Genomic DNA, 72,089 nt, shown 5'->3' on the forward strand with positions numbered 1-72,089 from the left:
ACTTTTAATTTAATTATTGATAACAAAAATGTCTATTTGGTTGCTTAGCTTAAAGTTTCTAACTTTTTGAATGTTTTTATTCAGACATTACCATGTAAGACTTAGATTCTTAATGACAAGAATTTAGTAGTTGGTTTTAGACTAAAAAAGCGTATCATAAACTATCGAAATTAAAAAAAAGGTTATCGAGTTTTATTTGTCTTAGTTTCCTTCTTAACTGAGGTAAGAGTTTAAACTAATCTGAATAGTTTGTGTCATTAAAAAAAAAAAATTATTTAGTACTCAATAAAATAACAACTCAGGTTTAAATTTCCAATTTATTTCTACAATTTTGAAATTTTCAAACAGTAAAATTGAAACGGCATGCTGCAATGCAGAATATTTAATTATTAATTGTATATTTCTATGATTTTATAGAAAGTTGAAAAAAAAAACTTGTTTAAAGTGCTTATTTATAAAAAAACCTTTATGTTTGCAAATAAGCTTCACTAAAAGGTAACTTTTATTTTAAGTTTAATATTAATTAAAAATAATTTTTTAATAAAAAACTTTGAAAAATTAAATATTTTAAGTAGTTCGTATAAAATTTGTAAACTTTTAAATATTTACAACCTAAAATAATTCAAACACTTGTATTGTAAAGGAACGAATAAGCTAGTACTAGAGCTGAGCAAAAAATTTTTATGTCAAAGTTCATAACTAAATAGCTGATAAACTTAATAATTTAGCTTTCAATATAGCTTTCAATGTTGTTTATACTAGTTATTGTTATATTAATTGCAATACTAACTTTAGAGTAACGCATTTTAGTAAAAAAAGTCTGTTTTGTACCATGTAATTACAGTTATTACAATCATGTGTTAATTATTAACATCTTTTTGAGTATAAAAACAAATAAATTTTATTTTATTTGTATTGTTTTGTATTTAGAAAAGTGCAGTAACAGTGTTAGGATTTAATTACTTTAACAACCTTTTTTTTTGAAAAGTTTGTACTGTTGCAACTTAAAAAAACTTAAAATACTTTTTATATTTTATGCGCACAAACTTTTTTTTTAAAGGTTGTCAAATCATTGTTGTATGTTTTTATACTAACAAAGGTTTTTTTTTATAGGTTTTTCAGGTTTTTAATACTTTTTTTTGTACTTTAAGATTTTTGACTTTTTTGAATATTGTTTAGCTACAATTCCAATGTTAAATACTATTTTAAAAAAAAATATTATTATGGTTATTAAAAATAATCTTTTGTAAAATTATTATAAATTATAACTTTTACTTGTTTTCAGCTTCTATATTTTATATATTATTTAGTTAGCAAGAATTAATAAAATGAAAAAAGATTTAATTTAGTTAGAAATGACTTGTAGATACTTAGATGAAGTAATTTAAATCTTCACGTGTTCTAAACTGATTTAAAAATATTAAATGAATTAACTTTAGTAGATTGTTTTTTCACTATTCATGTTCTTAATAATTAAAGTGTTCACAAAAGTGTTTACTAGGGTGCATCTGTTGCCCCGACATTGTAATTTGGTTCAGTCCATTTTTTTGTAGGTGGGTAATCACATAAATAGACAGCACAAAAAAATTATCCTTCTAGCTTTTACCACCGTCACGCTATTTAAATTTCTCTGAAAACAACCCCTATGTAGATTGTATGAGACCTTAAAATTTCGACCTTTAAAAGTTTGGCTGAATTTTTTTTTTATGTAGCAATCATCACAAAAACAAGTTCTACGCGTTTTCAGACCACTTGAAGAAAGTTTCGTTGAGGTACTTTTGGATTTTCTGTATTTTTTTTATAATTTTTCGTTATTTTTAAGATTTTTGAAGAAACCAACAAATTCCTCGAGGAAACTTTCTTCAAATTGTCTGAAAACGCGTAGAATGTGTTTTAGTGATGATTGCAAAGTGTAAAAAAAATTTCAGCCAATAACTCGAAGGTCAAAATTTTAAGGTCCTATACAATTTACATAGAAGTTGTTTTCAGAAAAATGCAAATAGCGTGACGTTGGTAAAAGCCAGGAAGCTATTTTTTTTGTGTTGTTTATTTATGTGATTTGCCACGCACAAAAAGTCAGATTAAGCTCTGCTGACAAATTTTTATTTTTGAGGGGCAACAGATGCACCCTACTGCTTACCTAAATATATTTCAAATTTAAAAAAAGGTATGTAATAAGACCATATTTGATTTATTCATTTGCACAATTGCTGTATATTTTGAATTTCTAGCAAGCGTACTATATTTTAATCTAAGATGAAAGTAATCTACTGTGGGTTTTCGAAATGCGGCACCACAAGCATGGCAGGAGCATTTCGCAAATTAGGTTTAAATTGCCACGACTTCCTTGAACACTTTTACGACAACGGAGAGGGTTGGCAGCAGGTGTGTGAAGGAACGTTCGAAGGCAACCTGACAGATCATTTTCGGAATATGATGTCAGGAGTGGACGCCCTGTCAGACATCCCTGCGTTCTTTTTCTGGGAAGAGCTGCTTGAAGCGTTCCCGGATGTTAAAGTATTTTTTTCTTTTTACCTAGAGTAATAAATTTTATCTTAAAATCATAAACATAATTTTTATTACTTTTTACCGACTTTCTTCTAAAGTATTTTAGCTAAAATTAAATGTTTACACAAAATACGTGTTTTAAAGTTGTTCATTTATTTATAAAGCTGAGATTTTTAAACTAGTTATTTCTAATTAGCTTGTATGACCATGCTTCCATACTTATCTCATTACCAAATGAACAATTAAACAAGGTAGTTAAAAACATTGTTAAAACTGTTACCATAAAGACAGTTTTAGGTAAATAAGTTTTGTTTAGTATGATTTCTTTTAGGTTAGCTGTACAAACTAAAAGGAAAAAAAACTTTTACATAACTACTACTACAGTCTTAAAACTTAGGTTAAACTAGGGGTATGTAACGTTTTTAGTTGGCGTGCGAGATGTGGAATAATTAAGTCCTTGAAAGTCTGGATCATTTTATTTTCATTAAACTCCCGAAGTTTCTCAATTACCCAATTCATTTCGACAAAATACTATTTCTATGTGACTACTTTATTTTCTATGTCTAGTTTAAGTTTCTAATATCCCCTAAATTTTACGTAAGAATTTTTTTTTTGCCTTTTTAATCAAACCCCAGAACATATAGTGAAAGTTTTGAAAATTTGGTTTAGTGGACCAGATTTACATGCTCCTGGGCCGGATTTCATTTTAAATTCGGTTAACTTTGGCGGGCCGTAGGTTGCCTACACTTGGTTAAACCATGAAATTTAAGCTAGTAAAAATGGGGACTGGTCAAAATTGCACGAAGACAAATTTGCACGAGGTAACAAAACTGCACGAAGACAATTTTGCACCAAATTTTGTACGAGTTACAGTTTTGCCAGAAGGTTAAAAAACAGAAAAAAAAAAAAAATAATAATAATAAAAAATAATAAAAAAAATATAAATAAAAATTTACTGACCGAGGGTAAGGGTTAAGGGTAACAGTGATAGTGAAAAAAATATATATGATACAAATAATTATTAAAAAAACAAGAAAAATGTATAAACAAAAATAAATTAAATAAACTAAAATAAGTTACCGACCGAGGTAAGGGATACGGGTAACAGTTTTAGTAAAAAAATTAGTTAAAAAAAAAAGAAATTAACGAGAAAATTAAAAAAAAAATTCAACCCGTGCAAAATTATCTGCTCGTGCAAAAGTGTCTTCGTGCAATTTTGTGCCCTCGTGCTATATTGTCCCGTCGTGCAATTTTGTAAGCTCGTGCAAGTTTGACAGCTGCCAAGTAAAAATAGATGACCTAACTGGATCTGACTAGTTTTAATAAATTTTGTTTCTAAACTATTTTACTTGTAGTATTTACAGCTTATTTACGGAGAACGCGAATCAGAAGACAGTTGGTGGAAAAGTTTTAAGCATCAGTTGACTCTCCAGGATAATTTTGCAGATAAATTACTGGGAAGACTCTCTTCAACCTCCAGGAAATTCGACAAGTATCTTAGATGCATATGTAACTAAAACTTTTAATTTATTTTTAGCAAGGATATTAAAGTTACCGTTTTTGTAAAAAAAATATTCACAGTAAGATAAGAAACATAAGCTAAAATAAGAGTACTACGAAATAGTAATGTTCTAATAAGGAACTTTTAACTTTACTAATATTACTATTATACTTCTAAAAAAATGCCAAAAAATTAATGTTTTTAAGAATAAAAAATGTATAAATAAAACATAATCAGTTTTGGTTAAAGCTAGAACTTTCTTTTTAAATTTCAGATGTATGAAAAATATATATATATTTAAAAAGCGTCCTAGAACTATTCAGAACTTAATAAAAAAATTACCATTTGACCAGGTCTTCCCGTGTTTGGGGACGAACTTCGAGATTACGTTTTGTTTCCTTTAAAATACAATGAACAGAGAATTCGCAAAGCTTACAGAATGCACAACAGCTACTTTAAAAACGTATGTTGGAACTTATTTTTATTAGATTTATAGTTGGGATTTTTCTTACAAAATACCGAGTGGATTCTGTTAGACTCTAAACTTTTTTACCATGTGTTGTATATTAAAACGCATGACTTTTTTAAGTATTATTTGCTGCAGTAGTACAACAACTATTTAAAACCGTTTTCAGTGGTAAAAGAGTCGATATAAAAGTAGTTATAAAACTGACACAAAACAGAACGCTCCGCAAGACAGAGTGCTTCATTGGAAATTTGAAGACGGTTGGAAACCGATTTGTGAATTCCTCAACCTACCAGTCCCCGACTCTCCTTTTCCGCACAGCAACAAAAACCCTGAAGCGTGGAGTGACATGGACACATCGCACCCCGTGTTCAAAAAAATCGAGGGTGAAATTACAAACAGCCTTTTGTTTTTGGCATTTTCGTTTTTGTCCGTATGCTGCGCCATTGTTTATAAGTTTTATTTCTCCTAAAACTTCGTAAGTATTGTCAATTAGAATTAAAATTTATTTTTTGTATATACAAGCGTTTAATAGTTATGTTAAATTTTTTAGTTGATAAGAAACTTATAAGGTATAAACAAAAAAAAGTTTATAAATTTCAATCTCCTAGCCATTAATTATTCTTTTAGCTGTTTTTTCAAAATTTTATTGGCATAAAGTGTTTTATAAGTTTTTATACGATTGAAAAGTAATTTTGTTACTTACGATTGTTTGTGATTATTTCAATGTTTATTTGTCGTTTTAAAATATTTATAGTACTCATGATGTTTACAACATTAAATGCAGCTAGTTTCGGGGTTTTTCTATCTCGATATTTAAAAGCAGTTTTTTGACTATTAGTTTTTTAAATTTATTGTTTAATGTTTAACTCTTCCTTTTTTTATTTATCTAATTGTTAGTTTACGCTTAAAATATCTACAAAACTAATTTTAAAAGTTGGTTTATCTATTATTCAATAAACCACAAGTTTAGATACAAAGTAGCAGTATTCTTTTATCTTAACAAATGGTTTAATTATTACTAAAAAGGAAATTGTTTTCGTAAAAATTAACTTTTTGTAAAATTTTTTTGGTCCACTCCTTCTTAAGTTTGACTTTTAAGCATTTTTACTTCCTAATCTTTCAGATTATCTTTTAAGAAGCAAACTCTAAACGTAACACATAAGGCTTATAAAAACTCGCTATTATGACGTAGTATTACTGACTGAATATGAGAACTTGAAGCACTTATTAAACAAAAGAACAGACCACTGTGTTGCTGTATGTTTTGTTTGACAGCACTATGTGTAGTTAAGGTGAAAAGTTAAGTTTATATCAGCTGTGCACTTTTAAACTTAACATGTATAGCTTTTACACTAACAGTATGTTTTTTCAAATCTCTTCAGGAAAAAAGATTTAAGTTTGTTTTGCTAAATGTTAAGAACTTTTTGGTTGTAGACGTGACTGCTACTTAAAAGTGTAAGGTTGTAGAAAGTTTATCAGCTTACATTTTTTAAAGTAAAATACAATCTTTAACTTTTTTTAAAATACAATAAATACAAAAAGCTTGTCGAAATAAAGATAAACTGAGTCGAAAATTTTATTATATCTTATTATAGTGTTTTTGATGCATATAGAGTTTCTGTATTTAAGAACATTTTCATGCATTCATTAGCAGAAAGTAATGAAGATTTTAGTTGTTAAAGTAATATATAAACAGTAAACAGCTTTATTTAACTTAAGTAATTTAGTAAGTAGTATACACATGTGTACTTTTTATATCTTCTTTAATCAAAGTTTAGTAGAAAGCGTGAATGAATACAAAATTTTAGAAAATAAGAAAATACGTCTTAATTACGTTTATTGAACTAAAAGTATCAAATCTAAAAGCCATTATTTATTAGTGTTTCTTTTAGTGTTTATTTAAATAATATAACAAAACACATTTCATTTTTTCTTAAATTTATTTGAGTACTTTCGTAGTGAGGCTTATCAAAAATTGTATCTTACTAAGTTAAACTGAATTGAAATTGAAATAAAATTATACTGTAGATTAAAGTTTTAAAATATAAAATGACGTAATAATCGAATGTTAAAACTAACTAAATGCTTATACTGTAGAACTTTTTTTTTATGGTAAAAAAACATCAGTCTCAAACTCTACCCCTTGCAACGATAAACGTTTTCTGGGGCTTAATTTACTTGAATGTACTAATAAAACTCGTTAGATTAAAATCAAACTATAATAAACCAGCGATAAAAATGAAAATAAAACTACACTTTAAAAAATTTTTAACGAGAAACTAATTACTTTAAAATAACTTAATATCAGGATTTAAAAAGTCTAGTTTGGTATACAAACTTTTTCTTCTTGCATAAACTGGACCTTAAAGATTGAATGCATAAGGCTTCTAGAATATGTAGCTGAAAAGAGTTCTCTACTCTCACTAAAACTGAAAAGTTCTCCTTTTTATAATTTTTAGCACACTCAGGATTGTCCAACAAATTTATTGTTTAAAAACTAAAAACCGGAATAATATTGTTTTATAAGTATTAAGGAACATTTTTTGTTCAACGTAAATTTTCTGTTAATTAAATTTTATATAGTAAAACCATTTTAAGCGTAGCTGAGTTTCTTCATAAAACAAATTTGAATTATAATTTTTAGTTCTTCTAAATAACTAATTTTGTTGCAAAAAGGTCAAGAAACTTATATTTTAGTTATCTGAAAAATTAAATTTAAAGTTTAAGAAGTTGTTTAATAGATAGAAAAAAAAATCTACTAACGAATTTATTTGTGAGAAACTTGTTTTCAAACTTTAAAGTAATACTTATTTTTAATGTTTAAGTTGTACCATTGTAAATTAAAATTTTTGAATTGAAACTAGTTTATTAACATTATGGTAAATCAAATTACAATCAATTTATAATAAAGCAGTCATTCAAATTTAAATTATTGCAGTCTTTTACTTTCTAAAACTAACCTCATGAAATGAGAGACAATAAACTTTTGTCTCCAGAGCATGCAGCAATACTTATCGGAAAGCAACGCAGTTTGAACAGAGACCTTTTAGAAAACGCCAGAAAAGGCCTAGATTCAATATACAAGCTAAATAAAACAAATGGAGAAACTGAAAATAACGGTATGTTTGTTAAGTTAGTTTCATTTCAATCTAACTTTCGATTGTTTACCATACAGCCTAAATTTTTTAAAAACAATAGAGACACGTGTTTACTTAACGCACCTGTAAGGAATAACAAAAGAGTAGGATGCTTTTTTAATCGGTGAGCCAGGTTGACCTGAAAATATTTTTCGCGGACCGCGTAATTTTGAAAATTGTGTTGTTAAATAAAAAACTTTATGAAAATTAAATTTGAAAGATATTATTATATATAGGCATTAATGTTTACTAAGAATCATATTAAAGCAACCTTTAAATTAAAGTATCACAATAATAAAGCTGAATTTTTATTGTTTTGAAAAAACAGTTTTCAAGCTAAAAAATGCGTCGTAAGCCAGATATTTCTGTTAGCGGGCTAAATCAGGCCCGTGGTTTGTAAATATTCCACCCCTAGTTTAACAGTATGTATTCACGCTTTAAATGTTTATCAAAAGTTCTAGCTCTTAACTTAATATAAACACTACAATGTATTTTAATCGTCCGTGTTTAAATAAAACTTTAAACAAAAACAAATTTCTTCCACCATAGTGATTCTCTTTAGATGTATTCCTATCAAAATATATTTCAAGGATACACAAGTGTTTGGAAACTAGATTTAAATGAATCATTAGTTCTTACTTAGAAAGACTAAATAAAAAATGCATTTGGACGACATAAGTATACTGAGTTTTGTAACTTAGTACTTTTTTTAATACTAATTATAAGAAAATTATTAAAAATATTAGTTTTGCAAACCAAAGATGTCATAAGATAAATAATATTTGACCAAAAGAGTATTTTTATCAACTAAAAGACTATAACAAGTATATATATGTATATAAATTTACATATAAAATAAGGTGGTTATTCAAACTTGAACACCTTCTACAGAGCCCACTTGAAGGGCTTAAAATAGTTTAATAGAAATATACGATTTTAAAACACTAGTACAAATGTTTCATAAAGCTAAACGCTTTAATCAAGTTTAAATTATTTTTAATTTAACTAGCTGATTATTAAAGCGTTTAGCTTTAGGAAACATATGTACTAGTATTTTAAAATCGTATTTTTTTATTAAACTATATATATACATATACATATAGAAAATAAGGTGGTTGTTTAAACTTAATTAATTTCTACAGAGCCCACTTGAAGAGCTTTTAAATGATTTATTAGGAAAATGCGATTTAAAAAATTCTTGAACATATGTTTCATAAAGTCAACAAAAGATTGTCTTTAATCTTTAGCTAGTTCAATTTAAAATAAAAAAAACTTTGGTAAACAGAGATTTTAACCTCTGAACTCTAGACCTTGAAAAGAAATTCTACATTGGCTTATGCTCAACTTAGTTCAGATTTCGGTATGCTAACCATAAAAAATATTTTAAAGGTGGTGTATACGAAAATGAGACTGAGCTTTCAAAGTATATTTGCGGCCTAAAGCGCAAAAAATATTGATTTTAAATTAACTTGAGAGATGATAAAAAGAGCACAGCTAATAGCATATGGTAATAACCCTGTTTGTAGGCTGTGCTTAAAAGAATCAACAGCCGTTGTGTATGTGTTGAAAAAGGAAGGTTGTTTAAATAAGAGGAGTGAATTCATATCGTCTTGTCAACATATGAAAAAACTCCTCATAAAATAAAATAAATTTTAAAGTATTTTATGGTCACTTAACTGTGGTTTTTGTGAATTTTAATTGTTTTTTTAGTTAGGTTGAAGATCAATTTTTGAACCGAATATTTTTAATGTACAATATTCAACCTTGCGTCATATTGTTTTTTTGTATAACTTTTGCATCTCTGTATACCAAAGTGCTTTTTATTCTAAATTGAGCTAGCTGAAGATTAAGGACAATCTTTTTTTGTCTTTATTAAACATATGTTCTAGAACTTTTAAAATTGCATTTTCTTAATAAGTTATATATATATATATATTTCATTATATAAAATACAACATATTTATACGACCGTTTCGTATACGAGATATAAAACCTCATTGTCGAGCACTATTGACCAGAACTTAAAAATTATTACAATATATATATATTCATATCTATAATAACACAACAGAACTAGCGAACTACATATGGAACTTAAAAGATAACAATACAGACTACTAAATTAAATGGGAAATATTAAACAGGACCAAATCAAAATTCAATACTAAATTCGGCTGCAAACTTTGTAACTTAGAAAAAATAGAAATCGAAAAATCAGATAAGAACATAATACTAAACAAGAAAAGCGAAAGACTTAACATATGCATCCATTATCAAAAATACTTTTTTAACAAAATTAAATCCAACTAAATATTAAAACAAAATAAAATTTAAGCAGCAAATACGTGTATTTTATAAAATTTTTCCAACAGTCCAAAAAAAAATCTTCTAATAGCTTAAAAAACATTTTTCTAAAGTAATCTTTCTAAACTTTCCTAAAATTAACAATTACAGCGTATTATTTTCAAATTCAGCTAACTGTACAATAAACTGTATCATTACTACGTCACAATTATTATAAAAATTTTCAAAATCTAAATTTCTGTTTACTATTATAATAAACTGTAGCTTACTGAGGAGCACATGAAATTTTACATTTCATGTGTGAAACAGCTGTATAATTTATAGTTTTTATATAATTAGATAAATCTTCATATTTATATATACATAAACCTTTTCAAAAAGTATTAAAACATCCAGCTAAATGTATATAATTTTCTATAATCTATTTTTCAAACTGATTGTACAACAAGAGTTGTTAAAAATTTTAAGGCACGGTAAGAACTACAGCATTAAACTTTTTATGTAACTATGTACTAAATGATATAAACTGGAACACAGTATCATTGCGATCTTACAAATTTAATAAAACTTTAGGCTACCAACTTATTTTTAAAAACATCCAATAAAGTTTCAGAAAAAATCAAACTGTTTTATAATTAAGGGAAAAAAAATTATCAGGTTCTTAACTATTGTACTTATAACTGATGTAAGTCTTTTAATCTAGTATTTTAGTCTTTTGTGTTCAATCCTAGTAATGAACGTTTTTTTATGTTTTTTTTTACTTATGACAACAAGTGTTAAATTTTCAGGTAATATAAGGCAAACTTATCGTATTTTTTAAAAAGTTATAAACATTTAACTTACATCTAATATAATTTTCATACAGTGTTACTATCACGTTTCTTAACGTTATTTTGTTAAATAAGCAACTCTAGCTCTAAGCAAGTATTCATTCACAGTTTTTACTACTAAGCTTTTTATATACAAACTATAAACCTATTTTTGGCTTCCAGAAGATTTAAACAGGCTTTAAATGTCTTGATCTAATATAATTGTCAGTAAAATACAATTTTAGGAGTAGAGGTATGGTGTAAAGCAAAAATTTAAGAACTTTTATGTTGATTAAGTTTATCATGTATAGTAAAAATATTCAAAACTTACTTGCTAATATTTTGCAAATAAGGATCTTAATAATATAATTAGATTGAAATATACAATAATAACAATAATTTGCACAGTACTATATTTAATTGTATTAATTCATAAGCAAGTAATTTTTAGAAGCACTACATTTTAATTTATTAATGTGCATTAAATACTCAACATATAAGTTTTCATTGCACAGTAGTAATAGCTATTAATGCTTTTAATAAATAGTAATTACAGCTTATATTTTTTTAATACAAATATTCATCTTCTTTATATTCTACCCTTTTTTGCAGTACTTATTTTTTCAGAACTCCGTGGAACTGTGTCAACTTTTTGATATATATAAACGTAGTTCAATTAATTAATAAAAAATTCTATGCAATTTTTTTTATTATTATTTCTGTATAGTATAGCAACTTAATTTCTGGTTTAATTGTTTTTAAAATATAAACTAGTTTACAAACATAGACTTCCGTAAAACGAATTTCAGATTATTGCTTCACTTTAAAGTTGATAAGTTTATTTTAAATCAAAATAATTAGTTTCAAATAGGTTAGTTTAATTAGCAAAGTACAGTATCCTACCACTTAACTTCGCATTTCGAACACAATCCAAAAAAGCGAACTCAGCAATATTCTAGTCTTTAAAACATTTAGTTAGATAGTTCTCATGTTCATATAAAATCATGGGGTACAATTGCCTCTCGCTAATCTACGCACTTGTTTGGTTACGCACTTTCTTTTAGTTACGCATTTTATAAATTCAAAAGCACAAAAAAAATTGTAACAAATTTTAATGTTGTAAATTTATTGTAATGCATTGAGTTAATAATGTGTTTCATATGTTATACAAAATTTAAATGATGACTCACCTCTTTATTTGTTTAGACGTTTTTAAATTGTTTTACTTGACTTTTTGATAAAAATTTAATTGTTACACAGTGTACCATAAATTTTATAAAGGTTGTCTTAGCCCCCTTTTATACCTTAAAACAAACTAGGTTAAATGTTCGACTCCTTACAATGTTTATCGCTAAAGTTTTATTTCAACTCAATAAACCTCTTATTTTTAGCTAATTTGTTCCACGCAAACCTAAGATTAAACTTGTCTTGAATGGTATTGTAGAAAGAATTTTGTTTAAAAACCATGCAAGATAATTTTAATCTTAGATAGGCAGGGAACAAAGTAGAAAAAAAAACTTCGTATACGCATAAAAAACTCTTAACAAAAAAAAATATTTCACATATATATACAAACTGAATGAAAACTATGTTTTTAATAAAAAAAAGTGGGAAAGTCACCAAACTGTATTTAATCAAGTAAATTGTAAGAAAAATCCAGTACAGAAGATATATTTGCTACCTTTTATTTAGCTACGCACTTAAAAAACAAACTTTGTACTAAATATTTATGTTTTTTCGTTCATCTATATCATATATGTTTTATCTCGCAAAATATTAGTAATTTATTAATTAATTTAAGTAAACGTTTTCTTGTTGCCATGCAAAATCTTGTAAATTTAGTCTGAATTTTCAATATTTTGACTCATAAAGTCTGAATTTTACCTTCCTGTTAGGTACACAATTTAAGTACGCACTTCTAGTTAAAAAGCATTATGAGTACGCATATTTAGATAAGTACGTACATTGAGTACATATATTTTGACAAGTACGTATTTTAGTATGCACTTCTTAAACAGTACACATTTTTAAATCAAAGTAAAAACTTTCTGTCAGGTTTTTTTTTAAATTTAGACTAGTAATTCTTAGCTACAAACTTTCTATTAAGTAGTGAAAGTTTCACTATAGAAGTGTTCTTGCCACAGATCATTAGTACTAAAAAACTTACATATAACAACTACATATTCAAATAGGGTAATAATTTAACATGTTTCTAGGAAAATGCTCCAAATTAATTCTGACTTTATAACGGATTTTTTTGTTTAATTTAACCATTTTAAGGCATTAAAAATTGTTAAGGAATTTTGTAAATTAGAACTGAAAAATTTTGACACTTTGACCTAAAAAACTGACTTAGCCTGACCCGTGGCAACCCTGATTAGTACTATTTAAAAATTATTATTAGACTTAAATTTCATTTTTTAAATTATTTACATGAATTTTCAGGATCATTACGAAATTCTTGATTAAAAATTTTTGTTATCTTATATACTTATAAAAGTATTTTCTATTATACACATTAAAGAAAAAATATGCAAAAGTCTACAGAACCTAAGCCGGGACTTCATAAGCCTTGGGACAAGCTTAAGTTGTCATTAAGGTTTGACCATACCACTTCGATCATCAGACCACAAGCCTTCGGTGGAATTAGACCAGGGTTTTGTTCTCCTTGAAACTTGTCAACCAGTCGCAAGCGAAAAGCTTACATTCGTCAATCTACAAACGGTTTAACATGTTTTAACATTAAGCAACCGATTGGTGGTACGATCAATAACGTTAGCTTTGTCTTTTGCCGTGCAACGTTTAATACGTTTTCCACAATATTTGTACATTGATGACTGCAGGCTTTTCAGTTGCAATTGGCTGAGGAACTTCAATAAGAACAAAACCCAGGCCTCAGTGTAGCCCTAAAAGATTGTGATCTGATGATCAAAGTGGTATGATCAAACCTTCATACTAACATTCACATATTCTAAACATTTTCAACTTCATGGGTGAGAAAAATTATAGTTAAAACTAGTTTTAGATTGAACAGAAACTTTAGCTTTATTATTTGATTTTTTTTTTAAACCAAATATAAGCAGAAGTAATTAAGTTTGTACAAAATGTTATTCAATAATTGAACTTGGCCACTGTATTGAGAAACAAGCAACTTAAATCGTTTATACTTATTTACAGAAAAATTTAAATAAGAATTACTTTGTAAATTTATAGAATGTAATTGCTAAAATCATTTTTTTAAATGAAGATCTAATGAAAAAAAAATCATACGACTCGTTAATGTGTTTATATATTCTTAACTAATTTAAAGTGATGATTGTAACTTGTTTTTCAGTGTTAAAAGAACTGTTGTAACTTTTTATATGTATTAAAGGATTTTCATATGAGTCTATACTTTTAATTCTATCTTTAAAACATTTAAACATACTCTGTATACTTTCAAAGATACTAATAATGATCAAACCAATTAAAAACCAAGTAGGTTACACCAGCTTATTCTTCTAATAAATAAAGCCAAACAAATTTTCTTCTAAAAAGTGAAATTGATAAAGAAGTGTAACTTTTACAAGTAAAAAAAACATGTCATCAATCATACACAATGATTTACTCTTTAGTATTTTTTAAGACGAAAATAAGAACTTAAAACTTTATTTATTAAAAAATAAATATACTAATAAAACTATATACATAAAAACAATTCATTGCTATTAGGATTTAATAGATTATAAATAAGTGAATAACAATCTAAACAGAAATTTTTTGAAGCACCGTACATAAACATACTAGGTAGCGCTGGAAAACTAACTCAAATCAACGTTGTTAGCGTGTATCGTATATAATAAGCATAGTTTGTAAAAAGCACTAATAAAAAATTGAGTATTCTGCTAGATTCAAAAGTTTGATTACAAATGCAGTTTTATCATTATTAATGAAAGTTTGTAAGTAGTACAAAATTAATAGCGAAAAATATTTACGAAAAACAACTGTTTTAATAACACTTATGACAAACAACAGGAGTAAAAGAGCACAAAGTAGTAAACAAAAAAGAAGAGTTTAAAGAAATAACTGAGAAAATAAATGAAGTCAACAAAAAAAAGTACCTGGTTGTGAAAAAGCCGGTGGGAAAGTCAATATTTTACCAACACCAGAAACAGGGAATGAAATACTGGTTTGAAGATAGCAAGTCTAAATCATGTCAGTTCAACCCAAAATTGAATTTAAGCTCTTTTAAAATACGTTGAAACTTATAAATGTTTACAATTAAACTTTTATGAACTAACATTAAACATCTTGAATCTTCAAAAGTTAACAGGAGCATGAAAATTATTTAAACAGATACTAAAATAAAGGTTTAATGAAACATCAACGTCAAACAAATTTATTGCAGATAAATCAAAACTACCAATGGGACGAAAGGGGACTTTGCTCGGACTGGTTGATTCGCCTTTTAAGTGAAAAAAAAAATATGAATTTTAAAATTACAAACATTTATTTACATTTATTAAAAATCACGTGTTTATAATACTTGAACTATTCTTTTTTTTAAATAAACTTGCGTAAATTTTTTAAGCCTTCAATTTTTAGTAGTCATAGTATATAGTAGTAATCTTATAGATTATTCAATGATTGCAATAGCCTGAAATCTAAACATTCATCAAAAACTACTACGAAAAGTAAAAACATAATTAACAAAAACTTAATCAAGACAAAATAAACATTTGACTTGTCTGTTATTATGATTTTTGTAAGAAAAATTAGATGAACAGCTATCACATTAGAACTTTAACTAAAACAACCAAGCTTAAAACTGAAATATATATTTTATATTTTTAACGTTGTAAAAACCTTAAAAAAAGTTAAGGCACCACTTTTTTTTTGGATTTAATTGGTAATAAATTAATTGAAAAACCTAAGAAATATACAAAATATACAACTACAAAAAAATCCAAAAATTAAAAACTTAGAGAAACTGGTTAATTACTTTTTGCAACTGCATATAACTAACTAATCTTGTACGGAGTTAATTTAAAAAAAAAACAGAGGTATTAGAAACCATTAGTAAAAGTTCCATGTGAACCAAACAAAGTTGTATGTTCAAACATAAATGTCCACGCTTAGATGCAGGAACGCGCATCCTTCTGACTGAAACATCGCTTCCTTGCAGCCAACACATTTCTGAGGGCTCTGCAAAATTTGACTTGCCAGAGCGCATCGGGAACAGCCGACAGCGAAACTTCCCTCACATGCTGAACTGGAACGCGGTGCTGGTGTTGTTCGCGAAACCCGGATGTTGGCTCACCGCCGGTTGCTGCGTGCTCATGATCTGAGTTTAATGATTATTTCAACACTACGACACGGACTTTTGAAAGTTGTGTGAACATGTGCATCATTTTTGTTTTAGTTTACATCGCACTGTTAGATTATTTGAAAATGAGCAGAAATAACAGATTTTGCAGTAAATGAAGCAAACCAGTGTGTTAATTACTGATAAAAAGTTGCTGGATAAATACTTACCTCGAAAAAGTATTTTGATAATTTTGCACTATCATAACTTGATTTTTAGGATAAATGTCTTGGAATTAATTGCAAAACTTTAATTATCAGGTAAAGAATAAAATATCAGCTACATACCTCAGTATTAGTGATTAAAAGTTTATAAACTTGAAGGTAAATGAAATTTTCAGCTAAAACTTCAATTAATCCAATTATGTGTAAAAAAAAATAAACGAATTTCAAATTTCAACATATGGAATATAATTGGTTGCTTTTGATTACCAAGTTTATTAACTTGTTATACAACTAATTAACACTTAATACACTTCATCAACAATAAAAACCTGCTTCAACCACTCATCGGCCTGAGACGGAGTTCTCTGGTGACCATTTGATTGCCACGGGTTGGTCGTTGAAGTTGGTTGTTGCAATGAGGAAGATACCATTTGGTTTGATGGTTGGTTGTGAAGCAGAACTGGTTTCATGACTGGCGATGTCTTGTTAACTGTATGATGAATAGTTACTACGTTAATGCTTCAAACTAATTTACAAAATAACTGTGTTTGGGATAAATGAAGAACTTGTATAAAAAAGTAGAAACATTAGTTTCTTTTGAGTTGAGTAAACTTAATTTTGAATGACTAATCGCTTCAAAGTATATCAAATTTAAAACACTATGCAGTTAATGATATTTTAAAATATATAACACGACTATCTTTTAAAATAAAAATGAACAAATTAATTTCTAAATCGTCTTCAAAAACATTTATTTTAGTATACTGATAATTTTTAAGTTCAAAAATTATTATTTTTTGTTTTACTACTTTTTTTAAAATTAAGCAACTATATTATGTTAAAACTATAAATACATTTTTTTCTCAAATAAATATGCTATATAGTCAAAGCTAATTGCTTTCGTCATGCTTTTAAAAGCTTTCAATTATAAAATTAAATAAAAAATAAAAAACATTTATCGGTTAAAACAAAATTTAAAGTGAGCACATTTTTCACGCTTGATCTAACAGCAAGGGTTTTGTGCTTGATAAAGCAGGAATTTTGCAACTTATTTAAAGTGGAAGATTACATTTAATTGAATTCATCTATAAACATTCATCACATGTTGAAACTTAAAAACAATAAAATTTATAAAATCTTACTAGCGTACATAACCAAATAATCCCAAATTTAAAAATAAGTGTTTAAATGATTTACTATGTGTTTGCAATTTGAGAAAATTTATGCATTAAATGAAGTAAAAATAATTGTAAGCTAAAAATATATCTTAGGCTGTTTATAAATTTCAGAACAGCTGCTAAAAATTTTATTAAAAACATGGCAAAAATTTGTAATAAAGAAAAAAACCAAGTTTAAAAACGACTAAGAAAATTTTAAAAATCAATAGAAATATATATAACTTATTTCCTTTTAAAAATATATTTTAAAGAAATCATCAAATAATATCTAACATAGAAACAACTTTTCAGAAACAAATAAACTCAAAAATTATTTTTAATATAATATAGAAAATTTTGATTTTTGTAAAAAAAAAGCAAAAGGAAAGGAAAAACGCAAATTTTGAGTTTTACAACGACACATTGGTTTTTTAAGGTATGTATAGCGAATTTTTAAACATATATAGAAACATTTCACATACATTACGGGTGCTATATAAATAATCAAGAACAATTAAGTTACATTTTCATAACTAAATACATAACAGTTTTTAAAAGTAATTACTTTTATTTTTGGGAACAATAATTAGCTTTCAAGGTAGCTAATTTAAAATCGCTTTAGATTAAAACTATAAGATATATTTCTGCGAATTTTAAAAATTTGTATTTTTGACTAAAAAATAAAGCTGTACATAAATAATAATAAAACTATTCCACATATTTATAAAACCCCACTTAACTATAAATTTGGTATCATAAAATCTATTTTATAGTTTACACTTTTACAAAAGAATCAATTTTCATTTCCATTATATAACTGTACACTTCCTAATATATTTAAGACAAACAAAGTGAGCAGTATATTTATAAAATTTTAATTATCTTTATGAAAATTTGCACTGAAATGTGCTTTGAAAACAATTTGTAGTCAGTAATGGAAAACTAAAACACCCAAGGCAGTTTTCTGTTGCAACGGGGTTTGGTTTAAAAGCTTTAATAAGAATTCTTAACTTTTAGCTGAATATCTCCAAAAATAGTTATAAATAAACATCATATTTAATAACATCAATACATTTTAACTTTTTGGCAAGTCAGGGCAGGTATAAAAAAACTACATTCAAAGTCTAAAGGTTGTCTACTCTAGTTCGATTTTAATTTGCTATTACATTATATATATATATTAATAACGTCTACTATTTAGAATAATGAAACCAAAAACTAAACTAAATAAAAGTAACACTTTCACTCACGCTGTTGAGAAATGTTCTTCGGCATGGGAGCTGACGCAAACGGATCGTCTGCAAACAAATTTCCGTTTGTGACGTCATTGTGAACTTCTTCGTCGACTTCCGGTACTAAAATTATTTATATTCTAAATCGTTTATTTTCATAAAATTATGCAACTTAAACAAACTTCAGATCTGTTTACTTACATTCCAGTTTGTAGTCTTGTTAGTATTCCTAACTTATTTAACTTTATAGACACTTTAAAAGCAGCAGCTCAAAAATTTCAAAATAAAAATATTCGTGTTTAATAAGTAACAAAACTCAATTTGAAAAATAAAATATTTTACGTCATGAACAATTTTATTGCATTATGAGACTATTAGATTAAGGATGTTTTAGTTTAATGTTTTGTAACCTCATTAAAACAACTATGCTAATTAGTTTTAATTATTAAAAACTTTTTTTTTCATTGACAAAATTCTTCTTAACGCAATAAAACTAACAAAAAAAAGATTTTATTAAAGTACAATTTTTTAAACAATTTCGATTTTTTATAAAGCTTAATTAATTTTTTTGTAAAAATAAGAACAAATAAAACTTGTTGTAAACATTGCTTTAAACTTTAATAAAACTTAAGTTGATAATTCTTAAAATTCATACTTTATCTTATTGTACAATTAAAAAACTTCAACAATATTTTAACAACAAATAAATAATTGTTTTTTTTTATTCAGATTTTTAACAAAACAATTACAAATGTATGCTCAATTTTTAACAGCAAAAAAATAGTTAAGTATTTTATTTTTGATATTAATAAGTAAAAATATAAGTTAAACAGCTTTAAGTTTGATGCTAAATTAATTTATAATTTAAAAATAATATTATTCCAATTATAAAATAAAGAAAAAAAAAGTAATTTAAGAAAACTACACATATATGCAGTATGATATCCTTAAAAAAAAAGTTTATCATAAAAGTTGGTATATGTTTTTAAATTTATCAATAAATTATTAGGTAAGAACAATATTTTATAATGATTTACAAACTGTAAACATTGATAACAAATTTACAGTCAAGTTAATAATTGACTAACGTCCTACACCTTTTATAGAATAAAATCATAACTTGAATATTTTCGGAAACACATACAGCATATGTTATAATACATGTAATTATAGGACCTCCTAATTCTGATAATCCAAATTCAAAGTAGGTAAATTTACATTAAATATTAATTATATAGTTAAAGATTTCCATCATTATCTTTAAACTTTTTGTCTGTTTTACGATATAACTGGTTTACAATGACGTTTGTTTGGGGATTTTTTATTTTGATTACACTTAGTTAGTTATTTAAAATAGTATATTTACAACTTTCGTTATGTAATCATTAATATTACAGTTTATACTGTTTTTGTAATTATAGTTACCACTCAGTTTTTAATCTTGTTATGAAAAATAAGATAAAAGCTTTAATCAAACTATTTATATTACACAACGCTAAAAAAAGTTCATTAACTGTTTTGAAACTAAAATTTCCTTCTTTAAAAACTTCCAATTAATTTATGGTGATATTTTTCAGACTTTTTTTTTCTAATTTACAAAAAAACTGTACAAAAGTTTATAAAATTTTCAATACAATTTTAAAACACGGTTTTTTGTGCTAAAATTTCAATAAAAATACAATAACAATTTATAGACACAAAAAACTTTTACTCAATACAGCCACACATCTACAAAATTAAAATAGAACTCAACTATTAGATAAAATAAATAATCTTAAATTAATCTACAAAATTTTATCTGCTAAAATATATTCAAGGTATAAATATAGACTAAATTAAAAAAAAAATCAACTGTTGAACAAAATAAATAGTTCAAAATTTATATTTTAATAAAAAGTAACTTTTTTATTTTATATTGTAAAATAAAATTTGAAATAATATAGTAAAAAACACAGGTTTATAACATAAAACTTTTATTGTATTATTCTAAATTTCCTAAAACACCATATGAGTATATTTTCATATTTATGAATAGCAAATTCTTTAACAACTACATCAAAAAAAATATATATAAATTTAATTGTTCAAAATATAGATTTAATCGTTTGCTAACAAAAGATCCTAGTGAAACAAGTTTATTGAAATATAAGTATTCTCCGACATTTCATATATTCACTTTACCCTCCGACTATAATTCTTCACACCTTTATGTGTTAAGTTCCAAGTTTAAATGGAAGCCTTTATTCAAATATAAGATAAACCGTGCTTTTTTACCTACTACGCCCAATAGAGCTAGAGGTCTTTTTACTGCAGGTTTATACTTAGCATATGACCACCTTGTTGTTTTATGTTTTACATTTTAACTTTCATATATACAACACAGTTTAATTATTAAATACTTAAAATATCTGTATGGGATCTCAATTTAAACACCCGACTGCTACTTTATAAAACAACAATCAATTATTTTAACAACTATTATATACAATATATATGTAATTTAAGTCATTGTGATTTTATGTATGTCGCTGTAACTTAATTATCGGCCAGTGCTTTGTAAGCTTAAAATAAGTATGTTTTTTATGTGCTTTGTTTTCTTAAACTTTAAATTTTTACATTTAAACTAAATCTACTTCCTAATTGTATCTAACTTTGATTTTGTTATAATTTTAGATTTAATCATTACAAACAATTAATATATATAACACATTTTATAACTGTTCAAAATATAGTTTTAATCGTTTGCTAACAAAAGATCCTAGTAAAGTAACTTCACTGGAATATAAATAAAAACAAATTATACAGTAATCTTCCTTTATTCTACCAACATATGTTTCTGTGTGTCAACGAATCAACACACTTCAACTGGGTTCTGTAAAAAAATAATTACCTACATTATTCTATGCTTCTATTCTCTCATTACAGTAATTATTTTTTTACAGAACCCAGTTGAAGTGTGTTGATTCGTTGACACACAGAAACATATGTTGGCAGAATAAAGGAAGATTACTGTATAATTTATTTTAATTAACACATTTTATATCAAGTTCCTGTGAATTTTATTGTCTTTACCCTTGTTAAATTTTATTGATTCGTTAATTAATGGTTGTTGTTTCATTTTCATTCAAAATAGATTACACACTACTTTTTATATTAAAGCACTTAGCTTTCCCAAACATAAAGACTAAATTAACCAACTTTATAATATAAATTAAATAGCTGTCTTAATCTTCATATATATTGTGACGAAATTATTGGATGTATTTTATGCAATCGTTGACAACAGTAAAATAAATTTGAATCAGTATTTCTTTCCATTTAAGTAAGTGGTTTGTTTATATTATGATTTGTTGTTTTATTGTTTAGTTTACTTTACCTAGTTTAGACTTAATAATTGCAAATATTATATAGTATTATAATAGTCGGATTTAATTTTCAGTATTTTACCTATTATTAACTATTAACCTGTAAAAATCTGTAGAAATAATTTAATTTTAATGAAAACATGTATACACCTACTTTATTCTATGCTTCTATTCATATATTACAGTAATTATTTTTTTACAGAACCCAGTTGAAGTGTTTTGATTCGTTAACACACAGAAACATATGTTGGTACAATAAAGGAAGATTACTGTATAATTTGTTTTTACTATATATAAAATTACACAGATAAAGTAGTAATACAAATTATATATGGCTATAACACTAAACTTTTAAAATTTTTAAAATAAAAACTGTTGAGATAAAATTTTAGCTTCCATTAAAGTTTTAAGCGTACTTAATATTTAATGAAGCATGTAAAGCAGAACTTTTTTAAAAACTATTGTACCTAAAAAATCTAAGTGAAAGCGTACTTACTTTTAACACATAAAAGTATGATAGCAACATTATTTTAGTATAGTTTATAACGATAACACATTAAACATATCATTAAACAAAAACTGCAAAAAAACAATATATGCAATATTGAATAAATGTAGTTCAAAGCATTTAAAAAATATTAATTATTTGCTTTAATTCTTTTAAATTAAAAAAATAGTAGAATATTTTTTCACAATAACCACACTAAAAATATAGATTATCAATTTAATAACCAAACTAATACTTCATTTAAGAAAATTAAAAAACAATAGCATCCTTCATTTTTAAAAATGACATAATTGAATTTTTTTCAGTACTTTATTAAAGGCCATAATGACGCTTTGTCTTTTTACAAGTTGATCTTAACTTTTAGTTTTATCTTAGTTATAAGACACTTTTCGTTGCTTAGAAACTCAAAACAAATTATTTAACTAAAACAAGTAATTAAATCTGGTTAGTTCAATAGACTCCTTATGGACGGCGCAAACTAAAAAGGCGAAAAAAAGGTATTATAATATAAATCTATGTTCTTCGATTTTAAACCAATATTTTTTTAAACGTTTACAGTATTTAGTAACTAAACAATTTTTTGAAGATAACTCAAAAAAAAATGAAACACTACTTTTTTACTAATAAATTCAAAATGATTTACTTTCTTTAATATACTGGACTACATCCGTTTTAAAGTATGTATTTAAAGACTACTTGTTGAAAACTTGAGGTTTCTAGCTTAAAAATTAAACCGTAAGTGGATTTTAAGTGAATTTTTAAATTTCTGAAAAAATTGTAGCCCATAAGTTTGTATCAGAATATTGTTACAAAATGGACTATAGCTAAAAATTTAGTTTAGATAATTTTGAACTGTAAAAAATAACTTATCGTTCATACTCAACCAACATATACAAGAGCCATTGTTAGTTTTTTTAATAACTTCACCCAACCTTAATAGTATGCTTTTAGTAAAATTTTATGTTTGAAGTGATTTCAAATAAAAATAGTTATATTTAAAAAATTAACAAAAATTCTAAACTTAGAAAGGTAACTGCTGTTAAAATATCCTTAAGCAAAATATTTCAACAAAAAAACATACATAGAAAATAAGATAAAACCAATAAACGGTAATTGAGCAAGAAAATTGTAAGCTGTTCAAATGAAAGTAAATCTATTAAAACCAACTAACCGGGGTTCATTACTTCACACCTGGCCATGTTGGATGGAAGCTTTCCAATTTGTAGTGACATATTTCGTTTGAAAGGAGTCTGCAAGCTTTCTTGGCCTTCTTTAAACCGGTTTTTGTGACTGAGAGGTCTGTGAAAAAATAAAACATATTTAAAAAACTGCACAAATATTCAAAATAAAAATCAATTACAGGTTTTGCTAATAATTTTTAGGTAGACTTTAGACTACTCTATTAATTTTTAGATACGAAATACGCATAAAAAATGAAACAAAACTACCACCACCAGGATGTAAAACTTGGAATTTTATAAATTTTTTCAAATATCTTTTGTATAGTTTCAAATGTAATAAAACGCCTGACTTGAGTTAAACTAGAATACTTGCGGTTGTTTTTCTCTGAACTAAATAGATTTAAATTATACTTATTAGTAGTAAATCTCTCAATAAAACATATTCAAACTAAACCCTCACAAGTAGCTGCTGTTCATAATCTACAAACTTTTTGTTTTTAAGAGCTAACTTTGTAAATAAACAACAATTAACTCTTTACTTGAAGTTGAATTTAAAATTAATTACTTTTGTTCAACTAAAAACCTATATCAGCTTAGTGCAGATATAGTTAAAATATATAGCGAAGTAAATTATCAGGGAAAATATGTTTCAAACGAAAGTAAATAATGGAAAAATACCTAAACAATTTATTTGTAAAGTTTAAAATTTTGCAAAACAAACATTAGTTGTAAGTATTACATAGCTACTTTCATTAAATATTATTTTGTGTTTATAATAAAGAAAAATTAAACCTTTTTGAAAGTCAAGATTTTATTTATTAAAAAAATATTTTCTAATAAAAATTTTGAAAATAATTGCGTGTATTCTATGTAAACAAGAAAGCAAAGAACATTTAAAGTCCTTTAAAGTAACTAGAGTTTGCAAAACAATTGAACTAGCCTGAAATGCCTTTTAGTTTGGTTTAAAAATACTTCTACAAATTAAAATATTTATTGTCTAAATTCGTCAAAACAGGCAAATTAACTTTATTATAAAAAATAATAATTTTAGGGTTTACAGACTACATAAATGCAATTTAGAGTTTGTGTCCGTGCAAATCTGATACCTACCCGTTTATTAAATCTACAATCGAAAATTATTTCATCAAATTTCATCAACTATTTTAATATGACAAACTATATTTAAACACTATAAATTAGCTTATATTGTATATTTGGACATATGTATGTTTTTAAAACACATAAATGTAGCGTTGGTTTTGCTTAAACAAAATTTTCACCCACAAATTAACTTACAAACAAACTATGAGTAAAGAAAAAAGATAAAGGCTGTTAAACCTACATAAAACTTTTAACTTTAATTCAGCATTACATTCAACTGAAAAACTAAAAACAATCCTATAGCCCTCAAATTTTCAAATAATGAGGATTTACTTTTAGATATATAAAAATACTTACAGACACAGTAATGGAAATACCAAAATACACTAATAAAGATTTTTATATATATAGTTTTTAATCATAAAAACAAAATTAATCAATAAAAAACAACTTATAAATGCTCTAATTGCAGAACGGAAGCATAAGTTTGAATAAAAAAACAAAAACTGAAGTTTTGCGTAGTTTTTGCTCGAAAATTTATAAAAAAATAACATACTTTAGCAATTTTTTAAATTTTATTGAGTAAAAACCTCGTATATTTTATGTAAAATAACGTTTTTTAGAAAAGTACTCGTTGAATATAAATTGAAGGCAAAAAAGTTTGAACACTTTAACTTGGTAGACTAACTTAAAAGAAACAAAACTTTTTTGTAAATGCAGTTGTTTTTAAAACAAAAATCTCTGATTGTATTCAAAATAGTTTAATTGAAATTTTTTAACCGAACTAAATGAATTAAATACAATATTTATAAGTACCATATACTTTTTTAGTTTTTATCATGACTTGTTACTAGCTATACTAACTGTCCTTCATTATCTAGCCATACAAAAAACAAAAACTTGAATTTAATTAAACTCATAGCCTTAAATAAAAAACTAAATACTTTTCAGACTTTTATATTTTAAACAAATACATAGTTGAAAACAAAAAATTCTTTTAGATTATCCAAAAACAAAACTTACATCTGCAGTCTATATACAGTAGTACAAACTAAAAGAAATATTTAACTCACTTCACTTTTATTGTGAAAAAAATTTAACATTTTAAATCTGCAATGCACAGTGTGTATGACTAGGAAAGTTTGTTAAGAATTTTTCATAGCATAACTGTTTTAACAAATATCGTTGATAAGTGCACTTCAAACTTCTTTTCATACTTAACATAACACCTTGACCAAATTAAACTAAAATCGAACTTTATACTGCTGATATTGGTTCATGTTTCTTATCTGATGCAAAATTAAATGAAAGCTTTTGTAAAATATAAAAAGTTAATTAACATTCTTAAATGAAAGATAGCTATTACATAAAATGAAAAAAAAGACTTGTTATAAACAGTATTTACAGAAACTTCAGTTTAAAAAATGTTTCATAATTACTTTTTGAGCAATATAAATTCATTGATATTTTTTTCGATAAAACTTCAACTTTTTTTTTTTAATGTGAGAACAAATAAAAAATAAATATGTTTACAATAGTACTCAAGTACATAAATATTATTTAAAGAAATTTTTACAAGATGTCATGCATTAAATAGGAGCTAACAAACTTTTATTCAAAAAATAAAATGTTCAGAATAACAAATACTGCTTACCTCATAGAAGCTTGCCTGACAAGATGGGCAGGAGCGTGAGGTCTTGGAACTGACTTGAGATTGTGAACATCGACTTTCACTTCCTTTGTGTTATCGCCACTCAATTCTGTTTAATATACATGTTAGTATCTAAAAACTACAAATAAAACCTAGTTTTTGAATACAAGTGACTATTTAATCTATTTTAATATTAATTTGAGAACAAATACCTTAATTTAAAAATTTACCAAAATTTACCGTTTAGTCCTAGCTAATGAGTTAAAACTAAAATTTTAACGTTTGGATTTGGTAATGAAAACTTAAAATGTATAATGTCTATTAATTTTTAAAACTTTACTAAAATGTATCAAAACAAACAGGGTTACCACTGGTTTTTGGCAAACTTTATTCGGGGTTTCAAAATTTTCTCCAAGATTTTGAAAGTACAAGTTTTTCGGTCTATTTTCAGTTTTAAATTAAGATTAAGGTAAAAAACTGTGTTAAATTACGTAACAACATTAAAAAGATACTGTAAAGCTACTTTAAATGTGTTTTTTACTAAAAAAAATTCTTGTTGATGACAAAAATTATTTATCTATATGAAAGAATTTTTGTGTCAAACCAAAATTTCACTGCTTAACATGTAAAAATTGTTCAAAACTCCAGGTTTTTTGGCAACCCTAATAAAAATGCGTTTAGTATATTTATACCAAAACTATCAAAAAAAAACTATTTTGAATTAAATGTAAAATAAATAAGATATTTTGTTTTATGAATTAATATTTAGACAAAATTTACAGGGTTGCCACTCATTTTTTTCAAAATTGTTTCCAGGTTTTTAAAAGTACACATTTTTGGGTTTATTTTTAGTTTAAAGTTAAATTTAAGGTATGAAACTGTGTTAAATAGTATAAAAAGATTGAAAAGATAGTGTAAAGCAATTCAAAATGTGTTAAAAAAAAGAATTGGTGATGACAATTTTTTTTTTATCTATATAATAATTTTTTTGAGTCAAACCGAAATTTTACTACTGAAAATGTTAAAATTCTTAAAAATTCCTGGTTTTTTGATCAAAATTCCAGGTTTTTCCAGTTATTTTTTGCCTAAATTGTCAAATTCCAGGTCTTTCCAGGATTCCAGGTAAATTGGCAACCCTGAATTTATTTAATTTTATAGCACTAAATCAATAAAATTTTAAGTTTTTTATCAACTTTTTTTATTTGGGAAAACTTATTTTGTCCAACTTTATAAGTAATTTTTTTTTCGTAAAATACTAAATATAATTTAACTCAAAGTTTTATATTTGTACTTCCAGCCAAGGTTAATATAAAATTACATACTAAAACTCAAAATTATAAAATTAACTTTTTATAAGATAAATCAATAAAACTATACAGAGTAAATTTAAGTTGAACCTTTAAATTAGATTAAGTTCAACCAACAGTCCATACTAAGATAATTAGGTTAGCCAAAAACTTATATACTGTCTAAAAGTGGAGACTATTTGTTTTTAAGAAGTTGTAAACCATTCAGAAAAAAAAAGATTGATAAATAATATATAAGAAAACAATATCTTATATTTAGAAATTTTAAGTTAGAGGTTATAACTTATAAAAGAAAATTAGTATACATTTAAAAACAATAACAAAACTCATAAATCAATTGCTGTTTATATATTAACACTATTAACAAAAAAAGGTTTTTAGACAAATAAAATATTAAAATATTTTAGTATAATACACACACTTGCTTTCTTCATCATTCAAAATACACTAAAATACCTCTAAGAGCTTTGTTTTCCGCAGCTTGTTCAGTCATGGTTTTCACTTTGAAACTGCCCTCCCTGGCAAAAGTCGTCCCGTTATTTTCGTACGTGGCCGATACTCCCTCCTTCTCTCTCTTCTGCTTCTTTTCCAAGCATTGAGCGAACGCGCATCCTACAGCATGGGACAGTCTTTCACCCTGGAGAACCATTTTTTTAAATAAACGCAATTCAGCTTACGAATTAAACTTATAAATAACATGGTCGAAATATTTTTCTTGAAGACAGAATAAACCTCAACATTTTTCTGACAATCTTCTTTAAGTATGTGTTTAATTATTCATACTGTGTATGGAAACTAGGTCAGATTTTTTTCTGTAAAACGGTTTAGAAAATTTTACTGACTTTTAATCTCTACAAGATACAATTGTGATAAAAATGTATTTTCCACTTGTACGCAAAACTTTGCAACTTTAGACTCACATTTTCCCTAAACCTTGTTGGTTGGTGCCTAATTGGGCAAATAACCAGATGAAACAACCAAGCTTATTAGTTTATTTGTAACGGCGTAGCTTATAAATAATAGTACTTTTAAAGTAAATTTTTATTTTCCAGTTTTAATTTATTTTATTAGATATGGCCTTTAGAATGTAATAAGAATTTGATTTGCCTGAACTTGAATTGCCATGCAACCACTGAAAGGATATTTAACATTTTACTTTCAGAGTGTTAGTTCACTTAACTTCATTGTTAGAACTTTATATTTAATATCCATTAAACGTTTACAAGATTTAAAAAAAAAAAGTTTAAGTTTCCTTAATTTTAAAGTTTACATTAAACTTATTTCGTAATATACAAAACCATAAAGCCAAAAAAAAAAAAACATTAATGGCTACCTACTTTTATTCTTATATATTTTGTTCCAAAAGGATTTTTTTCATTTAGATTAAAAACTTCAATTTACATAACTTCGTCTGCATAAAAATTAAATTAAAATAAACATTTACAATTATTGATTTTATACTGTATTTTCAGTTAAACGAGAATTCGATCTACTATGTGCTAGAAAAACTAAATGCTTAATAAGAAAGAAATTCACAACTTATAAAACAAACTTATTCAAAATTTGTTTAAGAATATCAGAAAATTTCAAGCATTTCTACTGACAAATCCTAACATTTTGTCAATACTTACTTAGTTTTACTAAAACTGCAATTACCAAACTTTTATTTAGAAATAATTTGAAACTTAAGAATCAACTCTTAAATAAAATATTTTCAATTTAGTTTAGAAATTCATAAACTTTAAAGCATTTGAACTGACTTTTTTTCAAATCCTTCCAGAAAGACCGATTTAGCCTGATGTATATAAATCCTCTAATTAAAATCAAAAAACAAGTCTGCATTTTTTGGTAATAAAAGAAATTATGTTCTTGAAGCACAAGTAAGTGTATCTTAATATTTTGTGAAAAGTTTAGAAAAAAATATCAAAAAGAATGTTTTAAGATGCTTACACAACCTTTGTTTCAATGAAGATTTGACTTTACTTGGATAAAGACTATAAGACAATATAATATCCTGCTTACTCAAACTAAAACTTGAATTACTATTTACTTTAAATAAGACAACATCGAAAGCTTAAAACTAAAAATTATCTGTTAATAAGAGTGTTAGTTCACAAAAGAATGTTTATTTCTTTATAAATAAGAGCTTAAATTTGTTTATTTCACTATAAATTTCAACTCAACACAAACACATTTCTATTATTCTAAAAATCTGAAAACAGCCTCGGCAATCCAGAATGAGCGGCAGTTAACTTCACAATAAAAATATGACATCATTAAACCGCAATAAAACGAACGCAACTAACAGACTCTTTGGTGGCGAAGAACGAGTGGCACAGCCACCTCCTCGTCGTACCGTCCCTGCAGATGTACGAGAACGCGCGGTCGTAGTTGCGGTCGGGGGCGCAGAAAGACACCTTTTCAATGGTCTGGTCGAGCAGCAGAGCCTTGGTGGAATCTTCGACGACCCTCAACGCGTCCGGCGTCACGTACAGCACGGCCTTTATTTTCTTTTTCTTGCCCTGTGCAAAAAATGCTTTGAAAACTATTTGTTTTTGCCTTTTTCTAATTGTTTGCCACACAGACAACAGTTAAGTTTCATTTTTAAATGGGCAATGTTTGATACAGATGTTGGAAATTTTTAAACAATGTTTTTTTGAAAATCGATACATATCAAACTTATAATCATAAAAGACTGCTAAAATAAACGGTTATTTTAAAAAAAACTTAATATTTTTAACTTATTACAATTTCATAAAACTTTTGAGTATAATACAAATGTAAAAGCATATAATTATAACGAGTACCTGAAATAAGTTTTAAAAATTTTATGTTAGTTAATAAAAGCATACGAGTAATAAAGTATACCTAAACAAAAAAGAATTACAAAACAATTAAAATAACAAAAAGCTACATAATAGACACTAGTCTTATTTAAACTTTAACTTAGCTTTAATTACCAGAGTTCATTTACATTTAAACAATTTAAAAAAAGCTCTAACTGGTATAATATAGCATTTAGAGTAGTTTTAGTGGCTATTACCTTTTAGTTTAGTTACATAAGCTAACCGTACTATAACATTTACATGCAGCATTAGTTTTTTATTTTTTACAATTTCATTAATTCTAATTTATTTATTTTCAGAAGCAAAATGATTATATTTTTTACTAAAACTAAGCACATTTAATTTATACTTCAAATTAGCTTCAATCACTTCAGTTTTCACAAGTTATATAATGATTATATCTAGTGTTGTGGCATTTAAGGACATAACAAAGTAGTAAGATACCAAATATAGCAGCAATCAAACTTTATATTCAGCTTATAGAAAATTGTTTCATGCTTTGTTATTATTAGTACTTAGTCGTGCATTATCTAAACATATCAATTTACCCTTCCAAAAAAAGTTGGCATTCGGTTTTTTCTGATTTCCTGCATAAACAACAAGTTTAAAAGTAAATTAATACAAAACAAACATTTCGGTAGTTTAATAAACTAACATAGATCCTATATAGTTAACATTCAATAGGTTAGTAAAACACTGGATAACAAAACACAGTACACAGAAAATAAAAACAGTGTAACTTGATATTTTTTGTTGTATGATTCATGAGAATACAACAAAAATATACTTGAATTATCTTCACATAATGGAGATTACTATTTTATTTATATACTAATGAAAAAAATTAAAAAACAATACAAGGCAAAAAATACAAAAAACATATTGTTTTAAACAAAAATACTTTTGTTAGCTACTTAAAAGAGTTTTGACTGAAATACATTTCAATAAAAAAAATTTAAAAATAAAATAAATAAAAAGTATCAAGTGGATGTATTGTATCTTTTATATACATTATTACTTCGGACGAAAAATGAAAAACTTAATTCTTAACTTGGTATTGTTTTTTATTTGTAAGTTTTCATTCTAATTATAATATATGGTTTTATAACAAAATATAAAGTAATATGTTGTTAACCTGTTTAGTGTTTACTGTACGTCTACACATAAATATATACACAACATAAAAATATACCAAAAATGTAAATAAATTATTTTTCAAAAAAAAAAAAGAATTTATAAATCTAATATAAAAAGTACTGTGTACAGTAAAAAAAGCTTCAATATATAATTGAATAGTGAAACTGTAGATTAAATAAAAACAACTTTATTGGTTTTCAAATATTACTAATACGAAAACGAAAAAAGTTAACAATATTCATTAAAAACAAATTTACAAAAAAAATCATATCTGTATTTGCAATTTAATAAATTTACATACTAAAAAATCACAAAGTAAACCATATGGTTATTAATATCTGTTAAACTCACAGATTTTAGTGTTTTGACAGCTCCTTCACATACATGCATTCCTCTAGACTCTTGTACTTCCACTTGCCCAAGATACTTAAAAAATGATTTCACTTATTTACCATTTTTGGTCATTTATTAGAATTGTTAAAGTAATATCATTGCAAATTATTGAATTTTTTACAAAAAAAAACTTTTTAGTAGCCTTTCATTTTACCAATTTCATTTTATTCAAATAATATGTTGATTACAAAGTATTTAAACTAATTAAAAACGAAAATTTCTTACAAATTAATAAAGACTCACCTTGACATGGAAACTGCACCTTGAGTTTTTAACTGCCTCCTCGTCGAGCTTCCACTCGGCCGGCCTGTTGCTGTCACTTGTGACTGGCGGGGGCCTCTTCTTTTTTCTTCTGAAGCTTTTCCTTATTGTACTTAACATTGTTTATTTCTAACACACACAAATAAGCTTTTTTCTAGAAAGTGCATACAATTAGAATTTTTCAAGTTCAAAATTTATATAAATGTTTGTTTAAAGATGCTTTATTCATTCAGTAAGTAAAATCATAAAATAAGAAGTGCTAAAATTTTAAATATTTATGTGCAAGAAATGTAACTTACAAAAAATACTGCTATTCAATATGTTTAAATTAAATCAAAATGTTTAAAAAAAAAATATATAATAATACAATATAAAATTTCTAAATCATTTACAATAAAGTTTTTTTTTTTTTTACCAACCTTTTACAACTTTTTTTTTAATTTAATAACTTTTAGTTTACTAAAAAAATATTATTTATATTACTATTTTTTCTTAGTTTTTATTTTATAACTTTAAATATTTTCTTGAAAATTTAGGCAGAGGTAGTGTTAAAAAACAAAAATAATTGATAATGAAAGTACTCTTATCATACTTTAGGTTCAAAAATAACTAAATACATTTAAATCATTACTAAAATATAAGTACTATATGTATGTTTTAACCATACTATAAAAAAATTATAATTCATATTTTAAGCTTTGATGTCATGGCAAATGTTAGTTTTTTTTCAATTTTTTTTTTGTTTTAAGAAAATAAGCAAAACAAGTACTTTAAACATTGAGGTAACATAAATAATTTTATAGGGATAAGTATTGTATTAAGCATGGTTGCCACTGATCAAGCTGAGAAAAGTTTCCTGACTTTTCCTGACTTTTTACCAAAATTTTCCTGACTTTTCTAAATCATACTTTTAAATTAAACTTATTCTAAAATACATAATCTAACACTTGAAACTATATAAAGCTTTTAATCTAATTTTAATACAGGTTAAAAATAACAGTTTTTTGCTGAATTCTATCAAACTTCCAGTACATCACTTAAACCATCTGTGTATGATTCATGTTTGTAATAAACAGCTCTATCAGCAAAACACTTGTATTATCACCTTATAAACACAGCTTGTCTGAAAAAAGACACAATTTTTTAGCATTTCCTATCATAAATGTATCTAGATAAACAAATGACATATAAGGAACTTTTACAATTTTTGTGTATATATCACAGTTTCACTATGGAAGTGTCCTTGCTACATATCATCAATACTAAAAAGCTTAAAAAATCTGCTTGTTCAAGTAGGGTACTTGTTCAATATGTTAATATAAAATTTTTGCAGTTTTATATAGGATATTTTACTAATTTTTACCATATGAAGGCATTGGAAATAAAGCCAATTATTTTTGTAAATTTCCAGGAAAATTTTGGAATTTTTTCTGACTTTAAAGAAATTTTAATTGATTTTTACCATTTGAAGGCTTTGGGAAAAAAATGAATTTTGTAAATTTAAACTGACAAAATCTGACTTTATTTAATTTTTATCAAATTTCCTGACTTTTCCTGACTTTTTTACAAAACCCCCCATTTTTTCCTGACTTTTCCTGACCAAGTGGCAACCCTGATTAAGTTTTTGTCACTGATTTTAACTTGGATTAAGATATTTGTATGAAAAATAATAATTAAAAGCTATAATATTATTATATTTGTTGCGCAACTGTTCTGATGCAAACTTAATAACTTATTTCAAAAAAATATTTGCTTCAATAACTTGTTAGATTTTAAAGTTAATGCAACTTTAGCATAACTCAACAGAACTTGATGTTTATCACAGTAGTTTTACAACAGTTAATTGAAATAGCAACATAAATTTTTGAAGGTTTTTATTTTGTCAAAGAGTTGTTTCTGGTAAATCATTCATCTCTTAAATTACAAAATTAAAAGACTTTTTGTTTGAAATTATAGGATTTACTAAACAATAAAATATAATTTGTTCAACTATTATTGTACTAATTAATATTTCTTTACTATGAAATATTTTTCTATTGGGTTTTTTAAAATTATAGCTTAAAGAAAAACTATAAAAAAATCTGCAAATAGAAACTAAAAACTTAAAAACACTATAATATATAGTTTTCATTTGTCAGATGTATATTTTGTGAGAAATTACTTAATTTTAGTTAGTACTCAAAGTGAAAACATAATGAGATATTAAATATTACACTAAACTTTAAGGTTGCAATCTCTTGCCACTGAAACCGGTCGGAAATAAAATATATAATTTGCATAATTCTATTTAAACAAGCTCTTTACATCCCAGTAAATTGAGCATTCTTTTTTAGTTCAGGCAAATAACTATACACTAAACTTTATAAAAATATAAATTTAAGAGTTTTTCAAAAAAAAAAAAAATTAACTTTAGAATAATAAATATGTATTCAACAGAAAAAAAAAGATATAGTATTACTATAAAGGAATAGTATACCATTTTTTCCTTTTTTTTATTAAAAGACCCAAGACAAAACTAGCTTAAAACTCTTAAGTATTTGAGTTTTAATATAAATGTTTTGGGCTCAGTATATCTTGAAAACTAAAATTTCAACTAAAATATATTTAAAATATAAAACCTAATAAAATACTATAGATTATTGAGTTCGATGTTTTTGATTAGAATGCTTATTGATATTTATCATTTTAACAGATTAGTTTTTTTTCAGATTTTTGAGTTTAAAAAATATATATACACAAAATCAAATTATTATAGTTAATTATATTTAATAAAACTAAACGTTTTTGTGAGACAGCTGTTTCACTTGTCTTCAAAAATTGGCCAGTTACTCAGGCACTCTATTAAACAAAATATTATATTAACCAAAATGTACACATTCAAGCTAAAAGCTCGTAATTTTTATTATAAAATTAACTTATTTTTGCTAATTATATTATATTCTTCTTTGTAATATGAAAAAAAAACATGAGGTTTTAAAATTAAACTACTATTTAGCTTTTAATTAAAGAGCTTTTTGGTAATTGTCAAATATTTTTAAACTACTACTTTAAATAATTTGGAATGTTTTTGCAAATTAAAGTGTTTATTTTTGAACTGACTAATTTAATGACATAACAATTCTTAAAAGTTTTAGCTTAATTTATGGGCATTTAGACTTTTGTTTTATCTTAACAGCCATTTAATAAACTAACTTATGGATAATCCTACTTAGTAATAGTATCATAAAAACCATAGCATTTTTTTAATAATATATTATCAGGGGTGTAGCGTGGGAAGGAACACTGACGCAAATATGTGCCACCAAAAAAAAAAGAATATAACATCTTTATCCTTTATTATTTATTTTCTCTGCTTAATTTGCTTTTTTTCAACTATGTTTATCTAGTATTCAAAAAGTTAAACAAATATTGAATGCCAATTACCAAAAATACTGTTTTGGTGCGTAGGTGCAAGTGTGCACTGATTTTGATTAAAAACTACATTATGAAAATTTTTATAACTTCAAAAACTTTATAAGAATTTAGACTCAAAAAGAACGCAATGAGAGTAGTGCACCGAAGTAGTATAACACTTATGATAGATTCTTCTACAAGGACAAATGCTAACATTTTGTAAACAAACCATAAAGCTAAACCTATCTTATATTGATAATGATTCAAGAATAAACAAATTGTAATAAAAATAGCAATAAATAACTACTAAAAAAATGAAAATAAAATGATAGTAAAAATAAAAAACATTAGTAACATAATTTTATAAAATAAATGTTAAAAAGCAAAAAAATTATAAAAAGATAAAAAACACAATAAAAAAAATAATAGATAAACAGTTCATACTGGAATTTCAGTTTTTATCTCACTATACAAAAAGTTTTGTTTAAATTTCAGTTAACTTTAAGTTTTTAGTAAAAGTAGTTTCTTTTTTTATTAAGACAGTAAACAAATAAAAGTATTTTATTCTATCAGCCATAGAGTTTAAAAATTTATCAATTTTTGTAGCAAGTTATTTAAAATTTGTTCAGTCACAACATGAATAAATTTAAAGCAACTTGTAGAAACAGATCTTTTACAATTATTTATTAATCTAAAAGACGGAATTAATTAATTCTAAAATTAAATTTATATAATTTTAAATTACATTTGAAAATGGTGTTTTTAAAAATCTGCTTTCTACCAACTGTATGTAACATTTAAAAAATGCTTTTCCCTAAAGATCTTAAAAAAACTGATTTTAAGATAAGGGAAAAGTTATATTTCTTGTATTTTTTTCAAAAACTTTGAAAAAGTTGACCTTAAAAAATTTGTCTTTTAAACATTTAGTTTTGTATCAGAAACTTTTAGTTAACTTTTTCCACACATTCAGTATAACTCAGGATTTTATGAAGTTTTTGAAAACTTTAGTATGACTCAGTAGAGACCAGGATAACCCAGGCTGAGTTTTTCATGAACATGACTAAGTTTTTCTAAACTCAGGCTGACTAAGATAGCTTTGTTTTTTTTAAACTCTTAATAGTTTTAATGTCTTTAAAAGCTTTCAGGAAAGTTTTTTTCATAGTAAAATTAGTTGCATTTTATGTTGTTGTCTAACCAATTATGTTAAAGAGCTCAATTTTTATTAGTTTAAAAAAATTTTTAAAAATTCTTTAGGGTAATTTAAATTACTTATGATGACTCAAAACATTTTTAAACTAACTCAGGATATTTTTAAACTAACTAAGGACAGCTTTTTGATTCAAAGAGTGACAAAGCAATCCTGATATCTTTAAAGCAATTTTTTTTTGTAAAATGTGTTTTATAATATTTTTTATATATTATATTGTGTAATATAATAATTTGTTTTGATTAATTTTTAAATTGTTACTAAAATAAATATGCAAAGTAATATTGTATGGAACATTGCAAATCTAAAAAAATGTCAGATTGGAAAATTATCAGAAGTTGAAAAGATAAATTGAAAAATAGTAGACCAACACTAGATATTGCTATTACTCAAGACTGCACTTCAAGTGGTATAAAATTTTTATTTTTAATATTGTTAATATTTCAGATATCTTCATTTGTTAAGATTTATTTTTACAGTTTTGTATTTTAATATAGCTAAAAACATATAAATTAAAACAAAAAATAAACAGATTTTTAGATTTCTTCTAAAAAAACTCAACTTTCAATTTTAATACTGAGGATTTTACATTCTTGTTTAAAAGATAAAGATAGTATATTGAAAGCTGTGATATACAAAAGTAAGAGCAATTTTGAGTTTAATACAATTCTTTTTTATTGATATAAAATGTATACTGAACATTATCTAGAAATTGCATAGAAAAAAATGTTTAGAGATGTTAATTGTTATACTCAATTGACTATTTATTTGTTGTTTTAGTTGTATACTTTTTATTTTAAAAAATTGTAAGTTTGTTGTACTAAAATTTTTTTTACAGATATATTGTTGGTTGAGTCATAAAGGGTTTTACTTACTTTTTACTGTAAACAAAAACAGATAATGACATATTTATTTAAAAGCTGTACTTTTAAAACAGGGGTTCCCAACCTGGGGTGCTCGCACCCCTTGGGGGTGCGAGGCAGCAATCCAGGGGGTGCGAGATTGCTTTTCATTTTTGTATGATAAATAAGGAGATTTTTACTTTCTGATAAAGTTTATAAAGTTAAAAAGTACATTTTGTTATAAAAAGAAGTTGGCGCTAATTTTCTGAATAAACTAATTTTATTAATACGTCATAGAGCAAGAGTGCTTTTCTAGAAGTAAATTCATTTTACTAACTTCATTTAATAGCTGTTAGTTTAGAAGTAACATTTCAATAAGATTTCTTAGAGTTTTACACCTGTGAATTTTAATCATCTGTTCTTTAAATATTTCATTTTCTTAACTGGCATTAATTTTTTTAAATAATTTATGAGGTAGCATCTATTTTAAATGAAATACTTAGATTAAATTAGTATCTTCAGCAGGTTTTTGATTAGCTGTTAAGAACAGGTTTTTGATTTATAAAAGAATGTAATCTTTTATAAAGATATAAAGTATAAACTACAAATAATCCAACTCAAAAAAAAATTATACTAATTCTCCAATAGTTATAGTTTACAACTGGAAATGGGTATATTATAAAGCATGCACAGTTTATCTTATATCTTAATGAAATATATTTTACTAATAAACAGACTTGAAAAAGAAAAAAAAATAAAATAGTTTTAACAATTTAAGACTGAGAATGGGAATAATATTATAATACATATACAAATAATAAAATATCTTAATAAAATTTATACTTATGTGAGATATAAACTATAGATATTCATTTAAGTAATGTGGGCATTGGGTTATCAGTTCGTTTCTCTTGTTTAAGGTTTTTCTTTTGTCTGCTAGGGCTATATGGAGTCTTTCTAGACTGCATAAAGTGCACATGTTAGTATGGTTTGTGTTAGATTTTACTGATTCTACTATTTTCCATTCAATTGAGTATTTTATATGGTTACTGTATAGATCCCATAGGTGATTTGCAAGTTGGGTACAATTTTTGGGTTTGCTTTTAAAAGGTTTGGGGAAAGAGGTTTTGTGTTCATTATATATAGACTTAAATTTTCTTTTGAATGAACCAATATAAATTTTGTGGTCATTTACGGATGTTGAAACTTTAGCTTGATATATGACATTACTTAGGCAACACTTGTTATCCACGGGGCAGTTTGTTTTTGATCTACAATTACAAAGTTTTTCGTTTTATCTGATTTTTTCGTTAGTTTTTTGTGTGGATTTATAAGGGCCATAACATTTGGTGTGCAGCAGTATGATATTTAAGTTTAAGCCTAATATTTATTACTTTTTTAGTGCTTTTTCCTCACTTCTAATATTTTTTCAAGTCTTAAAAAACTAAATGACGAAGTCATAGGCTGAAGCACGATGTTTTCTACCTTATAAAAAATAGATAAAACTTGTTCGAATATAGTTTGTTATGTTTTAAAATTTCCAATTATTTTGTTTTTGTTAATATAGAACATTATAATAAAAATTAAATACAAGTTATTAGTTGATGAAATCAACGATTTTATAATCAAATTACTACTAAATAATTATATCATATAGTGTTAGGGGTGCGAGATCAAATTAAGAGATTTTAGGGGTGCGGGGCATCAAAAAGGTTGGGAACCACTGTTTTAAAATAACTTTATTAAAAGAAATATTATTGTCAGTTTTAGCAGAAATTTTAAAAGTTTACTAAAAATCAGTTTTATTCATTTTAAAGCAACCTTTGCGAGTTATCAGGAAATTGTAATTTTCATAATACAAAAACTATTATATATAACATAATATCATATTATTAATTATTTAGACCTAAATGAGTGTTTTGTATGTTTTAAAATTTAATGAGTTTTTAGAAATGTAGCCCCTTAAGAGTTATTAAAGATTTTAAATTGTCAGAAATTGAAATGACAAGTAATTTTTTACAGTATGTCAAGGTTGTCATACACTCAGGATAACTGAGTGTATGAGTGATAAAGAGAGAAGGATGCATTTTCATTACAAAGGTAAAAAATAAGCATATAAGTTTTTGTTTGTAACTACTTTAGTTTTTGATAGATATAACATGTTTTAGATATATGTTTTTTATAATTGGATGTTACCACCTGTAGTTTGTTTTACAAATTCTATGCTTAGTCAGTCTTTTTTTTATTATCTTTTAAATTATTTCCCTATTTTATATTAAAAAAATTTGCTTTCAAGTTTTAATAACTTTAGTATTATTTTTCAAGTTACTTGCAATAGAATATTTTTTTAAATATAAAAACTTTTTTATTTTATTAATTTGTTGAAAAACATTTATATGCTTTTTTCTTGTTTATTAGATATTATGTTTTACTATCATTATGTCTTACCTTTCAAACTTGCCATAAAACAGTTTTTCACTATGTCTTTTGTTTTACATTTTTCATTTTTTGAAACGTTTGATTTGTATTTAATTAAATTTTAAAAAAATCAAAAAGCTAAGTTCATCTTGCTTTAACTTTGTTATAATTTTCTACTATTAATACCTAACTTTCATTAAATAAGCAAGCAATCTAATCTATTTATAACATTTTACTTTCTTTTACTAAAAACATTTTTGTGTAATACATATAATGTGCAATGAGGTGCTGTTATCACTGTTGTATTGCATATTTTTCGTAAATAAAACAGATATTTTCGTTTTATTGAATATAATCGTTTTCATACATATAAAGTTTACTGTAAGTAGTAAAACCAATTTTCATTTAGTAAGTTTATATTGTATAATTAATTCTTATACTTTTTTTTTATTGCTTAATTTTGTAATATATAAGTATTTTTTAGAAGAGTGACTTCAAATTTATTTTATTTAATAAATTTATTTTAATTATATTTCTTATAAAAAGATCTTTTTTATAGCTAATTAAAAAATTCTTAAGTTATGGAATTTTTTGAGAAAAAAAATTGTGCCACTAGTATATTTATACACACACACATATATATATATATAATATGCTTATAATTTCATGACTTAACAATGCTTAAAAATTTTGCTTACTTTCATGTTTATTTCAACTTATTTATTATCATATTACTGTAATAAACTGACTAAGGATATGTCATGTTTAGCAGAACAGTAAAACAATTGTTTCAGTAAAAAGACATAGTTTTTTGTTATCAAAAAGTTGTTAAACATTGTTACTTAAACCTCTGAAGATACTTCTAGGTGAAACAAAGTCAGCTGAGTAACAATTGTTGAATAAACTTTTGATAATTTAGCACTTTAGTATTGAGCACTTTAATTCATATAGTTTTTGAACTTGTGTAGTGTTTTACTAATATAATATGTATGACTGCCACCCTTTGATTCAAAAAAAATAATTGTTTTGATTGACCTAAATTTTCTCTGAGTGGCCTTAAACTGCCCTAAATCATCCTGAGTTTTTAATCAAACCCTTAAAAATCATTTACTTATGATGCAAAACACTTTTACCTCAAATTCATTTTATTCTAAATAATTTAAGGAAGATTGTATGTGTATGCTTCTGCATTAGTTGCTCACTAAACTTATGTAAAAAAACTGTTTTTGAAGATTCACGTTTAAAGTTTGAATCAATTGAGATTGAAAAATATAGTTTGTGGATAATTTTATGTAACCATATGATTTAACTTTATATATAACAGAAAATAGTTTAAATTTTTTTTTGACAACTCAAATGACTAACTCTAATTTTACCACATTAAGTACTCACTTCAATGCATATTTATTAACTTTAATGTTAACGTCAATTCTAATTAAACAGTTTAAAATCAACACTCATCATAATAAGTATTAACTTCATATTTAAAACAAAACCAAAATGTTACTTCTAAGAACAGTGAAGAACTAGCAGCAAGGATAAAAACGTTTTTAAATAAGCATTTCTAAATTTATAAAAATTATGTTAGAACAAAATTGGTTATCTAAAATAAAGAAAATATTGAAACTGGATAAACTAAATCTCATCTAGAAAAAATATGTCCGGAGATTTTTCAAATCATAAATCTACCATGAGACTTTTATAAACAATCAAAACTGTCCTGAGTCATCCTGAGTTAAAAAAAGCTAAAATATCATGAGTTTCCTGAGTACCTTGAGTGTGTAGCAATACTGTGTGTTTATAATATACATTAATAATGACATAAACTTCTAATACATAGTCGTTTAATGCTGGACAAAATCAGACTGGTCAAAAATTTTCAGCTTGATATTTGACTAAAATTACTTAATTGCTAAAACCTGAACTGGACAATTTTTAATCTTCTAATACTTTGTAAATGTAAAATTAAAAACATTAAAGGGAAACAATTGTATCAGAAAAAACCATAGTGTTTTATTAATGATATGATACATATATATTAAAATGCTTATATAAAAGACAACCTTAGAGTTTTTAGCTGAAAATTGTTTTGCATGTGGCAGTTATCAAAAAAAAAACATTGTACAGAATTTAAGACAATTTGAAGAAAGTGTTACAGAGGAACTTCTTGATTTTTTAAAACAAACAAATTCTAAACCAGAAAAATTTACAAAAATAAATAAAAAATAAACAAAATTAAAAAGTACCTTTGTGAAACTTAGTTTAAACCTTATTATAACAATTATTATATTATAATACGTCCCAGAGATTCCATATAAGAAGCATGGTTGCCACTGATCAAGCTGAGAAAAAATTCCTGATTTTTCCTGACTTTTTACCAGAATTTTCCTGACTTTTCTAAATCAAACTCTTAAATTAAACTTATTCTAAAATACATAATCTAACACTTGAAACTATATAAAGCTGTTCAATATGTTAAAAGAAAATTTTTGCAGTTTTATAAAGGATATTTTACTAATTTATACCAGATGAAGGCATTGGAAGTAAAATTTAAAAAAATTGTAAATTTCTAGGAAAATTTTGGAATTTTTTTTTGACTTTAAAGGACTTTTAATTAATTTTTAACATTTGAAGGCTTTGGAAAACAAGGAATTTTGTAAATTTAAACTGACAAAATTTGACTTTATTTTAATTTTATCAAATTTCCTGACTTTTCCTGACTTTTTTTCAAAACCCCCCATTTTTTCCTGACTTTTGACATTTTTTTAAATTTTTCCTGACTTTTCCTGACTGAGTGGCAACCCTGAAGAAGGGACCAACACGTTTTTAATTCCCTCAGAAGATGGATGGACACTGGTTTAAAAAAACCATCTAATAGATCATCAGCAATTGCTGAACACTTATTAAACAATTCAGATTGTGCAAAGAACTATAGTGATAGTAACTTTTCAATTTTAAGTAAAGCTCGTAACGATTATCACCTAAGTGTTTTAGAATCTTTATTTATAAAAACATGCAAACCTAATTTGTGTAAGCAACAATACGTTTATAAATCTAATCTTTACAAGTTGTTATAGATTTTATTTGAATTTTGTTGCTTATTTTTTATTTTCATTGTTGCTTATCTTAGTTAAATTACTGATCAACTGTTTTATATATGCATTTATGAATTGTGAATGTCTAATTAATTAATTTTTGCTCAATAATGCTAAATAGTTTTAATTGATTTTTCTGATGTAACCTCTAACTATTTATTTACTCAAAATTTAATATTAAAATTAGTTGCTAACAAAAGTAGTTAAAAAGAGTTAGCCAAATTGGTTTTAATTGTTTTTTGCTTTAATAAAGATGTTTATGAATGAATTTTGTCTTAGATTTCTATATAATAAATATAGTATACAAATAACTACATTTTAATTAAAATAAATATTACACAAATGATTAATAGAAATTAGTTTGACAATACATAAAATTTTAAGCCTATTCATGCACAACTAAATTGGAAAATATGCTTAAGAAGCATTTATGAATAAAACAAAAATGACAATTAAGGCTTATATAAATAAGTTAAAATAACTTTACAATGTTCTCAAAACTTTTGTCAGGATATTAACATTCAATAAAATATACAACATTTAAACTAAATCAAAATAAAAAATCAACCTACACAATCATTCAACCATGTCATTGAGGATGAAATTATAATATTACAAAACTTTAGTTTTAAGAAAAACTACGACCTAATACTAATCTGTCCTGGACAAGTTGTTAAAAGGTATCAAAGTGGTGTGCTACTCAATAACCAAAAGGTTTTTTTATACGCCAGGTCACACGACCAAATATTTTGAACACTTTTTTGTTGTTCAAAAAACAATGATCATACCCAATCAATAAATCTAACAACAATCAGCCTAAAGAAAAGAGCATTAACACTTCTTATAATATAACTTGTTTAATTAGTAGTAATACTGAAATTGAGAATATAAATCTATATACTTTTGTTATTTTGTAAATAAGTCATTTGAGAAAATAGTAAACACCAAAACAAAAAATAACTATATGTACTAAAAAGTAATTTTAGAAAATTAGGCAATATTTATGATAAATTTATTTCCCTCCATGCAACTGGGATATAGATAGATTTAGAAAATTTTGTAGTTTAAAAGCTTTAAAGGCAGTTTAAATGGAAATCCCCCACTAAAAATAGTAAATTTAAATTATAATATCAGGGACAAAACTTGTTAAACTTCAAATGTTTAACTCAGGGGTCGGCAAACTGCGGCCCACGGGCCAACTGCGGCCCACAAGGATAAAACTGCGGCCCGCGAGAACGTTATTTTTTTAAATTGAGTGCGATCCGCGAAGAAAATTTTGCGGCCCGCGAGCATGTAAATGTGGCCCGCTGAGCAAAAATATATTTTAAGTTAATTTTTTTTAGTAGTTTAGTTTAGTTTGTTCAATCTCGTTTTAATTCTCTGTATACTTTTTTTAAAGAATTATAAAACTTGACTTAGCTTAAAAATGTGAAAAGACAGATTAGCATTTCATCAAAGTTTTTTTTTCCCAGTTACATTATAACTTACAAAAGTATAATCTTCTTACAAAAGCTAGTTATTATTACAAAAAAGAATGTTAAGAGTGCTTGGATTTTGTAAAATATTTATATAATACCTATTTAGTAAATAAGCTAAATGCAAATGTTTTCCATTTTGTACAAAAGTAAGGAACAGTAATTAACTACGATTTATTTACAGTTTAGGTATTTTTTTTATTATTTTTATTCTAAGTTTATTTTGTTGATATTTATTTATAAAATGTTGTATTTGAGAGTGCATAAAAGCAGTTAAAATACAAAATAATGAGAAATGAAACTTATTTTATCTTAGATTTGAAGCACTCTGTTTTTTAGAAAAATTAATTAATTTTGTGCACTTTAAATTAATTCCTATGCACTTCAATTTACAAAGATGCTCATATTTTGAACTATTTTTTTTAATAACTAAGTTAGATTAAGTTTATCATATGCATAATTTTCTAAGATCATTGTTTCTACATGTAATATCTAAGTGTGTACAGCCACTTAAAAAAAATATGTGAAAAAAACTTAAATAGTTTTTGTTAGGTATACACTTTCATTTTTTAAACAATGTTTTTTGACAAATTAAATTGAATTTTATGCGTTGCGTACAAATATACACAGTTACTGTTTTTTGGAACTACCTATTTAATACAAACTAGATTTAATGATGGTAAAATTAACAAGTTGGTATATTGTTAATCAAAATGATCCAAACTCAACCAAATAAACAAATTAACATTGCCACACACTCAGACTATGACTATTTGAAGAATTCAAATCTCAGGCCAATTTTTTTTTTAAGTTTTTGGCTTGAATTGCTTTTTGTATACTAAAATATCAGGCTAGTTTTTGGTCATTCAAGCTGGCTTTTTTGCTTTAAAGAGTGGCAAGTTAAACTAATGATGTTTGTTTTGTTCGATCTACGTGTACGTTTTTGTTATAATACATGTTAAGTTTAATATTAAATTTGAAAAAAATTCCTTATCAATTGTATATATATATGTGTGAACAATCAGTGTTGCTAAAAAACTTAAAACCCGGATAAGCTTAAAATTTGACAATTTATGCTTAAAAAATCAGGAAAAACCTAGAATTTTAAACATTCTATAAATGTTAAGTAGTGAATTTTCGATTTCATACATGAAATCTACCATTTTAATATATTTTATTAAAAAACACATATAAAGTAGCTTAACAGTCTTATTTTAATATTGCTATATTTTTAAAGACAAATGTTTACCTTTAATTTAATTTTATTCTAAAAATAGAAGCAAAAAATTGTATTTTCATAGACTTTATATTTCTGCATTGCACCTCTGCTGTTAAAATATATTTGCCTATTGTTTTGCTTTGCATTGAACTAAACCTAAAAATTCTTTTAAAATGTCAAAGTTAGTAAAAACACCTCTAATAAAAATTCTCAGATGAACAACATTTGTTGTATCAGTGCTCTCATATTAACAGATTGATTAAAATCCTAATTTGATTTTTGCGGCTTTATAATCTTCAGACATTTCCTAAACACGACTTCTTGTTTTCATTGTAGAAATAAACAAAAGTATTTTACTTCAGCCAACACAAATTCTTTAAAAAGTTTTAAAGTTCTAAAAGGTAACTTGTTTTTAATAATTAATTTTGCTACTTTATAACTTGACTTTACGATTTTTTCTGATCAGTCTGTAGTTACTGAAAATAATCATATGCTATGTTGGAACTAGTGATGTACCGGACCCGGATCCGGACTTATTTTTCAAATTAGAATCCGGCCGGAACCGGATCCGGACTTTTTTTTCAAATTAGAATCCGGCCGGAACCGGACCCGGACTTTTTTTTCAAATTAGAGTCCGGCCGGAACCGGATCCGGACATTTTTTTCAAATTAGAATCCGGCCGGATCCGGATATTAGACAAAAATGGCAATATCCGGCCGGACCCGGACCCGGATAGTGAGTCCGGTACATCACTAGAATAAACTAGACTCAGTCAGAATGAGGTTTTTAAAAACTGAAAAAAAAAGAACTTTAATCTAATAATAAGTAGAACAGCTAGCCACAAGGTTCACAAATTTAGGTGTTATTTACAATTAAAAATCTGAAATAAAGTTCTTGAACAAAATACACTAGAAAATTATAAAATATTGAAAATTGGATCAGCTCAAACTCATTCAAAGTCTAAAAGAAAACTAGCCTGAGTTTTTATAAAAAACTGAACTAGCCTGAGGCAGTCCAAGATTTTCTAAAATTCCCAAAAATTTTCAAACCAGCAGAGTTGCCACTGTTTAAGTCAATTAAACTAGCTAGAGTGAGTATAAACAGGCCGGAGTCAGAATAAGGTTTTTAAAAACTGAAAAAAATACTTTAATCTAATAATCAGTAGAACAGCTAGCAAAGGTTGACAATTTGGTAGTAAAGTTGTGGACTGATTGTGGTGCACTTAACTTATTAGTACTACCCATCATAATTAAATCCTACCTTATTTAATTAATATCTAACAAATACTCAATTCTAACTGAGACTACTTTCTATAATCAGACACGACAGTTTTGAGTGATAAAACTTTTATATAAAACACAACAAGAAATACTAGCATATACAAAATTATTAATAATTTTGGTAACACTTTAAAAACTGGAAGCTATTTAAATCTATATCAAAAGACTTAAAACAAAAAACTAAAAATTGAATAAAACTTTTAGTAAACAAGAAACTGTAAAATTTTTAATAAACTATTAGACTAAAAACCTGGCTTAAATATTTAAACAATTAAACACCAGTTGAAATATTCACTTTTAAAACAAAACACTACTTTCAATAAGCATTCACAAAAACGTTCAAGATATTTGTTGCTTCAAGCTACACACCAAACTAACTAACTGCTTACATATAAATTGCCTGTCATGTTCTGATGTTTTGTTGCGTCAGTATTTAGTTTGAAACATTTCGTCATATGATTCCCATTGGCTCGTACATTCAACCGTATTAACTCTAAATATTCTCTGAGCTCAACTTTAAACAATAAATAATGCAAGTATTCATTCCAAAGTTTTCAATTTTACAACATATGTAAAGAGTTGCATTTCATGAAATTTTTATTTCATAGTTTAAATGTAAACAAATGTAAATTAGTCACGTGTACAAAATGAGCCAATCACGGTAGGTGTTTAATTTTAACTGACGAAAATGACTCTTAACAATTTACACAGAGTTTGTTTTTGAAAAAATACTTTTCAGTATGCTCTTTTTTACTAACTATATCCGGGTCCGGCCGGATCTCTGTTAGGATCCGGCCGGAACCGGACCCGGACTTTTTTTTCAAATTAGAATCCGGCCGGAACCGGATCCGGACTTTTTTTTCAAATTAGAATCCGGCCGGATCCGGATATCAGACAAAAATGGCAATATCCGGCCGGACCCGGACCCGGATAGTGAGTCCGGTACATCACTAGTTGGAACTGACTTAAGCGATTTGTTTTTTTTATCCTTGCTCCAAAACTCCTAACTAACGTTTTTTTAATTCTTATAGCTTGTCTTGTATTTACATTTACTCATTTTAAATGCTGTATTTTTATTGAAGCAAAAAAAATGCTATAATTTCTTTTTTATTATCGGCTTAATAGATTTTAATGTTTTGTTAAAGACTTTTAAGAAATTTAATTGTCCATTCAAGCTGACTTAAACTTTTTTATGTTATTCAACTTTTAACTCACTTTTAATAAACTTCGTTATTTATTTGTTTTCTGAACTTTATTTTAAACAGGGTTGCCAAGCACATAGGCTAGATTAAAAATTCGAAAAACACAGACTAGGTTAAAACTCTTTTAGAAATTTTTAAAAACTCAGGTGTGTGTTAAACTTATATTTCAACAACTTTAAATAAATCTTAGATATCTCAGAATATTTTTTATGATTGTAGTGTAGTTTACTAAATGTTTTTTTTTCTTGTCTTCTTAAATGTTGTGTAATTTTTTATAATTATGATATTTAGTTAGGTATTTAAGCTTGATTGACAGCAAGTTATCTACTTTTATAAACTTAGACTCGTTTGATATAACTCAGACATTTTTTGGTTTTAAAGTGGCATGCAAGTAAAAAACTAACTTATTACTAATAATTTATTTTATTAAAGTATTCGAGCTTTAATTACGTTAAAGATTTTTTTTAGCTTTTCTTCAATACAAATAGATACTAGTTTTATTTAGCTAACTAGTTACTGAACTTTTTAAAGAGTGAAAACTATACAAGACGAATAAATTATTTTCAGTTACTAAATTATTTTAAAATATTAAAAATTTGTTCATAGTATAAAAAATGTATAAAAGTTACCCAAAAATGTTTTTAAAACGGTTTTTATAGAGAGTTAGGTTGTAAGTAAAATAGAAAACTTTAAGCTTAGCTTTTTTTGTGTTTAAGAAAAATACAGTTTATTAAAACTTAAGTATATTAGTCAATGTAAACTTTATTACGATAAATGTTTATAATTTAAATTTAAATTATGTGTAGAAAAAAGTTATTTAGAATAATAAAGTGAGTAAAAGTAAAACTTTCTCTAGTGTGACTAAAACTAAACCCAAAAGATTACTATGCTTCAGTGAAACTAAAATTGCGGCCTGCAAAGATTTTTGAAATTTTAAATTTGGCCCGCGAGCACCAACTGTCTGCCGACCCCTGGTTTAACTAGTAAATTATAACCCAACTATCAGTGACAAAACCTTCAATTATAATTTATTGTAATATTTAATTACATTATTCCGCTAAATAAAATCTAATAACCGCTTATTGACCAAAGGTAAGGGTTTAGAGCAGGGTTTCCCAAACTCATTTACTAAATCGCCCCCTTTTCAGTAATTTGAAAAAAAATCGCCCCCCACAATTTTAAAAAGTAGTTTTTCTTTTGAGTACAAACTTTTGAGCTAAAAAAAGTTGTGTTCTAAATGTAATTTAGCCTGGTACTTCTTATGCACGCACTTTTGTGTTCAAAGTAGTTTACAAGGCTTGAGAAAATAATTTACAATTATTTTCTTAGAAGCCCAGTAAAGTTTATTAAAATACTTAATTATTAAAAAGCCTTGTGTAATCTGTAATGAATCTTGTTTAAATATGAACTGTTGTGAAACTGGTGAAACTTAAAGGCCAGTGGTGGACAACTTTTGTAGTCAGCAATTCATATTTACTAAAATATCTTTTCTAGTTTCAACTCGTTAAAAAAAGGTAAATGCGGGCTGCATGATTTAAAAAAATAACAAATAAGAAAATTAAAAAACTCGAGCAAAATTGTAATAAAATGATTTAGTATTATTGTGATCTAGAAAATACTATTGTGAACTGAAAGCGAAATGAAAGCGTATTTCAAAATGTTAAGTATCAAAAAACTAAATTTTATTTATTTTGCACAAGTAGTTTTCAATTTACTTAGCGGGTCGAAATTCAACTGGATCTGCGACTCGATCTGAGCCGTACGTTACCCATCTGAAATTTTAACTGAAACCTGACATTATAATAATATCACATATAACAAATTTCGGACATTTAGAAGTTAATACTAAGTAACTTATTTAAGCCGCACAAAACACTTAAATTATTTTATAAATAGGCATATTTTAAAATAACTATACCAGAGATTAAAAAACTATAAAATAATGAACACATGGTTGCCACTGGTCAAGCTGAGAAAAAATTCCTGACTTTTCCTGACTTTTTACCAAAATTTTCCTGACTTTTATAAACCAAACTCTTAAATTAAACTTATTCTAAAATACATAATCTAACACTTGAAATTATATAAAGCTTTCAATCTAATTTTTATACAGGTTAAAAACAACAGTTTTTTGCTGAATTCTATCATCAAACTTCCAGTACTTAAGTGAAGTAATTTAAAAAAAAAACATAAAAAAGTAAACTATATATCTGTTGTATAAAATATTTCCTCTAATCATTTAGTATAAAATTTGTAACAAATAAATATACTCTTATTTACTTTAAAAACTTAAGTTACTCTACAAAAAATACAAATAATGTGTAAACTTAATCTTGGCATATACCTCTCTTAAAACTTATTTCATAAGTTTAAACAACTTTAAAAAATTATAAAGAGATAAAGTATACACATCAACTTGATCCATAAAATACTAAACTAACTGCTTAACTATAAAGAACTTAACTATTTACTTAAACAAAAAACAGTTAGATTCTAAAATTATGCTAGATAAACTTTTGTGTATATATCAGCTTCACTATGGAAGTGTCCTTGCTACAGATTATCAATACTAAAGCTTACAAAATCTGCTTGTTAAAGTAGGGTACTTGTTCAATATGTTAATAGAAATTTTTTGCAGTTTTATAAAGGATATTTTATTTCGAAAGCAAAATTATTGGATTCTATTAGCAAATTTCTATCGTCACGTAACTATAGTGGTAGGATGGAGCTGATTTTCATTTCTACTAATACTGACGTCGTTCCAAGGACGCATACAAATTTTCATCAAGAATAATCGATTTACTTTGCTGAAATCGTGTTCCAATTTTATTTTTACAATTTCCACTGTGAGGAGTTTTTTATCTTAACTTATACCAGGTGAAGGCATTGGAAATAAAATTAAATATTATTGTAAATTTCTAAGAAAATTTTGTAATTTTTTTCTGACTTCAAAGGACTTTTAATTAATTTTTACCGTTTGAAGGCTTTGGAAAACAAGAAATTTTGTAAAATTAAAATGACATAATCTGACTTTTTTTTAATTTTATTAAATTTCCTGACTTTTCCTGACTTTTTTCAAAACCCCCCATTTTTTCCTGATTTTTCCTGATTTTTTTCTTTTTTTTTAATTTCTCCTGACTTTTCCTGACCGAGTGGCAACCCTGTGAATAGTTTATATACACATAATAAAATAAAAATTAAAAAATAATTTCTGATCTAGTTTAAGGAAGTTTGACCGACTGGTTGATTATCTTACATGAAAAGTGGTTTCATCAACAGCTTCAATTAATGCAGTAAATTTATTAATTTCAATGCTAAGATATATTGTAAGCAAGTTAGTTGTAAAATTAAAAATTTAATTTCAAACTTTTTAAACTATTTGTTTTGTAGTACAACACCATGTAATAGTATTTGACTTGGAATAATCTTTAGGGAACTAAACCTTAATTCTAACAATTTTTTTTCTATATTAAAATTCAAAAATAAAAAATCCAATGTTTTACAGTTAATTCTGAGAACAGAAAGTGATCAATTAAAAAAAACTTTTAACTAGATTAAAATTTTTTTTTGTAACTGTAGCAGTCTTTCTGATGGCTTATTTAGTTCTGTTTAAATTTTTTTTTCTAGCTATTAGCCTCTAATAATTTAACAGAGGAAAACAGTGAAAAACTAAAAGCTAGAGTTGAAGTATTAAAATAAACTAAGTATGTTCTAATTGCTAATATATGTTGAATTAAGATAATACAAAAAACAGTTGTATTAATAGTTTAAAACTCCTTATATAATAATAATTTTTTTAACAATAATAAATAAAGTTAGAAAATAAAATTGAGTTTAAGAAACTTTTAAATGAAAACGTAGAAGTCATTTGAAATAGAAACCTCAAATTTATACTCTTTTAAAACCGAAAAATTCTTTATAGACATAAAAACTTTAATGGTTACCAGAATTTTACAATTAGATAATAGTTATATAGTGATATAAGTTATATACAGATTAAACAAGTAATAACAAAAACCTGTCTTTCAAACAAATATTTTAATCACTATGCTATAAAAACTTTTAATGTAATGTAAAACGACGAATATGAACCACAAAATTAACAAGGTCAAAATAAAACTATTAACAACTTTAAAACATAAACCATTTAATAAATATAGTAGACTTCCGCTTGAGTTCGCACTTTGAAAAAAATCAAAAAATGCAAACTCAGAAAATTATTACAATTTTTTTTTACAAAATGACAAATTTCAATATGTTATATGCAATAATGTTAAGATTAAACATGAAATCTACTTCAATATAAAACAAACTTTCATTGAAAAAAAAAGATCTATACAAGCTATTAAATATTATATATATTTTGTTTTATAAATATTTAGTTAGTAATAGACTTTACTTAAGTTAAATTTAAGAAAATATAAATTTGCACTTTTTTTTGGGTAAAAAAGACGAACTCAAGAGGAAGTCTACCATAATTAATATTTATTAGGCATTATGCAAACCTGTTGTAGAATAAATAGCTTAATAAAGTTATTATTTTAAAAAGACTACTTAAATACAATACAAACCGGGCTAAATAAGAAATATTTTAAAAGATCAAATAAAATTAAAACACTTTCAAAAAATAATGTCTGCTACTGAAGTCTAATATTATGTGAAGGATAAGGTTCATGACTGCTTGCAAGTTTTTCTAATCTGATTCTTAATCAGTAAAATAGAGCCTTAAGTCACCTCTTCTATAAATATCTAGATTAGATCTTTTGCTCAAGATGCTCATAACTGAACTGAAAGCTTTTTCAACAACATAGCTAGAAGGAAAAGCTATAAACAACAGTCTAAATTCCTCTCAAATGATTGGATACTTTTGCCTTAGTTTTTGTTGAGTCCAAAAGATTTCATACCGTTCTTTGGAAGAACTTACTTTAAGTTCAAGGTCAGTTTGTAAGTCGTTTACTTCAAAAGTATCTGCCTCGAAGGGATCCATATTTTTATCTATATGATAGCTTTTTTGTGTCAAATCTAAATTTTACTACTTAATATGTTAAAATTGTTAAAAATTCCAGATTTTTTCTAAGTTATTTTTTTGCCTAAATTGTCAAATTTCAGAATTTTCCAGGTGATAGTTAATAATAAATAACAAAGATTTTTACAAACCATTTATGATCCCAAATAACATATATGTCAGGTTATAAAATAGTGAGAGGGATTTAAATCGTCTATGATCTATGTAATTGTTAAATAAGGAAATATTTACTTGAAAGTAGGAGTCATAAGCACTTGATTTTTTTTTCTATCTGTTACATAAATAAAAGAAACTTTTTTGTTCAAGTTTCACCTCAGGGTCAAATAATTAATAGCAAGCTAAAATTAGTAAAATAGCAAGAAAAAAAGTAAAAATCTTATGACAGCCCAAAATTTTAAAATCGCCCCCTTTTCGCCCCCTTACTAGTTATCGCCCACCCTTTCGCCCCCTTACTAATTATCGCCCCCCAAATTACTAAAATCGCCCCCAGGGGGGCGATATCGCCCACTTTGGGAAACCCTGGTTTAGAGTTAAAATAAAGTAAAAAAATAAATAAATAACGTACGAAAAGTTAAGTTAGATAGGAATTAATTGCGTGTGGTGATTTTTCGGGGACGGATTCTAACCCTCGGTTTGTATATTTCACTTATATTAAATTCATACCATGATATGAAAATGTTTATATAAATGTAGTGAAATATTTACTAATTTTTTAGAATAAGTTTAACTTAAAACTAGTATAATTAAAAAATTTAATAAATTTTTTTTAAATATTAATCGTTTAATCCGTTATTAAGGATTAGTAAAAATCATTGTTCAGTTTAAAGTAAAATTGCAATTTTCAAACTAATTTTTAATCAACGATAATTGTTTAAAGCAAACTTTATGAATTTATTCTTTTAAAACTTTAATCTTTAAACTAAATTTCGGTCAAAGACCTCGTCAGTGCTAAAAATCGGTAAAAAATCTAAATAGTAATGTAACAGTCATGGAAAGTAGCACTGAACACCTACATAAACAAGTTTTTACTTAAAATTTTACTTAAAAACAAAACAAATTAAATTTTTATATTAAGATTGAATTTACGATCAAACTTTATGACTTGAACTTAACTTTTTTACCAAAATAAAAATTGACGTTAACAGGTATAATTTCGGTTATATCACAAAATTTAAAAGATAAATATTGGTATTTACTTTATAAATTAGATTTTTCTCAACAATGTCTAAGAAAAAAAATAAAGAGTTTTTTTATTTTGTAAATATAAAGTTAACTGAATCAAGTTTGTAGTAAATACAGAAAAACAATGAAATTTAATTGACAGTTAAAAATTACTATAAAAAACTATTTTATCTGGGTGGGTGTCAGAATGACACAGCGACAAAATGACACGGTGCGTCACTTTGGCACGGTGCATCACTTTGACACGGAGGGTCACTTTGGCTCGGGGACAAAATGACACGGTGCGTCAATTTGGCACAGAGGGTCACTTTGGCACAGCGACAAAATGACACGGTGCGTCACTTTGGCACGGCGACAAAATGACACGGTGCGTCACTTTGGCACAGCGACAAAATGAAACGGTGCGTCACTTTGGCACAGAGGGTCACTTTGGCACAGCGACAAAACGACACGGTGCGTCACTTTGGCACGGAGGGTCACTTTGGCACAACGACAAAATGACACGGTGCGTCACTTTGTCACAGCGATAAAATGACACGATACGTCACTTTGACACAGCGACAAAATGACACGGTGCATCACTATAGCATGGATTAACAAACTTATAAGCAAAACTAAACTTCTTCAGTAATATAAATTTTAATTGTAAAATTTTGATAGTAATTAGTTAAACAAAAGATTTATTATATTTTTTCCAAACTATAGTAGCTTGATACATTTGAAACTATATACAATACAATGCTTTAAAAATTAAGTCATAGTAAAAAACAAAAATATTCTTAAGTTTTATTTTTTACGTTTCACGACTTTTCATATCTATGTAATGAATAAAATTTAGTACTTTTTGTTAAACGTTTAATTAATTATTAGGAATTGTTATAAAAAATAACTAAAATTTAATTTAATACAGAGTTATTTCGTTGTAAGAATAAGTCATGCGTGTTTTAACTCTAGTTTTTAAAAATACAGAGTTAAGCTGCTTTTGTAGTAACTAGCCAGTTATATTAAATATGTTTAATATTTAAACTTAGTAGTTTGTTTAAACAGAAAAGTTTTTTTGTTACTGTTTTTTAAACGACAAAAGGTTATCGCTTGAAAAGTTATACCAAAGAACATTTCAGTTATCGAGTCGTAAATCACATGCTTTAACAATCTATTACGAACAGTTAAAAATAATTTTTTTTCATGTTAAGTCCTAAATTTCCAGAAACATACAAAAAAATATTCAACAAAAGTTAATAAGTTAGGATGTTTACTTAAAACTCTGTATTTAAAATGTATAATAAACTTGCCTAAAAGCAAATAATTAAAATAAACGGTCCTGGAGCCTAAATTTATGAAAAAATTAAAAATAGTATTATGAACAATTGAGAGAAAATTAAGAGTCTGATGCAACCATTCATGCGCATTTATATATTTATCACTTTTAAGAAAATTAAGCACTAGAGGTTATACAACTTGAGTCCTAATAAATCACAATTAGTTGTTCTTAAAAATAGTCTATTAAATGTTAAGTTTATCGTCAATTTAGTTAATTCTATAAAAGTTAATACTATAAGTCTTTTTTATTTTTACAAAACTTTGTAGCCTAAAATATAAAGAATTAAACTTAGAGTATGACAGGTATTATAGTACTTCATTGCATATAAGGAATTAAATAGCATTTATACTATTAGTTTTAGTATTATAATAGTAAGAAAAATAGTATTTTGTTAAAGCAAGTCTACAATAGTCTATTACAAGTGTGTAGTAGTGGTTTATTGAGTTTTATTTAAAGAGATGCTTGATGTGGGGAATGTTTTGCTAAAAAAATAACTTATTTGCGGTTATTTGTACTTGTACTTTTATCTATGCATTTTTAGTGCTTAGGTGCACAATATTATTTGCGAAAGAACATTATATTTCTACTTTTAAGTGCACGATATATGTTGCAACTAACATAAGTCGCATAGAGGCGCAAAATTTCGATCTTTTAAGTCAAGTGCACAATGATTTTTTGAAGATGTTGCTACTAACGTAAATCGTCAGGGAAGGCAGTATTTGAGTTCAAAATTACAACCTATTAAGTCGCCAAAAGAGCGCAAGTATTACTTTTTTTAAGCATAAAAACGTAAAATAAGAACCGCATTAGAATTTAGAATTACAACAGCAGAAAAGTTGTTTTCGATAACGTCTGAGTTTTAATTTATAAAACAAATTTTCCTCTGTGTTTACATCTACTAGTTCATTGTTTTGATGTGCTGAATGATTAATCTAAAAGGTAGATTGTAATTTTTAAATCAGAATGTTGATGAAGTTTAAAAAATATGTTTATATGAATTTTTATCTTTATAGTCGTAAAATGGCAAGTCATTTTCTAATTTTTATTACTCGTTTCAAGTTCTAGTACAAAAATGTGTTTAAGATTTTCCATTCGAAAGAAATCGAAAATAAATTTCCTTTTAATTTGGCAGTCGTATTTTGTTAAAAAAATTGCAGCTTTTGCATCTTTGTGAACGTTGTTTGATACAAATAATTATTTGTCGTTTATTAAGCATACCTTATACCTTGCTACTGCTTAAAAATGAGTATGTTGTTTATAAGTACGACGATGAACAATAGAAGGTATAAATATTACGTGTTTCACTTTATTTTATTAAGTCACAATCAAAAATTCCTGCGGTCTTTGTTTTTAAAGTTAATCAATGTGATTGTTGCTGATTCTACAAAGTTGGTTAGAAGACAGGAAACCGAAAAGTTTCCTAGAAAAATAAGATCGTTATCCATACCAATAACGTTTCACAACAAATCGTTTCCTCCCATATTAACCACCGTGTCTTTTTGTCGCTGTGCTAAAGTGACCCTCCGTGTTATTTTGTCGCTGCGCCAAAGTGACCCTCCGTGCCAAAGTGACGCACCGTGTCGTTTGGTCGCTGTGCCAAAGTGACGTACCGTGTCGTTTGGTCGCTGTGCCAAAGTGACCCTCCGTGCCAAAGTGACGCACCGTGTCGTTTTGTCGCTGTGCCAAAGTGACCCTCTGTGCCAAAGTGACGCACCGTGTCATTTTTTCACCGGGCCAAAGTGACCCTCTGTGCCAAAGTGACGCACCGTGCCAGAGTGACCCACCATGTCATTTTGTCGCTGTGCCAAAGTGACGCACCGTGTCATTTTGTCGCCGTGCCAAAGTGACCCTCCGTGCCAAACTGATGCACCGTGCCAAGGTGACGCACCATGTCATTTTGTCGCTGTGCCAAAGTGACGCACCGTGTCTATTTGACGACCGTGTCATTTTGTCGCTGTGTCATTCTGACCCGCTCCCATTTTATCTATCTTAGAAAGAAAGAAAAATGTGAACGCTCACAACTAAGATCAATTGTTAGTGCGGAGAAACACCTTTGGGTCATCGAGCTGCACACCATAAACTTGTAACTAATACTTTAAGCTAATTTTAAAACACTAATGAAAAAATAAAACAAAAAGCTTAAACAGTAATTACATGTGCAATAAGTTTTTTATTTATTTTAAGTTTAAAAATGGTAAGCACCCTTTTCTAACCCATTACTGCCAGTATTGACCATAGACTACCATGGGCTCCACACCTTCTCCTCCCCTAGATTTTGATTTTTATGATCATGTACATTCACATTTTTTTTTGTTGCCCTCTCTACAAAAGCAACCACAAAAAATGCAACAAATGTCACAAAATTGAATAAGAGGGGAGAGTTGGTAATGTCAGTATACATAAAATATTTTGTATAGTCATAAAACTGTAAAGTCACTATGTATTTTAGAATAATGTCTTTAAATTTCTGGTATATGAAAATTAGAGCAAAAAAAAATATTTAACTGTTTTATAGATTTGTAAACAATTCAGTTTTAATCAATAAAATCTAGCACTAATAATTTATTGAATTTGTTTAACTACTTAAAATAAACTAAATTTAGAAAAAGTAATAGAAAAAAATATTTTAGTTGAGTTAAGTAAACTGTTTGTAAACCTAGAACTAATTTTTAACAAATAAAATAAAATAACCAGAATATCTGAAAATTATCAAGTTTATATACTTAAATTTAGAATCTCTATCTTCTGAAACAAATTAACACTTAATATCTAGTAAATAAAAAACCACCAAAAAGAATTTAAAAAGAAAAATAATACATCTACTTGCTTAATCACACTGTCAATGAGGACGAAACAACACTATTAAATTTTATGTACAAGAAGCAAACTAAAATATATATAATAAACAACTGTTCCAAAATATAGAATTAGTCGTTTGCTAACAAAAGATTCTAGTGAAAAAAGTATTAACCTGCAGTAGAAAAACCTCTAGCTCTATATTCTTTTACTGCAGGTTTATACTTAGCATATGATTACCTTGCTGTTTTATGTTTTACATTATAACTTTCATATATAACACAGTTTAATTATTAAATACTTAAAATATCTGTATGGTATCTTTAATTTAAACACCCGACTGTTACTTTATAAAACAACAATCAATTATTTTAACAATTATTATATATAATATATATTTATTCTTTCAAAAATTTATTTTGCAAACTAAATTTTTGAAAGAATAAATATATTACTTCTCCTCCAGCAGTTGAGATCTCTCTATTTGTTTTTTTAAAACCAAAACATATAATATATAATATATATGTAAATTAAGTCATTGTGATTTTATGTATGTCGCTGTAACTTATTTATCGGTCAGTGCTTTGTAAGCTTAATAGCAAGTTTTTTTTTGTGCTTTCTTTTCTTAAATTGTAATTTATACATTTTTAATTTTTACATTTAAACTAAATCTGCTTCCTAATTGTATTAAACTTTGATTTTGTTATAATTTTAGATTTAATCATTACAATCATTTAATATATAAAACACACGTTATATCAAGTCTCTGTGACTTTTATTGTCTTTACCGTTGTTTAATTTTTATTAATTTTTATTGATTCATTAATTAATGGTTGTTGTTTCATTTTTATTCATAATAGATTACAAACATAAAGGCTAAATTAACTAACTTTACAATACAAGTTAAATAGCTGTCTTAATCTTCATATGTATTGTGACGTAATTGTTGGATGTATTTTGTTCAATCATTGACAACAGTAAAGTAAATTTCAATCAGTTACTGTCCTGGACATGACTTTAAACTGTTTCCCTGGTGTATGACTTGATAATCGAAATGTTTTTTTGTACACCAGGTCCTTGGACCAAATATTTGAGCGTTTTTTTTCGTTCAATAAAAATATATATAGTTATTCTTTCCATTAAAGTAAGTGGTTTGCTTATATTATGATTTGTTGTTTTGTTGTGTATTTTAGTTTAAGTTACTTAATTCAGACTTAATAGTTACAAATATTATATAGTTTTATAACAGTCGGATTTAACATTAAGTATTTTACCTATTATTAACTATTAACCTGTAAAATCTGAAAAGTTATTTTATTACAATTTTAATGAAAACATGAAAACTTTATTCTATGCTTCTATTCTTAGATTACAGTAATTAATTTTTTGCTGAACCCAGTTGAAGTTTGTTGATTCGTTAACACACAGAAACATATGTTGGTAAAATTTAACACACAGAAACATTATTTGTTTTTATATATAATAATTGTTAGAATGTTTTCAAAGATTTTCTAAAACTTATTTAAAGTATCTGTGAAATCGTTAAAATATTTCAAATATACTTAACATTTACACTTTTAACTTTACACTTTTGTTACATAAACAACTTTATATAAAGTTAACTTCAATAAATAAAAGTTTAAGTTTCATTTTGGCCGTAATAATTGTATAATTAACAATAAAATTTATACCTTTAAGTTAGCCTTTCTAGACATCATCCTATTTGTATTTATTATAGTATTAGCACAAAATTTTAAGTTTATAGCTTGCAGCTTGATACATAGAAAAGCATTTGATTTAAAAAAAAAGTCTTAACCGGTTTTCTTTTGGAACTTTGACATCTAGATCAATGGTTATGAAACGATTTTCATTGCAAAAGGTAAACATTTTGTATTCCTTATTTCAAAAGCTAGTTTTTTGTAAATATGAACAAATTATAATATAAATTATAAAAGAAGTAACTAGCAAATATAGATTATTAAATTTTTTTAACGTTAAGGGCATAGGGGTCTAACATTTAAAATAAAAGCTTCTTATTTCAAAGCTTAGAGTATATACCAGGGGCGTGTATTGACTGGTTTCCTGTCTCCTCTGAGACCCCTGAAAAAAAAAAAAAAAAAAGATTTTTAGAATATCACTAAAAACGTTGTTTATTGACCTTGTTTTGGTTATTTGATAAACTTTGAATAATGAATGTTGAATTTATAACACTAAAAAATTATAAAAGTTTCCTTAACAAAAACTGCTCGTTTTTGCCCAGCTAAAATATATTTCAAATAAAATTTTAAAGATGACGTGATAATAGGTAAAAGTTTTAAAGTAGCATTTTTTTCTAGGAAACTTTTTACTAAGATGCTCTTAGTTCCCATTATAATTTGTTACTTAGTATAAATAAATTTTGATTAAGTATTGTTTTTCAACTCGTAAGTACAATTTTACTTAAAAAATGTCAAATATAATCACTAAAGTTTTATTTTACTTAGTTGATTAATAATGTTGTGTGAAGTTTTTAAACCTTGAAAAGTTCACTTCAGAGAGTTTTCAAAATCATCTTTAAACCACTACACCAACTGACAGTTTATTCTTTTATTATTTAAGTTATTTTATTTTTGTATATCTGTTGGCCACAAACTTGATTCTTGATTTTTAGAAATATTCAAAATCTATTTTCATAACAGTTTTCAGTATAATTTAATACTAAAACAAAAATAAAAACATTTAATTAATTTATATAAAAGAAGTGTATAATAAAAACAAAGTTAATCAAAATAGTGGGTAGTTTTAATTTATAGTGTTTTAAAAAATGATTAAATATAAAATAACAGCGATTTTAAAACTTAGTGGTTTAAGTCAAGGTTTCAATTATCTATAAAAATAATTTATTTTTTAAAAAGATATATTATTGTAACTGTCATGATTTATACTAAAACTTTCAAAAAAGTGTCTAGAATATCGCATAGAAATATATATAAAATAGAATATAATACTATTTATTAATTAATTTTTTCTCTGATATAAATAACTTATATATATAGTTCACAGTTAGATAAGATCTAACTTCTGCTAATGTAACAACTTTAGAATGTAATATTCACTTAAATCAGGAATAAACTTTTTCAATATAATATTGAATAAATTAACCTAGTAAAAAAACTCAAGGTAAAAAAGTTTAACAACAGTTGGTATGACAGAAAAAGCTGTTTGACAGCTTGCCCTATCTGAAAAAAACTTTTCTGCTTCCCATGTCTATTGTTTGAAGGTCAAAGTATTTGGCCAAAAAATAGGTCAGTGGGTTTTATTTCTGAGGTTTTAACTATAAAAGTAGGTATTTTATTTTTGAAACAAGCAATTTACTAGATGAAAACAATTAGGTTTATATAATTAGTTTAATTGTAAGGTTTTTTGTTTGAGCTTTTTATATTTATACAGATAATACAGTGTATTAAAAATATTGTAGTTTAACTAAAACAAACTTTATAAAAATAACTATCTACAGAAAAGAGTCAGATATTTTAAAGATTATGTTTATTTACTATTTCTTTGTGAAAAAAAAGAATATACTCATTTTACAACTACAACTAATTTTTTATGTAAATTAGATTTAAATCTCTTTCCAAGTTAATGTAATATATTTGTTTTAAATAACTGATTTGAATTTTGATATACAATTTTTAAGGTTATAACTTTTTTCTGGTTCTTTTAGTTTTAATTTATCTAAATTTAATACAGTATAACAAACAAAAAAATTGAACATTTTTCTAATACTACCTATATGATTTTTTTCTATTTCTAAAAAAAATTAATTTGACTCTTTTTTTTTAATTCGAGCTAAGTGAAAATCGATAACAAAACTCATATATCGTACTATTTGACCTTATTCCGGAATAAGAATTCTAGAATAAGGCTAAATAGCAGGGGTGTAGCGTGGGGAGGGACGCTGGCGCATGCGTGTCACCCAAAAAAAAATAAGTAAAAAAAAATGCAATAACTTTATCCTTTATTTTTTGTTTTTTCTTCTTAATTTGCCTTTTTTCATCAATGTTTTTCTACTATTCGAAAAGTAAAACGAAATTTCGAATACCAATTAGTGACAAGTTAGGGAAATTACCCAGTATATTGATTCGGTGCGTAATTGCAAATGCGCACCGATGTTGATGAAAAACTCCATGAGGAAAAATTTTATAACTCCATTAATTTCATAAGAATTTAGACTCAAACAGTACGCAACTAGTTAGTGCACCGCAGTAGTATAACCTTATGACAGATTTTTTTAGATAAACAAATGCTAACATTTTGTTAACAAACCATAAAGCTAAACCTGTTTTATAGTGATAATGATTCAAGAATAAACAAACTGTAGTAAAAGTAGCAATAAACAACTGCTAATAAAAAAATAATTAATAAGAAAAATAAAAAATACTAACAACATAATTTAAAAGAAAAATAATAAATAGCAGAAAAAATAAATTAAAACAAATAATAAACAAACAGTTCATACTGTGATTACAGTTTTAGTCTCACTATACAAAAAGTATTGTTTAAATTAACTAAACTTAAAAATTTTTTTTAAGTAATTTTTTTTTATTAAGATAACAAACAAATCAAACTTTGTTATTTTATCAGCCATAAAGTTTAAAAATTAATAAATATTTGTAGCAAGTTATTTTAAAATTTCTTTAGTCACATCATGAATAAATTTGTAGCAACTTGTAAAACAGAATTTTTTACAATTAATTTTTAGTCTAAAAGACATAATTGATTACTTTTAAATTTAAGTTTGTTTTGTTTTAAATCAAATTTTAAATGATATTTAAAAAAAAAAATTCTACTAACTGTTTGTAGTATTTAAAAAATGCTATTCCCTAAAGATTTTAGCAAAACTGACTTTAAGATAAGTGAAAAGTTATATTTCTTGTGAATTTTTAAAAGCATTGAAAAAGTTGACCTTAAAAAATTTATCTTTCAAACATTTTGTTTTGTATCAGAAACATTTAGTAAAATCTTTCCACACACTCAGGATAGCTCAGGTTTTTATGAAGTTTTGGAAAACTTTAGTATGACTCAGTTAAAATCATGATAACTCTGAATGTTTTAAGTATTTTTAAGCTCAGGCTGACTAAGGATAGACTTGTTTTTTTTTTTAACTCAGGGTAGATTTAGTGGTTTTAAAAGCTTTGGTATAAAGCTTAGTTTATATTAGTTTAAAAACAATAAAAAAATTCTCTAAAATAATTTAAAATGCTTATGATGACACATGACATTTTTAAACTAACTCAGGACATTTATTTTGACTCAAAGAGTGGCAAAGCAATCCTGATATCTTCAAAGTTAGTTGTTTTTTGATTTTTTTTGTAAAATATGTTTTATAATACTAAAAAAAAAGTAAACATTTGTTTTCATTAATTTTTAGATTATTATTTAAAATAGTCTGCAAAGTAATATTGTATGGAATGTTGCAAGTATAAAAATATGTCTGGTAGGAAAATTATCTGAAGTTCAAAAGCTTGAATTGAAAAATAGCAGACCAACACCACATATTACTATTACTCAAGACTGCAGTTAAAGTGGTATGAATTTTTTTATTTTAATTTTGTTTATATTTCAAATTTTATTCATTTATTAAGATTTATTTTTACAGTTTTATATTGTAATATAGGTAAAAATGTAGAAGCTAAAAAAAAAACTAGCTCTTTAGATTTCTCCTACAAAAAATTTTAAATTTTAATACTAAAGATTTAACATTTTTTTTTTAAAGATAAAGATAGTATATTAAAAGCTGCAACAAACTAAAAATACTAAAATGAGTTATTTTGAGTTTAATACAATTCTTTTTTGTTGATATAAAACAGATATTGAACATTATTTAGAAATTGCACAGAGAAAAATGCTTTGAGGTAATAATTGTTATACTTAGTTGACTATTTATTTGTAGTTTAAGGCCATAGGCGGATTAAGCCATGTTTTTTAGAAGTTAATCTTATTTGAAATATTTTTTTTAAGCTTTAAGATGCTTTTTATTGTTTTAAAAAGTTCGAATTACATTTGAGATATGACCAGTCAAAGTCAGGCTGTATAATAGGTTACCTATTGGAAGGAACAACTAAAACAGCGAAAAAAGGCTAGTTAATTTAAAACCTATCTCCTCCTACATTTTTAAAACAATCTTCTTCAAACTTTAACAGTTCAATCTTTATACAATAAAAAAAAACCTTACTTGTGAATTTAACAATTTTTAGTAAAAATATATTTTTTTGAAAGAAAAAGACTTTTTTTTTAATTTCTCTGATAAAATTTTTATTTATTTTAATTATCTAAATTCATAAGTAACGTTTTTTTCTTGTAATTTAAGAAACATTTTCTAAAATTTGAAGAAGATTGCTTGAAAAATGAAGTAGGAGATAGATTTTTAGTAATTTTTTAAATTTCCGAAAAAATTTGACCACGAAAAATTTGCGCATCCCCTGACCAAATACCACGCTACGCCACTGCTAAATAGTACAAAATATTAACAGTTTAAAAAAAAGTGTTATACAGAATTTATTAATTAATAAATATGAATATTAAACTAAAAAAAAATAATTATGATTTCTATTTTTTTTATAATTCGAGCTAAGTAAAAATTGATAAAAAAAACTCATTTTTTTCTAAGGGGCCCCACACTAATAGTCAAGCCCCAATCTAATATATTTTTTTTATTAAAATAAACACAAAGGACCGTTCTCTAGAATTAAAAAAAAAGTTTTTATTTAGCTATTAAGATAAGGAAAATAATTGGGTCTAAAGTTTGGAATTTTTTTTTAAATTCTTTAACTTCACACTCGTAAGCTTTTTATTTTAGTCTACTAAGTTCGGCACGTCTTAGCCATTAAACACGTTCAAAATCCACCTTCGATCAAAATCCACCCAGTAAAATTCAAAAACCGTTTAACGATCGAGGGTAAGGGTTAGGGGTAACAGTGAAAGTGAAAAATAAATTTTAAAAATGCAAAAATCATATAAAAAAATAAATAAATAAATAAAAATAAATAAATTCAGGTGGATTTTGAACGCGGTGGGATTTTGATTGTATACCATCTTTGAGCCGTTATGATGTAATAATGGAACGAAGCAAGTTAAATTACATTTAAAGTAGTCTTTTTTCTTAAGAAAAATAAATATACTTTTTGTGCACATTAAATTAACTTTTGTGTTTTGTAATTTTTACATAATAAAACGTAAGACTATGACCCTAAAAACGTTTTTAATGTTAATAGATAAAACTAAGTATCGATTATTTATTAACAAAGTATTAAAGCTGTGAGTTAACATTTCAACATACAATGAAATGTAACTGTATTAAAAATGTTAGGCTCGTAAAAAAACGGCCAAATGGCAAAAAGTATGGAATGTACAATTTAAATAAGACCTTTAAGAACTTAGATATAAAGTTTCAGTGTTTTAAGATAAAAATAAGCATCATTTCTTTTTAGTAAGTTTTTTTTTAATTTAAAGTTTGTTGTTTTGTATTAGGTTTAACTAAATATCAGAATATCGAATATCACAAAAACTTATTGCTAATTAATGAGTAAAAAGTTGAAACAAGTGATTTTGTATAAGCATATCAACACTTTTTCATGAGCGTGAACTTAGCTTGAGAGCGTTTTTTAGGGACTTTTTAAAAATGTCCAAACTTATAACCAAATTATTTACTTATCTTAATAGCTAAATAAAAACTTTTTTTATTCTACAGAACGGTCCTTTGTCTTTAATTAAAAAAATCCATTGAATTGGGGTTTGACTTTTTGAGTGGGGCCCATCTAAAAATTTTGTATTTTTTTCAAACTTTTTATTTGTACAACCTTTTCTCCAAAATTAATATATTTTTTAAAACATACTTATTAAAATGAGTTAAATGATGGCGTAATTTTTCTTTCAAATTTTTCTTACCATAAACCTGAATAAATTTTTCAGAAAAATTCTAATTTTGCACAATTTTCGTTTTGCAGATTTACAACCTTTTATGCAAAAATAAAATATTTTTCTAATAATTTATATTTTTAACAGATTTGTATAGTTATGTTTTATGATATTTTTTTCCCAGTTTATTATTGATTTTAAAATATATGACCCATACAAGTTTTACCTAAATTCTTAGCAACCCTATTTGAGGGATTTCTTGCTCAAGTGCTAATATGTGCTGTATGTAGTTTTGACATAAATTAAAAACGTAAAAGTGGACATTGATTTTTTATTTTAAGTGTCAACATGACTGACATTTTTAATTATCAGACTAAATTTGGTTTGCTTTTTCTTATTCTTGAAGCAGTTCTCTACCGATTCTATATATTAGATTTATTTGACAGTTTATTTTACAATAATTTTTAACCTGAAATTTATTGTCATATAAGTTAGGCTAATCTTGATAAATACAGAAATATTTAAATCTAATAACATGTTTAAAAGTTCGCATCTTAAAAATTTTATTTACTATATTCTAATAATGTTTGCATGTAAAAACTATTTACACTTTTTTCTAAAAGTGCTATAAAATAATACAGTTCTGCTTATTTTGTTATTTTTTATAAAATAAAATAATTTTAATCAAACATCCATTATGTAAAATATATTTTTTGCATATTCTTTTAAATCTCACCATAAAAATTAATACGAGTGTAAAGTTAGCTTGGTAACGTTTTTCAAAAATTTCTAAAAATTGTCCAAAATTTAGACCCAACTATTTTCTTTATCTTAATAGGTAAATAATTTTTATTTATTCTAGAAAACGGTTTTCTGTCTTTGATTTAAAAAATCCATTGGATTGGGTTTTGACTTTTAGTGTGGGGCCCCTTAGAAAAAATAAGTTTTGTTATAAATTTTTACTAAGCTCGAATTTGATTGAAAAAAAAATTTTTTTCAATATTTATATTTATTTGTATAACTGTTCAAAAATATAGGTTTAATCATTTGCTAATAAAAGATCCTAGTGAAGTAACTTCACTGGAATATTATCTTTCCCATTAACAACCCAGTTGAAGTGTGTTGATTCGTTAACACACAGAAACATATGTTGGTACAATAAAGGAAGATTACTGTACAATATGTTTTTATTTATTTGTATATAAATGCTATACAAAATTTTTTTCCATTGTTAAAATTTTATACTATTTGGCCTTATTCTAGAATTTCTAATTCCAGAATAAGGCCAAATAGTACGAAATATAAGTTTTGTTGTCAATTTTTACTTTGCTCGATTTGAAAAAAAAAGGTTAAATATGTTTTTTTTTCTAACTGTTAATATTTTGTTTTATTTGGCCGTATTCCAGAATAAGGAATTCTGGAATAAGGGTAAATAGTACAAAATATTAACAGTTAGAAAAAAAAAAGTTGTATGGCATTTATTCACAAATAAATAAAAAAATAATTTTTTTTTTTTTTTTAATTCGAGTTTAGTAAAAATTGATAACAAAATTAATTTTTTCTAAGGAGCCCTACACTAAAAGTCAAACCCCAGTCCAATGGATTTTTTTTCTATTAAAGACAAAGAATTGTTTTCTAGAAAAAAAAGGTTTTATTTAGCTATTAATATAAGGAAAACAATTGGGTCTAAAGTTTGGACAATTTTGAAAAATTCTTGAAAAACGTTACCAAGCTAACTTCACACTCGTAAAATTAATAAGGTAAATTGCTGTGTTGAATTTATTCATATTTTATCTTTTTTTATTTAAATAAGTTTAGTAGAAACTATTAAAGTTATGTTCTAAATGCAGCTTTAAAGTAAACTTTCTTACTTTGATAAAGTTAATGCAGTTTGTGCTGTTTTGTTTGGGGCTGAATATTCTACACATGTGTCGCTGATTGGCTGATCTATTTTCATAGAGATAAAACTATCCAACCGTAAATTTTGATGCTATTCATCATATTTTGGAGTTACAAGTTAGCAAAAGACTTAGTTTGAAATTCAAAAGTCTGTTCTCAAATACTAAACCTTACTAGTTTCAGAAATTTGTATACAATTTAACTGTAATACATCTGTAGGATGAGAAAAAATTATTAAAAAATAATTTAACTTAGGATTATTTATTTTTACTGCTAATATAAGGTTATGAGTGGTGGGATTCATTATTTTGGTTTTTAAATTCACAGTAATTACCTAGTATGAAGTTGCACCAATGTCAAGCTGAAATTATATTGAATTTAATGTCTTTCTAACCATTATTTTAGGCTAAAAATAAATGTTTTATGCTAACTATGTTTAGCCTGAAATATACTTTGTATTAAACAAGATTTAAATACATAGTGAGAATAAAATATATTTATGACAAACTAAAGTGTTCGATTGATTATGTTTTACAATTTCATAATCATTATAAAAAATTGAAAAGATTTAAGTTCTTTATATTGTTTAATAAAAGCAATTATATATTTAAGTTTTACTAATTTATTATATATAACTCAATTTAAGTACTTATAAATATAAATTTTTAGCCAAAAATTATAGTTAAGAATGCATCAAATACAATATAATATCAGTTAGATATTGGTGCAACGTCATACTAGATAATTATCAAATTCACATTGGCTCTTATTTAATAAAATATATATAGGATTGCCACACACTAATGAGCTCAGAGAAATTTCAAATAAAAGAAAATCTCAGGGAAACTCACGAAATTTTTAATTTTTTTAAACTCTGGGAAACTCAAAGCAGTTTTAAGATTAATAAGAAAACCTCAGGAAAATTTTTTAAATAGTTTATTAAAAGTATTTAAGGATTTGAAAAGGTTTACTCACAGAAGATTTTATGATTCAAAGAGTGGCAAACAAGTATATATTAGGATTTAAGTTATATTATTTCTTGAAGTATTAGCTTTTAATATTTAGTTATAGTTAGTTTTAATTAAGTTCAGGTTAAATGTATAAAATAAAGTTCACTGGGTAACTTAGGCCTCTGATTGTTTTTATAACTTTGTTTTGGATCTAAAACATTGTTTGAACAACAGATATCTAATTTGCCACAAGAACTTTTTTTAAGGGTATAGGGGGTTAAAGCCAATCACTTCCATGTTTTTGTTTATTTATATAACTATGATTCTTCCATTAAATAAGCATAAGGTAATTACAGTTGAGGCCAGGGGGTTACATCCATGTAAGATACTCACTAAGTTTTTAAAACATATATGTTTTATATTTAAAGGGTATCTTTAAGAAGTATGCATCCGTGTAAGGTACGCACAAATTTTTCAAAATATTTATCTATTACATTCAAAGAGTATCTTTAACAAGTATACATCCGTGTAAGGTAAGAATAAACTTAGGGGCATAGGGGGGTTAAAACACTTTTTTTAGAAACAAATATTAGTTAAAGGTTAGTTAAAGGTCAGTTATTCATTAAGAAAAAGTGTAACCCCCCTGTAAAAATAAATTTAGGGGCATAGGGGAGTTAAAACACTTTTTTCGCAATGTGATCTTGTTTTGTATAGTTTTTAATAAGCTACAAGTTGCTTTTTACAGACTTTAAAAATTCAAAATAACTTTTGAGATATAGCCGGTCAAAGACGGAGGCAACAATAGGTTCCATATGGGAGGCACAACTTAAACAGCAAATAACTAGAATTCACTAAAGATATATCTCCTAGCATTTTTTAAAATTACTATCACAAATTTTTAGGAAATGTTCCTTGCAATATTTTAAAGGAATTATTAAAATTATTAAAAAAATATATATAAAAAATAAAACATTTTTTTTTTGTTTTTTTGTTATAAAATTATTTTTTTTTTTTTTGCAAAAGACTTTTCTAAACATTGCAAGGAACATTTCCTAAAAATTTGAGCTAGTTATCTCACAAAAAACCTAGGAGAAGATATATTCTTAGTGATTTCTAGTTATTTGCTGTTTTAGTTGTGCCTCCCATAAAGAACCTATTGTTGCTTCCGACTTTGACCGGCTATTTCTCAAAGATTGTTTTGAATTTTTTAAATCTGTAAATAGCATCTTGTAGCTCTGTAAAAACTATATAAAATAAGATCACATTCTAAAAAAGTGTTTTAACCCCCCTATGCCCTTAAACTTATCCTTATCTTACACAGATGCGTACTTCTTAAAGATACTCTTTGAATGTAATAGATAAATAATAATTGGCTTTTTAATTATTCTTTATAATTCAATGTGGTTACTTACTTACATAATTATATAAATAAATAAAAATATGGAAGTGTTGGGCTTTGAACCCTAACACAGGTGTTTCTGAGCAAAAATACACTGCCTTAACCACTCGTCCATGTTGCCTGTGGTGTACCAGCACATTTTGTGTTTATTTATTTAAAAATTTTAATAATTTTTCAAAGGCATTGAAATTTATTTATAAATACTAATTCAATAAAATATGATAACATAATTAATTATGTACCTATTTTGTTAACATAACAAAACAACTAAATTAATATTTAAATTAATTTCATCATTATATTTAATCAAGTATAATACTTGCGATTAAAAAAATACAAAACAACAAAACAAAAATTATACGTAATACACACAACAAGTTAATACATAAAACAAACAAGATAATTGACTTACTTAAACTAAATAAAAGTAATAGTTACTTTAATTTAAACTGTTATGCCTAAGTATAAGCTTAATATTTATACCTACAATTAATAAACTTTTTTGAATCCTACGCCTACCCCTTACACTCATTTTATTTCTAAACTATATGGATCTCATAAAATTTACTCCTTTATTAAACTAACTCTTAATTATTTTTAGAGTTTTGTTTATAAATAATTTTAAAACTTTTTCAACTATACTTTTATATTTATTTTCGCCAAAAAAAAACCTATTTTAAGTTTATATTAAAAACTTGCTTAAATATTTTTTTACTATATTTTGTTTATATGTGATAAAAATCTCGAATCAAGATGTTTTGTAAGCGTTTTGTGTTATTTTTTATTTAAAATTTTGTTTTCTCTGAGTGTTTTCAATGAAAACAGCTTAAATACAAATGAAAAATATTGTTTTAAAGAAGAAAGAATTAATAAAATTCATTACTAAACGGTTATCAACCAATGAGAATTTAAAATAATTTTTTTATTGTACGAACCTTGATTTAATTCCTTTAGTAAACCTGTTTTGACCATATATTTTATATTATGTCATTTATGTATTAAAGGGTTATAAGTAGAATTTAAAATGTTTTTAAAGTGTATTCTTGTCTCTTAAAACGTGTAATTTTATTTATACTTAATTTTTCTATAAACTTCTCAACAAACCATCTTTTAA

At 25.5% G+C, this 72,089-nt stretch overlaps 3 protein-coding genes across 5 annotated transcripts; 2 read left to right on the forward strand and 1 right to left on the reverse strand.

The window, feature by feature from the left end:
* Positions 1-2,256: 2,256 nt before the first annotated feature.
* On the forward strand, positions 2,257-4,947 carry LOC145833317 (uncharacterized). The gene is made up of 4 exons (XM_082940502.1): positions 2,257-2,517; positions 3,873-4,017; positions 4,363-4,472; positions 4,693-4,947. Exons 1-4 carry the CDS (start codon positions 2,257-2,259, stop codon positions 4,945-4,947), a joined length of 771 nt encoding a protein of 256 aa, XP_082796628.1.
* A 2,473-nt stretch (positions 4,948-7,420) lies between these two features.
* Positions 7,421-15,305, forward strand: LOC145833784 (uncharacterized). Its single transcript, XM_082940964.1, has 3 exons — positions 7,421-7,597; positions 14,743-14,922; positions 15,116-15,305. The coding sequence occupies exons 1-3, from the start codon at positions 7,447-7,449 to the stop codon at positions 15,181-15,183; spliced, it is 399 nt and encodes a 132-aa protein (XP_082797090.1). The 5' UTR covers positions 7,421-7,446; the 3' UTR covers positions 15,184-15,305.
* LOC145833782 (protein numb homolog) lies at positions 14,426-32,523 on the reverse strand. Of its 3 annotated transcripts, none has more exons than XM_082940961.1 (10): positions 32,358-32,523; positions 32,073-32,147; positions 31,133-31,171; positions 30,045-30,260; positions 28,195-28,375; positions 26,435-26,540; positions 23,670-23,797; positions 18,644-18,748; positions 16,566-16,726; positions 14,426-16,051 (listed from the first exon to the last, which is right to left on the reverse strand). In XM_082940961.1, the coding sequence occupies exons 1-10, from the start codon at positions 32,493-32,495 to the stop codon at positions 15,968-15,970; spliced, it is 1,233 nt and encodes a 410-aa protein (XP_082797087.1). In that variant the 5' UTR covers positions 32,496-32,523; the 3' UTR covers positions 14,426-15,967. The 3 variants fall into 3 exon arrangements, with proteins under 3 accessions (XP_082797087.1, XP_082797088.1, XP_082797089.1); XM_082940963.1 differs by having other exon boundaries at positions 16,011-16,140; XM_082940962.1 differs by lacking the exon at positions 31,133-31,171.
* Positions 32,524-72,089: the final 39,566 nt, after the last annotated feature.

This window comes from Thalia democratica, chromosome 4 (assembly GCF_965202585.1).
Source record: "Thalia democratica chromosome 4, ktThaDemo2.hap1.1, whole genome shotgun sequence".
In the NCBI taxonomy this organism is placed as follows: domain Eukaryota; kingdom Metazoa; phylum Chordata; class Thaliacea; order Salpida; family Salpidae; genus Thalia; species Thalia democratica.

Coding starts and splice junctions, on each gene's coding strand:
- LOC145833782 (XM_082940961.1), bottom strand. CDS start 32,495: ATGTTAAGTACAATAAGGAAAAGCTTCAGAAGAAAAAAGAAGAGGCCC. Junction 26,541..28,194: donor GGAAAACAAAGCTCTTAGAG/GTATTTTAGTGT, acceptor TATATTAAACAG/AATTGAGTGGCGATAACACA. Junction 16,727..18,643: donor GAAGAACATTTCTCAACAGC/GTGAGTGAAAGT, acceptor TTCATCATACAG/TTAACAAGACATCGCCAGTC.
- LOC145833784 (XM_082940964.1), top strand. CDS start 7,447: ATGAGAGACAATAAACTTTTGTCTCCAGAGCATGCAGCAATACTTATC. Junction 7,598..14,742: donor TGGAGAAACTGAAAATAACG/GTATGTTTGTTA, acceptor GACAAACAACAG/GAGTAAAAGAGCACAAAGTA. Junction 14,923..15,115: donor AGATAGCAAGTCTAAATCAT/GTCAGTTCAACC, acceptor AATTTATTGCAG/ATAAATCAAAACTACCAATG.
- LOC145833317 (XM_082940502.1), top strand. CDS start 2,257: ATGAAAGTAATCTACTGTGGGTTTTCGAAATGCGGCACCACAAGCATG. Junction 2,518..3,872: donor AAGCGTTCCCGGATGTTAAA/GTATTTTTTTCT, acceptor TAGTATTTACAG/CTTATTTACGGAGAACGCGA. Junction 4,473..4,692: donor ACAACAGCTACTTTAAAAAC/GTATGTTGGAAC, acceptor GACACAAAACAG/AACGCTCCGCAAGACAGAGT.